The sequence below is a fragment of the Euleptes europaea genome, chromosome 1 (assembly GCF_029931775.1).
Source record: "Euleptes europaea isolate rEulEur1 chromosome 1, rEulEur1.hap1, whole genome shotgun sequence".
In the NCBI taxonomy this organism is placed as follows: Eukaryota; Metazoa; Chordata; class Lepidosauria; order Squamata; family Sphaerodactylidae; genus Euleptes; species Euleptes europaea.
In genome coordinates, this window is record NC_079312.1 from 52,809,866 (window position 1) to 52,881,954 (window position 72,089).

Below are 72,089 nucleotides of genomic sequence, written 5' to 3' on the forward strand. Positions count from 1 at the left end.
TGCTTTCTTTGGCTTTTATCCTGGAGCACTAAGGTCAACTTGCAGTTGCACATTTTTAAAAGAAGGAAATTAAAAGAGAAATAAAGCTAAGTAAAATCAGCTCTCAAAAGCCTGTTTAAAGAGGCAGTTGTGCTGAGAAGGCAGCAGGTCATTTTGTCTAGATCCAAGTCAATCCCTCAACAGTTCGTATACCTTATTTCCTGCAGCAAGCAAATTGGAGTCCTGGGTGGTTCGAGGAAGTGTCCTTTGCCACCTGTGACTGCTTATGTTCCTGTTCAGAGATGTCTGAAGTTATGAGATAGCTAGTAGAAGAACCTTTTTATGCTGCCAGGTTTTTGCTCGACTGCTTCAGGACTAGGGGGACCACCAGTCCTGCTATGACCTTTGCTAACAAGTAACATCATAATTAAATAAAGCTGGCTGTCTCCTGAACAGTGGTGTTCTTGGCTGATGCCTCCGAGACCCTCACCTCCTGGGACCCCGTTTGCCATGGCTTGTCCTCCCTTTTCTATACACTTGTACACCTGAGTGTGAGCCTATAAATGATAGAAGCCCAAATTAAACTTACTTTAAAGGACTGAGTCATGCCTGGAAAGAAATGAATGCAGGGTAGCTCCTCTATCAGTATGCATAAACCCACCCTAAGAGGGATTCACCCCTTCTGGATGCACACCTTAACGTGGTGAGGGGGTTTGTGAGTGTCAGGGAAGCTGAGAGCAATACCGTAAGGGGTCTAGACTCTATCAAGAGACTAAACTCCTAGCAGAGTCACTCAAGACGGAATGGTCACAGCTGAGACACCAGACAAAGATGCATCCACCCCCTTAAGGGATCAATGGCCACATCCGCAGAAGAGAACAGGCAGTTCCAATGGGGATGGGGGTAGAGGAATCCCTGAAGGTTAGCTACTGGGCAGCAGCAGTAGTGGAAGGTGACACTGGCGGAAGATCTTTCGTAGACAACGGCAGTGCCACTACGGCTAACTCTGGTTAGTACTGCGCAGAAGAAGGCACTGGTAAACCACTTCTGACCAACCTTTACCTTGAAAACCCTATGATGAGACAATCCAAAATGAAAAAAGATATAGTGCTGGAAGATGGGACCCCCAGGTCGGATGGCACTCAATCTGCTACTGGGGTAGAGCAGAGGACAAGTACGAGTAGCGCTGTTCTTAATGATGCGATTGGACTAAAGCCGGAAGGACGTTCAGTGGTTGACATGAATAGATGCAAAAGGAAAGTCCGAAGCTGTTCGACGCATATAATAGGAACATGGAATGTGAGAAGCATGAATCAGGGTAAGCTTGAAATTGTTAAACAAGAAATGGAACGCATGGACATTTCAGTCCTGGGAGTAAGTGAATTAAAGTGGACTGGATTAGGACATTTTCAATCAGAAAATTACAAAGTGTTTTATTCAGGGAATGACAAAAAGAGAAGAAACGGAGTTGCTTTAATAGTGAGGCAACATGTAGCAAAGGCAGTCAGGAGCTATAATGCAAAGTCTGACCGAATAATATCAATCAGACTTCAGGGAAAGCCTATCAACATAAGCATCCTTCAAGTTTATGCCCCAACTACAGATGCTGATGAGGAAGAAATTGAAAGTTTTTATGCCAGTGTTCAGGAAGAAATTGATCACACACCTAAACAAGATATGCTGATAATTATAGGTGATTGGAACGCAAAAGTAGGAAACAAAGCAGAATCAAATGTTGTTGGCAGATTTGGGCTAGGAGCACAGAATGAAGCAGGAGAACGCCTCGTAGAATTCTGTGAAGACAACAATCTGTTCATTGCAAACACATGTTTCAGGCAACCAAATAGACGATTGTATACATGGACATCACCAGACGGCCAGTATAGAAATCAAATAGATTATATAATTGGAAGCAGAAGATGGAGAAGCTCTATTCTCTCGGCCAAAACAAGACCAGGAGCCGACTGCGGTACAGATCATGAACTGGTAATATCGAAAATCAAGATAAAGCTTAAGAAAAACACCAAAACATTCATAGCACCAAAATACAATCTAAGCAATATTCCGGAAGAGTTTAAAGACCATGTAAGGAACAGATTTGCATTACTAAGTTCAAGTGAATGTAAACCTGAAGAACTATGGGTGGAAACTAGAGATATTATCAAGGAAGAATGTGCAAAGACTATTCCTGTAGCCAAAAGAAAAGAAAAACCTCGATGGATGTCTGAGGAAACTCTTAAAATTGCCAGAGATAGACGAGAAGCAAAAGTAGAAGGTGACAGAAATAGAATCAAAAGTCTAAGTGCAACGTTCCAGCGACTAGCACGTAGAGACAAAGAGATCTATTATAATAACCAGTGTAAAGAAATAGAAGAGAACAAAAAAAAAGGAAGAACAAGAGATCTGTTCCACAAGATCCATGAAATCAAAGGGAAATTTAAAGCACGGTTAGGCATGCTGAAAGATCAGCATGGAAATACATTAACTGAACAGGACAAAATAAAGAAAAGGTGGGAACAATACACTGAAGAACTATACAGAAGAGATGAAAGGATAAAAGATTCTTTCCAAGAAGAATCTTTTGAAGAAGAACCTACAGTTTTAGAAAGTGAAGTGAAAGCTGCATTGAGAGCAATCAGGAGAAACAAATCACCAGGAGCAGATGGGATATCAATAGAGCTATTTCAAGCCACAGAAACGGAGTCCATCAAAATATTGACAAGAATATGCCAACAGATATGGAAAACAAAACAATGGCCCACAGACTGGAAACGATCCATTTACATTCCAATTCCCAAGAAAGGAGACATCAACGATTGCAACAACTATCGGACCATTGCATTAATTTCTCACGCAAGTAAAGTGATGCTCAAAATCTTACAGCAAAGGCTGTTACCATATATGGAACGAGAAATGCCTGATGTTCAAGCTGGTTTCAGAAAAGGAAGAGGCACTAGAGATCATATTGCAAATATACACTGGTTACTGGAGCGTACGAGAGAATTTCAGAAGAAAATCAGCTTGTGTTTCATAGATTACAGCAAAGCTTTTGACTGTGTGGATCATGAAAAGCTATGGCTGGTTTTAAAGGAAATGGGTGTTCCACTACATCTGATTGTTTTGATGCGCAACCTGTACTCTGGACAAGAGGCCACAGTTAGAACAGAATATGGAGAAACGGAATGGTTTCCAATTGGCAAAGCTGTCAGACAAGGATGTATTTTATCTTCCCATCTCTTCAATCTATATGCAGAACATATAATTAGGAAAGCAGGATTAGATTTAGATGAAGGTGGAGTGAAAATTGGAGGGAGGAACATTAATAATTTGAGATATGCTGATGACACTACATTATTGGCAGAAAATAGTGAAGATTTGAAACAACTACTGCTGAAAGTTAAAAGAGAAAGTGCCAAAGCAGGACTGCAGCTGAACATCAAGAAAACAAAAGTAATGACTACAGGAGAATTACACAACTTTAAGGTTGACAATGAGGTAATTGAAATTGTTCAAGACTTTCTATTCCTTGGCTCCACCATCAACCAAAAGGGAGACTGCAGCCAAGAAATTAGAAGGAGATTGAGACTGGGAAGGGCAGCCATGAAGGAGCTAGAAAAGATTTTGAAGTGTAAGGATGTGACTCTGGCCACCAAGACTAGATTAATTCATGCCATCGTATTCCCTATTACTATATATGGGTGTGAAAGCTGGACAATGAAGAAAGCTGATAGGAAGAAAATAGATTCCTTTGAAATGTGGTGTTGGTGGAAAGTGTTGCGGATTCCGTGGACTGCCAAAAAAACAAATCAGTGGGTTATAGATCAAATCAAGCCTGAACTGACCCTAGAAGCTAAAATGACTAAACTGAGGCTGTCGTATTTTGGTCACGTCATGAGACGACAAGAGTCACTGGAAAAGACCGTCATGATAGGAAAAGTTGAGGGCAGCAGGAAAAGAGGAAGACCCAACAAGAGATGGATTGACTCAATAAAGGAAGCCACAGCCTTCAATTTGCAAGATCTGAGCAAGGCTGTCAAAGATAGGACATTTTGGAGGACTTTCATTCATAGGGTCGCCATGAGTCGGAAGCGACTTGACGGCACTTAACACACACACACAAGAGGGATTCAATCCAGAGCCATTTCCCCCAAGGACTTTGGAGCCTCCTCCCAAATAATTTGATCTTAATTAACAACCCAGATTTCCAAAACAATGAGCAATGGGCTGATTCCAGCAATTTCCAGCTATCTAAACAACTGGACAGGAAGGCTCCAGCCCTTCCTCGATCATGACAAGTACCCAACCATAGATGTAACTTCCAAATCTCCCCAAGGGAATATTTCTGGTACATTCAATGCAAAAGGAGAAAACTCCCCTCTACCATATAAAGGAAGGATTTCTTTTCAGGCTGCCTCATCTTCAAAAGATTGCATTTTTATTATTCCCACATTCCAATGCCAGTACCCCTTCCCCTCCTCATCCCAGGCAAAAAGATAAACAAGTTCCCCCCTTCAAACCCAACAACTGGTTTTGGATTTATCCTGTTAACCCAGCCTTATGGCTGGCCCCTTATCTCTCCACTCCACAGATCTGTGGATGTGCTTCCCTCCCCCACCTGGTCAGTTTCAGCTCTCTGAAACAGCTTCTTTGCCACCAAGGACAACTCCCCCTTCCTCTGCTTCTCTTCAGGACATGCTGATATATCTTCTTTTGTTTTATAGGTTTGTTCCCCCTTAGGTAGGCAGTTTTTCTAGGGAAAGGTTTTTGTGTGTTGTTTACCGCATTGCTTTTTTCATTTGGTAGTTTTCATTGCTGCTTTTTCTGTATTGCATAGATTAATTTGGTCTCTTTTGCTGCTTATACAATAAATCGCCCTTTAGAGCTCCTCATTTTTCAAAGTTAAAAAGAGAAAGTGCCAAAGCAGGACTACAGCTGAACATCAAGAAAACAAAAGTAATGACTACAGGAGAATTACACAACTTTAAGGTTGACAATGAGGAAATTGAAATTGATCAAGACTTTCTATTCCTTGGCTCCACCATCAACCAAAAGGGAGACTGCAGCCAAGAAATCAGAAGGAGATTGAGACTGGGAAGGGCAGCCATGAAGGAGCTAGAAAAGATTTTGAAATGTAAGGATGTGTCACCGGCCTCCAAGATTAGATTAATTCATGCTATCGTATTCCCTATTACTATGTATGGGTATGAAAGCTGGACATTGAAGAAAGCTGATAGGAAGAGAATCGATTCCTTTGAAATGTGGTGTTGGAGGAGAGTGTTACGGATACCATGGACTGCCAAAAAAAACCACCATTGGGTTATAGATCAAATCAAGCCTGAACTGACCCTAGAAGCTAAAATGAGGCTATCGTATTTTGGTCACATCATGAGACGACAAGAGTCACTGGAAAGGACAGTCATGCTAGGAAAAGTTGAGGGCAGCAGGAAAAGAGGAAGAGCCAACAAGAGATGGATGGACTCAATAAAGGAAGCCACAGCCTTCAATTTGCAAGATCTGAGCAAGGCTGTCAAAGATAGGACATTTTGGAGGACTTTCATTCATAGGGTCGCCATGAGTCGGAAGCGACTTGACGGCACTTAACACACACACATTTTTCAAATGTTGATCTGACTCTTGAAGGTATACATAAGCTAAGAACCCAAGTATATAAAGTGCCCAAATACACACACGTATGTTCCGGGCAAGCAGGAGGACACCTGCCTTTGTACATTATGGCTCTGACACATGTACAGGCATACCTCATTTTATTGTGTTTTTTACAGTCAGCAGACATCGAAGCAAGACCCTCCATCAGCAAAAGACACAACTCGCTGAAGGCTCATATAATGGTTAGCATTTTTTTTGCAATAAAGTATTTTTAATTAAGGTATGTAAATTTAAGACATAATGCTATTAAACACCTAATAGACTACAGTACAGTGTAAACATAACTTATGTACACTGGGAAACAAATTTTTTTTAGTGACTCGCTTTATTGGAACCAAACCCACAATATCTCCAAGGTATGCCGGTATACCAATTTGAGTAACATGGCATCATGGAAAATCTGACCATAGTCAAATAATAGGCAGTGGGCTGACAATATTTGACTGACATGCCAACCATAAAACATCAGGTTAGAACCTGCAGATCTGTTCCACTAAGCGCAGCAACTTCCATTGGCAGAATGGATCTGCGGGATCCAACCCACAGTAATGCACTGTTTTAGTGAAAATTCTTTTAGACAACCAAATTGCAGAGTGAACTGTTAGAATCCAGTTTAGTAGATGATCTAGGAACACATCTGCTACTCCCTCCCTCACAAACACCTCATGAGGCAGGTTAGGCTCAGAGTATGAAACTGGCCCAAGGTTACCCATCAAGCTTCAGGACTGGGGAGGATTTAAAACAACAAAACTTTTTACAATTATTGCTATTAGAACAATAATACAAAATTAGAAAGTAAAAAAATTAATACAAGATTGAAGAAGCCAAAAATCAGTACACAATGTGATTATATCAAGGAAAGATCACCATTATGATGATTATAACACTTTCAAAAAATTCATAAATGGTCACAAAGATATAGAAAAGAATCCATCACATATTTTCCTTTCTCCAAATTGACAAACTTGATCATTTCAACTGTCTTCCACATTTCCACTAACCAGTTCATAATTGAATGTGGGTTGGGTGTCACCAGTTCTTAGTTATTAATATTTTAGCAGCTGTTAGGAGATTGGGAACTAACAGCATGTACTTGAGATACTGTTCCTTCTAAAGGAATCAGATATTTAAATAATGGCTGCGGGGGGGGGGGGGGAATGTAAGACTATTTTCTTGATTAGATAATTTTTCCTAATACCCCTTTTCCCCAATTTCATTATATATGGGAAAGATAGACTTCTCGTCTGATATACAGATTTCTTTCCTTTCTGAGCCAACTAAAGGTAAGCCATATCAATCTGATACTCCAAATCATTCCTTTCAAACACCTGAAAAGTATGAAAATAGAAATTATCAAGTCTGTTCATACACGTTCAGTGTTGCATTGTTTTAACATAGTACACTTAAGGTGGATCTAGAGCCTACTCCATCATGATACATACATGTAACCATACAGCAATAGTGTGCGAAGCTTCTCATGAGGTTGAGCTTTGGAATTAAAGCAGAGCACATTTACCCTCCTAAGTGAAAAGCACCAGTACTTAAATACTTTCTGATGAAGGAAGCTATTCACTACATAACATGTATATTAAGAAATCAGAGATTTCAGATGAATAGACCAAGTCTGTAGGTAGTAATTAGCAGCCTACAGAAATGTTCTCAAAAGCTGTATAAATATTTTTTACTGCGACCAACCAAAATATCAGAACATAGCGTGCAAGCTGTCAAATTTCCAAGAATTTTGATCAGACAATGAGAGCATGTAGAAAATACAAAAAGGTCCTGAGGCCCGAGAGAAAGTCCTAATCTTCAGAGTCTTAAAAAGGAATACAAAAAATGTTCACACTGAACTGAATTACATCCTTGACTACCTTAAACACAAATCTTTTCCGTTTGCAATATCATCTTTACTTACTTCACTCTCAGATCCTTGGCTATCCAAATCCTCTTCCATCACTCTTCTGTTCAAATTTCAATTTTCTATTGATCGCTATACCAAGAGAGATTGGCCATTTTAACATTTTACATATTCATATGTACTGTTTTCTCCGGACTATAGGCAATAAGCAACTCTAACAAGCCCCAGGGGAATAATGACAGGAAATATTAATCACTCCACCCCCTCTCAATCAATAAGGACTATCTGCAGTACTCAGCCTCTCTTTAGCATTCTGATATTAATGTGTAGGAAGGTTATTGTTGTTGTTGTTTTACCAGAAGAGTTTCTGGCTAACTACCACCATAAAAAGCACTAAACATTTCACATATCTGTTGCCAAAGATTTACATCATACAGAAGAAATTCAGCGCAGAGTGAACTGTAGTCAAGTTTGTTTGTGGAGGACAGAACAGTCCTTTAACTTGAGTACATCAGAAAAATCATCAGTCAAGCAACCATCCACAATAGAAATATTGCCTCAAAATAGCTTTGGTTATAGCATATCTGGTGCAAGAAGATGTCCCATGCCTCAGTTCATTAGAGAAATAACCATTCCCTTCCAGGCAGCAAAAGAGTTCACCCAGCCACTTTTAATTAAGACTTGTTACCAGGCTTTTCATAATTTAAACTCACCGAGATTTTCACAGAATAGAAGTAATCAGGGAATCCCTGAGCTTTCTTCTTTCATCACAATTGAAAGAATCTTCAAATAGTGATATGCAACGTTCCTATTCTACAAAGAATTTCATGTATCTGTCTTCTTTTAAAGCAGCCACTGACTTCCACTGATAATACACAAATACTCAGGAGACTCCTTTTTTAAGCTTGTGTTTAAAACACACCACTGAATGAATATATCCAACCCAAGATATTATACCATCTGTTAAACAATGCCTAGGCCAAAAAATATGCCCTGACCTGGATGGCCCAGGCTAGCCTGAGCTCGTCAGATCTCAGAAGCTAAGCAGGGTCCGCCCTGGTTAGTATTTGGATGCGAGACCACCAAGGAATACCAGGGTTGCAGAGGAAGGCACTGGCAAACCACCTCTGTTAGTCTCTTGCCATGAAAACCCCAAAACGGGGTCACCATAAGTGGGCTGAGACTTGACGGCACTTTACACACACATGGCCAAAAAAACCCAGCCATGCTCCAAGAATGTGATTACTTTTTGTTTCATTAAACGATTCTACAAATTCAAGAAGGAATATAAAGGAGGAGGGACTGAGGAAATTTAAGACAACTTATTTTAGCCCCTGCGTACATACAGTAACAACAGAAGGGAAGATAATGGGTTAGATCCTATCATTTCATACTGTCAGCATCTATTTTGTTCCATTGGCACAAACAGCAATATAAGATGTTCAGCAAAAATGTTCCTTTCATCAGAGGAACATGGACCCATGTGCTGGGTCATTACTGACCCATGGGATTTCATCACATCACACTGTTTACTAGGCAGACTTAGTTCACAGGGTGGTTCGCCACTGCCTTCCCCAGTCATCTACACTTTACCCCCAGCAAACTGGGTACTCATTTTACCGACCTCGGAAGGATGGAAGGCTGAGCCAACCTTGAGCTGGCTACCTGAAACACACTTCTGTCAGGATCGAACTCAGGTTGTGGGCAGAGCCAGGGCTGCAGTACTGCAGCTTACCACTCTGCGCCACTCTGAAACAATATGATAGTATATTCATGGGTGTACATTCATTCAGACACTCTACAATCACTGACATCATTTTTTGTCAGAAAGGCACAACACTATAAAAACAACCAGGCGCCCAGCAACTGTCAGAGAAACAGCTGAGACAGCAAAGCTTTTCCATTACACTGCTGGGAGCAACTATCACCCAGACCTGCCATTTCTTACAGCAGAATTCCTACATGGTTAAGCAACTAGCATCTGGCAAAAGACAAGGCAATGTTCCCCACCACCACCATTGATCCACCCCATAACAGAATTTAGCAGCAGCCAGCAACAGGGCAGATGCAATAGGAAGAGTCAGCAAGTCCTCTTCCATCTGCATGCTTTGATCACCTGCTATTGCATACTTCTTTCCAAGAAATCAAGCGCAAATAGCAGCCAGCAGAGAAGAAAGATTGAAGCCACTTCCATTACCTTCTGGGGATTCGCTTATGTTTCTTGCACTGGCCCACTTCCATTTTTCCTATTTCATACATTAAACTCTGGCTTGGATGCTGCCTAGATTTCTACAGCAGCAAGGAGGGGGTCAATTTTTGTCAATTCCTCCTCCTGGAGAAGACTTCTAATTTCCTCAAGCTATTCCTGTGGTCCCTCTTCCGACAGCAGCAGCGTTACGCTCCATGAACAACAATTTACTGGTGGTCCCTCGCCCAAAGGATGTGTTGCTGTCCCCTACAAGGGCCAGGGCCTTTTCTGCTCTGGCCCCGGACTGGTGAAAGTCTTCCCAGTGACATCAGGGCCCTGTGGGACCTTAAGGAGTTCCACAGGGTGTGTAAAACGGAGCTATTCTGCCAGGCCTACAATTGAGGGCAGCTGTGAGTTATCCACTATTGCTGGTCTCCTTATCCCTCCCCCTCTCTGCCATCTGTGGGGTTGATCTGCTGTAATCCAGTCCTCACAGTGGCAACCAGGAGTTTTTAACAGCTATTTTTGTTTATTAACATGTTTTAAATTTATGTTTTCATGGGTTTATGTGTCTTTTAGATAGTATAACCTGCTCTGAGCCCAGCCTGGCCAAGAATTGAGGGCAGGCTATAAATATGAAAAAACAAATAAGATAATTTTGGAGCGGGGGTTGGGTTGCCATGGGCGGGTGAATCAGTGAGAACTGCTGCCCTTCCTTACACCCATGCAAATCTAGGCAAGATCCAACCGTGTATCTACATAACGCCTCTTTTTGGCATATTAGAGACCAATACGTTTTATTGAAAAATAAGCTTTTGTAAGCAACAGTCCAATTACACAACAACTGAAGTTCAACTGGACTTACCTACAAATGCTTTGTAGTACAGTAAGCTAAACTTTAAAAGGCCACAAGGCCTTTATTGCTGCAACAGATCAATACAGCTACTCTACCAGGATGTCTCTCAAAACTCTAATGAGCACTCATTCTTCCTGAATTGTGTGGTTCACCTCTTCCTCTTTTGGCAACCCTTCCTCTTCTTCCATCTTCCTGGCCAGGCAAGTCAGTCACATACACTGGAGATAAGTCTTCTAGTTCTCAAGACCAGTACTGGTTTCACAGGGTGTGGGCAGAAGCATGCCAAATGTCAGTGCCCTGTTTCAGTGCACACCTGATCCTTGCTCATCCCCCTGCCCTAAAAAGCCACCGTAAAGCTTGCATCTGCCCGTTGTCATGCTGGCCTGGTTTCCACGCACAGACCTCTTGTTGCTATTTTAAAGTTTCTACCTCTGTGGAGATTAATGGATGTATTTTACAGCACACCTGAGGTTTGCCTTGGATATGCCAAAAACTCCCTCTTGCAAATGGGGCTGTGGCTCAGTGGGAAAGCCTCTGCTTTGAATGCAGAAGATCCCATGTTCAATCCCTGGCATCTCCAGTTAAAAGGCCCAGGCAGTAGGTGACATGAAAGTCCAAGAACCACTGTCAGTCTGAGTAGACAATTCTGACCTTGATGGACCAATGGACTGGTTCAGTGTAAGGTAGCTTCATGTGTGTTCATCATTTGGGTGCCTTAGTAATAGCCATATTAGAATTAAAGGAAACAAGCTCTGAGACTCTGAATAGTCCCCCTCCACCCAATAGTGTCTTAGGATGTTGAGCAGGCCAAGTTCCTCACCTCCCTCATTTTCTTCCATACCTCTTTGATTCTCAGCTGCCATCAGCATTCCAAGGGCAATGTGTATGGAAGTCCACAACGAATCTTCAGGAAGGGGGAAGAGATATTCTACTGAGAAATACCCCCCTAAAAATTCCATAAACTATTAGGGAGTAGAGCAGGCTAATTCCCCCCCCCCATCTTCCTCTGCCTGTGTCCCTTAACTGACTCATTTATTCTTAACCTTTTATGACTCCTAAAATATGCTCGGCCCTCTACTTGCTGGGTTTTTATGCTTCTTTCTTTGAATTAACTTAGAAAGTCATATCCTACTGCAAACCTAGGTGGTCCCCTAATTATGAAGAAACTTCTATCCTGTGCATTACCTGATTTTGCTGCTGTAGAGACTGGCAAGAGCCAGCCACTTTATTAGATATAGCGGTAAGATGCAGGATTCATTTCTGCTGCAACACGGTATCTTATTTTTTACAGCCAAAATGTCTTTGTGGGATCAAGCACCTGCATTACAGTATAATCTCCCAGATGAGTTTTGCTGAGAGCTATTTCACAGTCTAGATAGCTTACAGATTTTAAGGTGTAGTGTCAACTAGGCCATATTGGTCTCTCTGCTAGAACGTTTCACAGCTCAGAAGCTTCTTGCAACTAACACAGTTCTTATGGCAGCAGAAACTTTTATACATATCACTATTGGTATTTCTTCAGATTTCACAGGGAGTGGCAAGTGGGAACCCCCAATGAAACCCATGCCAAGTACATACAGCATCATAAGAACATAAGAAAAGCCATGCTGGATCAGACCAAGGAGCATCAAGTCCAGCAGTCTATTCACACAGTGGCCAACCAGGTGCCTCTAGGAAGCCACTAACAAGACGAGTACAGCAGCACCATCCTGCCTGTGTTCCACCGCACCTAATATAATAGGCATGCTCATCTGATCCTGGAGAGAATAGGTACGCATCATGGCTAGTATCCATTTTAACTAGTAGCCATGAATACCCTTCTCCTCCATGAACATGTCCATCATACTCTGATTCCACGATCAGGCTACACTGTTACAGCACAGTTAAAATATAGTATATTAAGCTTTATGTTGAAATATTTACAAATGAAGTGGCTCATTAAAGTTTTAAATAGTTCTCTTTCTATACTACAATACGATGATTGGGTTTTTTTTTTTTTAACAGAGCTTGAAAGATACGTGGAGGAAGGAACTATACTATTTCATGGGATCATCCTCCAGGTCAGAAGATCCACTTATTTCGAACTCATAAGTTTTGTGGAGAGATTTTAGAATCAAGAATAGAGTGCACCTGTTTGCCTTGATGTTTCAAATTTCAGAACGTTTTGAATACAACAGATAGAAGATGAAATCTGGTCATTCCCACTGCCAAGTGCTAAGAACAAAACTCCCCCAGATAAGAGTACACTTGAGGGTGCTCACTGTTCAAATGCCATGCCTTTATTCTGCTAAAACGTTGCTTGCTCTTTCAAGCTAGTACTCTACTTATAAAAAAAACCCGGTTTCTTATACTAAACTGGACAAAGCACATCTGAATATCACAATATTAGGCTATATATTTCAAATAGGAAATATTTTAACCAAACAGTCCTGGTATTGCAAATGCAGAATACAAGATGTGCATATCAATGCATTTCCAAAGTATGAAATAGACTGGGTTTAATCTGAACATCTTGTTGCACGTGCAGAGAAGGGCCCTGCAAACTCTTCCTCCAGATGCAGTACATCCTCTGCATGCTTCATCCCACACAGTTCAAGGGTCCTCCAACCCTAAGATGTGACTCCTCAGGAGGTGGAGGGGGCTGGTGCAAGGCAGCAGGAAAGTTCCATTTGGTGTCCTGAATCGTGCACACCAAATCAATAATGCCTTGTATTAAGGCTAAGAAAACTGAACAACCCAAGTATTAAGAACTATAAAATTATTCCACTGTTACTTTCATAATGTGTTTATATTAAGCTTTTAAAAGGTAGGATGGATGGTGCACTGGCATTTTAGTTAATTCTTATAACCTCAAATTTAAAAATATTGTTTAGTCCCTGAAGTCTTGGGGCATTCAGGAACAGCACAGTTTAAGTAAAAGAGGGAAGTGCTTAAGGCACAATAAATAAGCTGGTGTTACTAAAGGGGGGAGCTATTAGAACAGCCAAGAAACGTTAGAATTGCACAAAATCGGTGGTAACCCTTCAAAGTGCAATTGTGTTTAAAAATAAATCAGAGTCCTTGTATCCTTTTTTAAAAATTCTGGGAATTGAGGAGGATTAATCATTGCGTCACAAGGTCTTCCACACAGGACTGTGGTGCTCTTATTCCAGGTAATGCCACTTCAGCGTTTACAAAGCTCTCTTATCGACCTCAATTTTTACCCTTATTCTGAAGTGGTGTAGGCCAACCCCCATCTTCTCAAGGGCTCTTTGCCCAAACTGGTCAACAGCCAGTAGGCAGCACAAGAAACCCCTCACATTTGTTAGAGAGGACTACCTGGGAAAATGTTGGGAGGGAGTTGTTCCTTTCATTACAAGTTGCTAGGAGACAGCAGGGAGAGGTTGTGTGTAGGCTTTCTGGGTGTGTGTGCTTGGCCTCTGCAGGAAACAGGAAGCTAGACTTGAGGGAACTTTGGTTTCATTGAGAAGGAATCCTCTTATTCCTTTTGAGCTATATAGAATTAATCACTGTTTGTGCAGGTCTCACCTAACTGCAAATGATTTACTCACTACTGCTTTGTATTCAAGTGATCACTCAAATAGTGATGAGACATGTTGATTTCAGTATCCATGTTACCTTCCAACCATGGTGAGTAAAACTGTTCTACAAAGTAGAAATTTATCTCAGTTTAGGGCACTGGATGACCTGCTGAATGAAGAACCATATGCACAAACAGGTCCTGCTCACATGAGACTTAATGCTGATCCAACAACTATGAAGGCAGTTATGGAACCATTTTAAAGACCTAGATTAAGTCCCCCCTTTCCCAACCCTAACAGCTGATCAGCTTTTTTTCAAATTATTACATGCACACATGCTTTTTTTCCTATCAGGCAAATGAATTTAGTGATTGATTTATCAGTGGTTTGCATCCAAATGATACTATGGTTTGCAAAAGGAGGTATAAGGACTCTTCTTGCTCATTAATCTGTTAGAAGACACTATTAGAAAACCTATACTGCTGTGGTTTGTTCGCAACACTAAAACACAATTTCTTAAAACTACCACAAAACAGAAATATTCCATTATAAATACAATAAGTTTCTGGTGTGTATTTATGACAAAATACTACATGGCTCTATGTTATACTATGGTTAGTTCAATTTCCCTCTGTTGTACCACACTACCTTGATATAATTATGTCAACTTCCAATAAAAAGAATTCCAACTGTTTTTTTCTATTGATTTTTTATTTCAAGACTGACACTTGAGGCTGTGTAGAAAGCACTTAAGATTATCTTCATTCCAAAACTCAGTTATCAGCTTGCAACTAGAAGCACTTACTTCCAAACAATGCACCTGCAAAAGAGAAAGCATTTTTTCATACTGGTGCAAAGGTTCTAATGAAAGTATTGATGTGTTCATGTACCAAATTTTAATGAGTTGCATTTTGAGGCAGAGGAAGGAATAAATACAAGTTTAGCAAGTAGGCTTTCTTCTCTCTGTGTGTGTGGGTGTATACACATCTCATACATACGCACACCCACATTGAGTCTTGGGGCAATTTTGTGGCAGGTAATAAACACAATGAATACCTCATCTGGCCAAAGCACACAAAGGAGAAAACCAGTGTAACTATTATACTGTTTACAATTTGAAATGTTGGACAATAGTGGGCTACAGTTAGAGATTTAAAATTCTGGACACTCTAAAGCCATGAGGAAAAGCTGTTTTCAGAAATATATTTGAGAGATGATATGTGCTTCATGAAATCTAAACTTGTTTAGTATCATACTTTGATTTATAACTAGGTCAACATACAAAATTTCACTATTTGGCTTGTTTTTTTAATTTAGAAACATAACTGTGGTTGTCTTCAAGAAGCAAAACTGTGGTTAAACCCAATATTGAGAGAGTTGCAAACTGCTATCCACTCTGCTACTTTAGCATGTTTGGTTTTTGCCATCAAAGAGGAAAAAAATTAAAGCTGAAATAGAAAACAACTTCTGTAGTAAACTAAAGTACTATTTGAACAGGAATAGTTTCATACATTCAATAGGATTAGAAGCCCATGTGAATAAAATAAAATAAAATAAAATTTATACCACTGAAAAGACTGAGTTCTTGAACAGTTCATTATCATATACATTACAGAATATTAATTATGGACAAAATTAATCCCTTTTAGACAATGAACACATCTTTTGAAGTGTGTTGTATATGTCTACTGCATACAAAGGCATTATCTGATGCCATGCCCTTGTCCAGCTGAAGTATCTATTCTGGTCAGCAGAACTACTTCTACCTAGTGACCGAAGATACAACCTGTACAGTAGAAAGTGAACTGCCCTTGGTAACCCAAGGAATGTTCCTTAATGCTCTGAGGAAATAGGAGACTTTGGGAAAGAGGGATAACTGAGAGGAAAGCTAGCACTGTTCCCTCCTTCATTGCATTCCATTTCTGAGATCTCTTCTTCAATTCCAATCATACAGCCAATTTCCCATTTTGTTCTAAAGCATTAGATTTTATAACATGGTATTTTCATTCTTAGAAAACAACTGCTTCCACGTTTCTAGAGCCATAAATTTACAGACTAATAATAACCACCTCTTAAGAATTTTTGATATATATAGCAAATAGGTACAGTAATCTTTTTCATTTCACTTCCATATTAAGCCTGTTATTTTTCTATTGGTGCCTCAAACAGTCCAGGATTTGCCCGATACTGGCATTTCCTGGGAACAATTTAAAATGACCTCATATAAGGGGGCCAGGAAGACGGGTACAAATGTAACCAGCTGATTTTATTTTTCTCCAGCCAGCTAATCTTGCCATGTCTACAGATAAACAGATAATATTGCTAGAGTCCTTTCTAGTCAAGTTTAGACAGATACAAGTACAATGATGCATTGAAACACTTTATGAAAAAGCAATACAGTACTTCATTTCTATATAACGCACACAGGAATTTTACAGGAATTAAACAGCAGTTATTCTTATTAGTATTTAAAACCTACATAAAAGGTGATGTATAATAGTCACGGCAGGAATAGTAGTAACTACTGCACACTCTCTTTTACTGAGTAAGTGTCTAGCATCCTTTTTTCTGCTCAGGTGAACAGAAGCACTCTGCTCCAAAACCATACACACATCCTGTAATAAACAATCCAAAGGATGCAGCAGGTACCTACATCTTGATCTTCCAACAGCAAGTTTAAAATCACAGTGGGTCATGTATGAACTATATACTACAGTAAGTAACATCCAGCAATAGCTTCAGCACTAAGCTAAAGATAAAATAGCCAGTCAAGTGCACCCACTGTAAACAGAGCACTGGGCACATGGTGTGCCCTTGGAAGTGCCTACTCAAGAGAATCCAGAAATAAAAGGAAAACATGATTAGTAAAGAGTAGAGGGGGAGGGAAGCACTGTCCTACACCAAAAATTCAGTGAAATGACCGAATGCTGAGCATTCAAAGAAGACATTGTGATATCCCCTAACACAAAGTCAGATTATTATTCTGCTAGATAAATACATTTTGACTATAATACTACTACAGTATTTACAGTACAGTTGTGGCATTTTAAACCTAATAGAGTGTTTAAAATTAAATGTGCCATTAAACAATCAAGTAACATCCATGAAACTCCTCACAATATATAGCACAATCTCTCTTTTTTGTTTTGGCCTACAGGGCGCAATTAGAAGAGGGATATCTAATTTCAGATGTACTAAACAGAACCAATCTCTAAGCCTCTGTAATGGAGGCTCTATCCCTCCTTCCATAAATTCTCCATCGATTGACAGTAATTGAAGGGAACCTATACCAATGGTAGAAACGAGCTATCACAGTAGGTGGGAATTCCTTTCATTCATTTAAAAATAAATCTAAGTTCTTTCTGACCAAACAGTACCTGAGGCAGATATGCCGTCCCACTTCCCTTCCACTCGGTTTTTCATGGCTTCCCACCGTTACTCTGACTTAGCACCTTCTCCACAATCAGGCAACCTGACTGGGTTTCTCCATACCAACGAAAGCTGTCACCTGCACTGCTGGAACCAAATTCCATGTCATTTCAGGCAACACCCACCACTTTGGACATGTAATCAACCGTGAAAGATGGCCTTCCCCAGACTACTTTGACACCCTGGTATCACGGGCAAAGGGCAGTTGCCAATGACTCTATGTCAGTGGTTGCTTTTCCATCACCAGTGGAGCTCATCTGCCAGGGCCAGCAAAAGAGTATCTGCTGCATGTCTTCCTAAGGTCATGGTACTATGAGCTGTTGCCTTATAGCAACAAATTCTAATCAGGGCACTTAACTTTTATATATAATAAAATTAACCAATTGTTTCCTACCATTCCTTTAAGGAGCACAAGATGTACATTTCTCAGCCTAAACTACTTGTCACAAGTCCTTTGAGATAGTTATCTTGAACAAGTTACCCAGTGGGTGACCTGCCCAAGTCCACTATGGAGGAGTGTGCATTCCTACAAGATATATATGGTGCCTTCAAGGCAAGAAACAAACAGTCTGCCTAAGATGAGAATTTTGTGTTAAAGACTGGAATTCCAAAGTGTACATAGTGACCACTTTCAAAATACACCAAAGTCCTAAGGAACGGAACTGAGGAAGGCTACAAGGCAGACTGGGTATTTCTCTCCCTTGATGTGAGCAATGCCTTGAATCAAAGTTTTTCCAAGAACAAGCACTACACTATCAGGAACACACAATGCTTCATCACCAAAATAATTCTCACTAAAGATATTAACCTGAACAGTTGAACCTGCGTAGTATAGAGGAACTGCTGGTTACCTTATACCAGGCCCGTATAATTTCTTTTACTGATATGCTGGAATTATTGGCAGGGGGAAGATATCAGGATGGGGGTGGGGTTTTTGGCTTAACAGTTTACTTGGACTGGAGTTTCAAGTGGCAAGCAACCGTCTAATATAAAAATGCAAGTTAACACCTACAAGTTAATATCCTCAACTAGGTAAAAATCAGACAATGTTTACTGCCATCCCTTATCAGCATTACAGTAATGTGTTCGATGTAGTTACCTCACTCAGATGCAGGACTCTCAACAAAAAGGTTTAAGCTTTGTCTCCTATTTTACTAGACAGATTTTTTAAAAAGTCATTTTAGCATCCAACAAGACCACATATTTCATAATAAACAGAACTCACCTGGTCTGCCGATGCAACCTCTTCACCAGCTACATAAACAGGAGATGCCATCTCTAGCACAGGTAAGTTAATAGGAGCATCAGTAGTCGATGAGGATCTGGGTCGGCCTGAATGAATGTCCTGGGCAGACTTCCTGTTGATCTGAGGGCTTCCCTTTGGAAGATCTGACTTGCCCCGCTTGCTATGCAAACTTGTTCCTCTCTTCATTTTAGGTGGCACTCTGATTTGTTGAAGAACTCTGTTTAGAGCTGTAGGGTGGGTAGACACACCATCAATTTCAGCACATGTGCTTTGGCTTTCCAATTCCATTTCAGGCTCCATATTAACCTGAGCTTGCTGCACATCGTGTGGAGACACTGAGGACCTCCTGCGCTGGTGTTGGAAGAGGTGCTTCAAACCTTGACCGATCACATTAATATTCTCCAAGGCATTGTGGGTAATTTTAGACAACTTTTGCTCTGACTCATGCTGCCTTTTGGCCTCTTGATCTTGAGACTTGCCTCCAAGGTCGGGGTCATCATAAAATTGTTCACCACCAGAAGGCTCCATCAGATGACACCCAAAAAAGTTTGTCTGACAAGTCAAACACAGACGCCCTGTGTCTTTATATATAGATATTTGCTAAAAATGGCAAGATTGTCAGCCAATAAAGTGTGCAATTGCTTCAAGAATGAATATACATGCAGCTGTGCCACGGCGGTCTCATGCTTATCTAATGTTAAACAAAAAAACCCAATTATACTTCATGCACAATCAGGTCAAGATAATCCAGTGTGAGAAAACATGCAGTTACTTTATTCTTCCCTAAACAAGTCAAGCAGTCTCTCAGCATTGAGATTTAAGTGCATTTCTGTTGTGGGCAGTACACAAAGCATAATAGCTTGCTTTGGTCATTAAGAAATATTCCTAGCTAAAAAGGGAAAATGATAAGTGTTCAAAAAATGGACTGTAAATTTAAACTGAGCATTATTCTGAATAAATCGTATCTCTTCACTAAATGAGCTGCCGTGCCAAACAACAAAGCATAGCTGGTGAAATACGAAGTGTAAATTAAGTTCTAAATAAGCACTGTAGCTCATGTCAGCCTGACATAACAGTCTCTCCATGGCATTCCAGAAACAGCAATGCACACAGAGGTGTGTACTCCCAAGGAAACATTACTGACGACATGGTCGTGAAATGCAAAGTATCTTCCCTCAAGCAATGTCAGAGTTCCTAAGCAACAGGGTTACCAAAGGCAGTTTTAGCCAGGATTCAGAAGTTTCTAAAAGGCTTTTTTAGACTTTAGCAGCACACATGGACTAATTCAGACACTTAAGATCAGACATAGCAAGCACACCACTTCAGATAGAAGCAGGCAAGCAACTACAGCTGTGTCAAGCAGCAACTGTCAAACAGGAGTGTAGGTGGGGAGTAAACAAGGACATTCTTGAATGCTAGGAGAACATTAACTGAGAATATTAAGCACAGGAAGATTTGTATTTGTTCCAGTTAAATGAGATCACATGCATAAATAATATCATCTGGGGTTTGGGGGGGAGATATAAGCCAGGTCACATGAATAAAGCTCTCATTCTTGGCCAGAAGCAGCAGGAGGTAAGAAAAAGTTTGTGAACATTAGACATGTTCATATTAGTAGATCTTTTCCCAGAGCTCAATAAGAGCCTTATGGTTATCAAGGTACCCAAAGGATTATGCATATTACATCTACATTGAAGACCAAACCCTTCAGCCAGAATGCCCACGCTGAAGGAAACAAAAGTACATGTCATACATACTAGGTATTTTTTACTTTAAAAAAAGATAAAGAAATATCACCAGAGTTACAAGGATTCAATTAAGGTACAGGCAGAGTATCCCTTATCCAGACATCCCCTATCCAAACTGATCCGAAAACTGAACCCTCTGAACCGGCATGCAGGCTGATTTGTGCTGCCTGCTGTCAATGCTTCCTCTCACCTAAAAATAAATAAATACAGTGTACACTGCATAGTAGGTGGAGACTGAAAGCGTGCCGTTGTTAGTTTGTTGTTGCTCTTGTTTAACAGATTACAGGTGTTCTGGTGAGACAGTTACACCTTTGCTTTCTGATGGTCTAATGTACACAAAATTATTAAAAATATTGTTTAAAATTAAATTCAGGCTATGTGTATAAAGGGTAAATAAAACATAAATGAATTTGGGTCCCATCCCCAAGATATCTCATTAATATACATGCAAAAATTCCAAAAAATTCCAATATACGGAAAGATCCAAAATATGGACCGCTTCTGGTCCCAGGCAGTCCGGATAAGGGATACTCAACCTGTACTATTACTACTCATATTGGGCACATAGTGCAACACAGTGACAAGCACGGAGAAACACAAAACAGCCAAGAATTGTGATCGTAACATCTTGCCTGCTCAATTAGCAGAACCTGATTTATGTTGCCATTAGTTTGTCTAATGAAACTATGCCTTTACTGTTGGCACAGACATTATTGCTTTCTTTTTTTTAGAAGTAAGGAAGTGGAATGGAGATTTTGTTCCATTGTTACACCAATAATGGTGTACACCTATGATCTCTGCAATATATAGGAACATTATTCCATTTATAAGCAGGAATATGTTTCTGTGATAAAGCAGCCCCATGTAGAGCTTTTATACTAGCAAACCTTAATCACAAGCAGCTCTCACGTTACAGTAACATAAACGTATAGCAGCATAAGGTAAGTGCCCTTTATCTTGACATGGTCAAAGGGAGTCATGTAATGCACACTAAAACAAATTATTTTGGTAATTGCACTCTGCTTTTCTCACTAATGGGGATGCAAAGGGATTTCTAACATAGACATGATAGAGGTCTATAAAATTATGCATGGTTTGGAGACAGGGGACAGGGAGAGGTTTTTCTCCCTCTCCCATAATACTAGAACACAGGGTCATCTGCTGAAGCTGGAGGGTGAGAGATTCAAAATATATATAAGGAAGTATTTCTTCACACAACGCCTAGTTAAATTGTGGAACTCCCTGCTCCAAAATGTGGTGATGGCTGCCATCTTGGAAGGCTATAAGAGGGGAGTGGACATGTTCATGGAGGAAAGGGGTATTCATGGCTACTAGTTAAAATGGATACTAGTCATGATGCATACCTATTCTCTCCAGGATCAGAGGAGCATGCCTATTATCTTAGGTGCTGTGGAACACAGGGATGATGGTGCTACTGCAGTTGTCTTGTTTGGGGGCTTCCTAGAGGCACCTGGTTGGCCACTGTGTGAACCGACTGCTGGACTTGATGGGCCTTGGTCTGATCCAGCAGGGCTTTTCTTATGTTTGTGCCTCTTCCACTTTATCTTCACAACCAAAACCCTTGTGATAGTTGAAGCTGAGAGAGTGGCTATCCCAAGGGTCAAGGTCAGCCCGCCAGTTTCTAACAGCATAGAGAGGATTCAGGCCTCCAATCATAGTCTGACACGATAACCACTATCTCACACTGGGTCTCAATCCCAGAATCAGAACCTTAATTCCATTATTTAGCTAGATTGAAGCAAGTTCTTTCAATGGGTGAAAAGGAATTTCCTACAGAATGCTAAACCCAAGACCAAATATATATATATTATGAATGGGATATACAGAATCCCATGTATAAGCAAAAAAAGCTGTTCTGCATACACATGGACAACATTTCCTCTTCCACCTGCATCCTTTCACACTACACCAAGTTCCCTTCCAGAGATTTCTCCAAACTTTTTTGGGAACATGAGGAGCTACAGTAGGAAATAGGGGGTTGGACCCAGACCAATGTTTCTGCAGATGAAAGCAGTATCCCTCCTGCAGTCCAAAAAGTCCCCCATATCCTGTCTTGAGGGGGAAAGGGGACCTCCTGGAACAGGATTTCAGGGGCTTTTTGGGCTGCCACACAAGATAGAGAGGCAAGAAAGTCTAGCTCTGCGGGCAGAAATCCCTGCACCCGCAGAAACCTCTAGTCTGGACCCAAGCCAGGGCCAAAGGCCACAGTACATATACAGCTGCACATACTGCCCTTTGTATGGAGATTCCAGTTCTGACTTTAAGGAATACTTCAGCACGGTCTGGTAGCATCTAAAAAAGGTATATGCCCAAATACTGTTATGAAGCCACCCCTTCTTGGAAAATATCTGGATACAAAGTCTAACTAGAGATGATCCCAAGATTACGAATACAATATACTGGGTGACCTTCCAGCAAATACATTTGTGGCCAAGTCAAAGGGACAATTGAAACCCAATTCACCACATTCTTGCTAGTGTGCATTACAGTATCTCTGAACATCTGTGTTACTGAGAAAAAGCTTCAAAGGAAGCTGTAGTCTTCCGTGCTGCATCCCACCCTATTCCCCTTACCCAAGGAACGAGGTAGGGGGGTTGGAGGGGACATACAGTGAAAAGGTATCCAAACCTCTTTCACACACTCGCACCATTTGCTGTTCTTTAAGATTCAATCCAGTGCTAGCAAGTTTAATATGCGGACAGTTTTTTACTTAAACTTGTGAAACAATTTGTTTTTGGGCACAGCAAGCGTTCTAATAAGCCCAAAAGATGGATCAAGCATTCTAATAAGCCCAAAAGATGGATCAAGTGGCAAAGCTTCATATCTAGTCACTGAACTGCATATTTGCAAGCAGAGAAAGTTTTCAGAAAACTTATACCTATATGATTTTAGAAAGGGTATTTTTAACCAAACTTTCAAGCAAAAGAGTAATTGAAAAGCAGATGTTAATTTTAGAACAGTGAAGACAATACTTGCCTCTGTTGCTTATCCTTAGGCATGATTGACTGGTGGAGTTCCTCTGTCAAAGAGCAGCTAAAACAAAATCAGAAAAAATATTGGAACAGAAATATGCAAATAAGAAAGCATCAGCTTAAATAAGCTCAGTGTACAAAATTGCACAATGCCTTGCTGCCCGGCTTAAATGGTCATGAAACAGAAAACAGAGGAATGGAATGGTTCTTGTGTACCTGCTACCACCTTAAGTCCAGCTTACATTCCCCTCTTCCTAGTCTGTCTCAGACTTCAAAAACTTGTGAATTTGCAACAATGGGTGAAAATACTCGGATACCATAAGTCAAAATTCTAAGTGGTAACTTCTAAATGCCCTGACCTGGATGGCCCAGGCTAGCCTGATCTCGTCAGATCTCAGAAGCTAAGCAAGGTCAGCCCTGATCAGTATTTGGATGGGAGACCACCAAGGAATACCAGGGTTGCTATGCAGAGGAAGGCACTGGCAAACCACCTCTGTTAGTCTCTTGCCATGAAAACCCCAAAAAGAGGTCGCCATAAGTCGGCTGCGACTTGACGGCACTTTACACACACACAACTTCTAAATACCCATATCTATTCCTGGACATATTTGGCATAGCAGGATAAACCACATTAATGATAAAGGCGCTACCCATTGCTACATCACACTTCCCCAGACTTTTTAGAGCTCCTTTATAGCCTAATAAGTTCAGGGAAAACGGAGCCTTGTGTACTCACCGTGACGGCTCCTTCTGTTCTGGGTTGAAGGCCATCTTGATCCGTGGGTATTACTATCACGTGCCCAGGGAGGCAGGACCAAATATTTTTTGTTCAGCTTCCTGTCTCCCTGGGCGGGAAAACCCAGTTTACGGACTCGCCGAGCTAAGGAGACAGGTAAGTGCACAGAAAGCAAACAACAGCAATGCACTTATACTAAAAACATTGAGCTCCTTCAAACGAGAAGAGAAAACTTTAACATAACAGCAATGACAAAGAGAGAACTATGACAATGGCGGACATAGGGAGTATCATAACTGGATACATAAACTATTGTGAACCCCTGCTTTAGTACTGTAAGCTTAGGGATAATAGGGTCTTGGACCTGAGAAGGGTGGGCAAGATGGCCTTCAACCCAGAACAGAAGGAGCCGTCACGGTGAGTACACAAGGCTCCGTTCTCGGTTCTGGGTGGAAGGCCATCTTGATCCGTGGGATATCCAAGAGCTATACCCCGGGGTGGGACTCAGGGTCATTCCAAGACCTGCTGCAAGACTCTCCTCCGAAAGGCGGCATCCGCAGAAGCCCTAGAGTCAATTTTATAATGTTTGATGAAGGTAGAGGCCGTTGACCATGTGGCTGCTCTACATATTTCTTCCAATGAAGCCTGCCTATTAAAGGCTGCCGATGTGGCCGCACTACGCACAGAGTGCGCTGTGATTCCAGTTGGAGGAGGTATTTTGGAAGCCCTATAGGCTTCCACGATGCACTGTTTGACTGTCGCACTTATAGCGGAATTGGACATTTTCCCTCCCTTGTTTGGATTGGTTAGGGAAATGAAAAGTGCATCGGATTTCCTAATGTCGGTAGTGCGAGAAAGGTAAACCTTTAGCAGTCTGCGTAAATCTAGTTTGTGCCATTCCTTTTCCTTAGGATGAACTGGGTGAGGGCAAAAGGAAGGTAAGTGTATTTCCTGGGACCTGTGGAAAAGGGAGTTAACCTTTGGAATAAAGGTGGGGTCAGTTCTCAACACGACCTTATCCTTGTGAAATACACAGAAGCCCTCTCTGGAAGAGAGGGCTCTAAGTTCAGAAACTCTCCTGGCAGAGGTCAAAGCAGTGAGGAAAATAGCCTTCATTCTTAAAATTCTAAGAGGCACTTCCTTTAAGGGTTCAAAGGGTGGCTTAGTAAGCGCTGAAAGAACCACATTGAGGCGCCACGTGGGAAAACGATGTACCGTCGGTGGTCTGGTTTGTGTTACCCCTTTCAAAAAGGTAATGATGTGTGGATGCCTAGATAAAGGTGACCCTTCTATCTCTGTTAAGACCGTGGTCAATGCCGCCACCTGTCTATGCAAGGTGGAGGCTGAAAGACCCATCACCAATCCCTCCTGAAGAAATTCCAAAACCTTAGGGATTCCCGGAGATAAGGGGTTAACCGACTTTCATTTGCACCAGAGCACAAAGGCTCTCCAGGAGGTATTGTAGATCCTCCTAGTAGACGGCTTTCTAGCTTCCAGCATTGTGTCTACCACTGCAGAAGAATAGCCCTTCTCTAGGAGAGATCCCCGCTCAATTTCCACGCGGTTAAGCGCAGCCATTGAGGTTCCTGGTGGAATATGGGGCCTTGATGTAATAACTCTGGGATGGCTGGGAGTTCCCATGGGGTCTGAATGGACATTCTTTGGAGGCTGGGAAACCATGGTCTCCTCGGCCATAGGGGCGCTATAAGTATGACCGTGGCTCTCTCCTTCCTGATTTTCCGTAACACTCTCGGAATAATGGGGATTGGAGGGAATGCAAATAGGAGCTCCCGTGGCCAGGGAGCCAGCAGGGCATCCATGTCCTCTGCTTCCCGATGAAAGTACCGAGTAAGGAACCTGGGGAGAAGATGGTTGCTCCCCGAGGCAAAGAGATCCACCTTGGGCTGCCCGAACCTCTCCTGAATCAGACTGAAGATGGAGTCGTCGAGGGACCATTCCCCTTCGTCTAGGACTTGTCGGCTCAGCCAATCGGCCTGCGAATTGAGAACTCCACTGATATGTTCTGCGGAGAGAGATAAGAGATTTGACTCCGCCCAAAGGAGAATCTCCTTTGCCTCTTTGTGGAGACCCGGAGACCTCGAGCCCCCCTGTTTGTTTACATACGCCTTGGCCGAGATGTTGTCCGTCCGGACCAAGACGTGTTTGTGTCGAATGGTGTGATGGAATTGGAGCAACGCTAAATGTATGGCCCTCAGCTCCAGTCTGTTTATGTGGAGTTTCCTCTCCTTTTCGGACCAGGACCCCTGTGCTACAAGAGAGTGACAGGTCGCCCCCCATCCCTCCAGGCTGGCATCTGTGAAGATCTGAACTTGATCCTCTACTATGAAATGCAGACCCTTGCAGAGGTTGCTGCGCTTGAGCCACCATGTCAGGGACTGTCGGAAGGCCAGTGGCAGAGGAATTACTCTGTCCCTGCTCTGCGTAATGAGATCCTGGTATGGACGCAGTAGCATCTGGAGATCCCTTGAGTGGAATCTGGCCCATGGAACAGAAATTATACAGGCCACCATTTTTCCCAATAATTTGGCTAGGTTCATGATCCTGCCCCGAGTGGAGCAAATGGTAGACTTGACCATAGTTTGTATTTTGGTTATTTTGTCCTGGGGTAGAATCACCAGGTTGTTGTGCGTGTCTATTATGACACCCAGATGTTCCAACCTTTGTGAAGGAGTAAGATAGCTTTTTTCCAGGTTCACCAGAAAGCCGTGTGAAGTCAAAACATGGATCACTCTGGAGGTGTGAGTGAGCGCCTGTTCTTTGGACTCTGAACTGATCAAGAGATCGTCGAGATACGGAAATACCGTTATCCCCTCCTGGCGAAGCAGCGCTACCAGCGTCACCAAAATTTTGGAAAAGACGCGGGGAGCGGAGGTCAGCCCGAAGGGGAGGGCCCTGAACTGATAGTGTAGGCCACTGTAACAGAACCGAAGAAATCTGCGGTGAGAATGATGGATGGGTATGTGGAGGTAAGCCTCCTTCAGATCCAGGGAAGTGAGGTACTGGTCCAATTGCAGAGCTTCTAGAATGGAGCGGAGGGTCTCCATACGAAACCTTCTGTAGCGCACGCTCCTGTTTAGGTGTTTTAGGTCTAAAATAGCTCTCCAGTCCCCATTTTTCTTGGGGACTGTAAAGAAAATTGAATATACCCCACTTCCCTGTTCGTCCTGGGGTACTGACTCTATGGCCTGAATCTGTAGTAGGTGTGAAATAGCCTCCACTGTTCTCTGGTGTTTCTCTGGCCGTATGGATCTCGGGGAGTTTACAAATTTGTCCCGGGGTATACTGGTGAAGTCTATGAGGTAACCCGATTGAATGACTTGGGACACCCAGGCATCTGTGCAGGATCTTCTCCACACGTCGTGGAAAAGAAGGAGCCTGCCCCCTATCTCCGTTAAGTTGGCGTCACTGTTTTGGGTTATTGGAGAACTTGTCTCCTTTGGTGTTTGAAAACTGCTGATGTCCCTGGGGGGAACGAAAAAATTTACCACCTCCCCTGCGAGAAGATCCCCTGTAACTATTGTTACCCCAGGAGCCTCTTCTTTGATCTGTTCTGAAGGGAGCAAGAGCATGAGAAGATCTAAAGTTGGGATAAGAGGAAGAAGGCCTCCCATCCCTCTTGTAAGACCTGGGAAGAACCTTTTTCTTGTCCTTATTTTCTACTAGAATTTTTTCTAGCCTTTCCCCAAAAAGCTTTCCCCCTGTATAGGGGTAAGACATGGTCAGTGTCTTGTTCTTGACCTCGTTCTGCCACGGACGGATCCAAAGTGCCTGTCTTATGGCGATGTTGGAGGACGTGGCTCTAGCGGCAAAGGACATGGCATCTAAGGAGGCGTCTGCCATAAAGGCTGATGCTTTGAGGAGCCTATTGAGTCCCTCAGTAAGCTTGCGATTGTCCCCAGTGTACAATTGAATGATTTTCCTGAGCCAGACTATAGAGGCTCTTGCCATGATTGAGGTTGCCGCTGAGGCCTGAATAGCCAGGGTGGAAGCCTCGTGTACTTTTTTGGAAAGGGTCTCCGCTTTCCTGTCGATGGGATCCCTGATGCTTCCCATCCCGTCCTCTGCCGGCAAATCCGGAGAATGGACCGCTGCCACAGGGGCATCTATAAGAGGGAGCTGGAATAAAGACATAGCTTGTGGCACCATGGTGTAAAGCCTCTTAATGCTTGCAGAGAACTGTCTGTTAGCTAGCGGCTTATCAAATTCAGTTTGTACTTGAGATTCAAAAAATTCAGGAAAAGGTATCTCCCAAACACGAGGCTTGGTGCTGGGGAAGAACTCCCTAGTCCCTTTCTTTTTTGTTTTTGGCTTGGGGTCAGAGGCAGGGTCTGGGTCCTCATTGAGGTCCAGAGCAATTAAGGCTTTATTTAAGAGGGCCTGAAAATCTTCCGCCAGAAACAGGCGGGGGTGCTGTTCCTCTAATAGGACTGGAGTGTCCTCATCGGAATCGTATTCGCCTTCCTCTCTATTCTCCTGATCAGAAGCTACAGACATATAGTCATCAGAGACTTGGTAGGGCTGAGCAATGGGATGTGACTTTAGGGCTGCTTTAGTACACTATTGAGTGCTTGGCTGACTCCCTTGCACTCCCCCCCCCCCGCAGATCAGAAGGACGAGTCTGGGAAAGGTCCGCCCCCTGTAGCAACGGGGCCATGGAATCCCTGAAAATAGACATCATTTCGGCTTGTCTATCCAACACCCCATTAAATAAGTTCAAAACCTCCCTCCTGGTAACCGGAGCCTCAGGCTCGTCGTTGCATACGTTACCCTCATGTTGAGGATTGAAATCAGTAGAGGTGCCTTCCAGATTCGGGTTCCCCGGGGCTGGGCCCGCGGTTCGCGCCCGATCGCGCCCGTCTGCAATTTTGGCGCCATTTTGGAGCGGCTCCTCAGAGCGCGCTCTCTTTGCCGCGGCCGCTCCTTCGGAGCTGGGCGCCGCGCGGCCGCCAGTCCGGCCACCAGAGAGATCTTTCCTCCTCCGCCCTGTTGAAGCAACGAGGGCTGGATCCTGATCACCCTCGGACAGGAGGTCCGAATCAGAGTCCCTCCTGCCGTCCGCCATCTTGCCCGAAGGGCGAAGAGGAAGAAAGTGAAAGTCCGGGAGGGGGGAGAAGGTCGGGAGATTGAATAAAGTGGGACGCAGCCGCGTCTCGAATCGGCAGGAGAGGAAAGGGAGAAAAAAAACACACAGAGTCTCTCAGGAGGAGAGAAGGAAAGAGAAAGAAAGAAAAGGTAAGAAAATTCCTCACAAGACGGAGCTCAAGCAAGTCGCTGCCACCCTACACAAGGCAGGACGGAAACTGGGTTTTCCCGCCCAGGGAGACAGGAAGCTGAACAAAAAATATTTGGTCCTGCCTCCCTGGGCACGTGATAGTAATACCCACGGATCAAGATGGCCTTCCACCCAGAACCGAGAAAAGTGTATTTTGTAAATGTAGCGCTTCATCTGGCAACCAGCTATAAGATTCTTACTGTTAATGCCACATCCAAGCACTAAAATTGATTCTATTTGTCATGTGCTGTGCCTCAGTTGACTATTTCCCACTTTGGTATTCCATCCTTCCTCCAAGAAGCTGGTTCAGTCTAATGATGAGGATTCAGCTACAAGTCCCCAGTTCAGGCCTCAGCTCTGCCCTGAACTCATTAGGAAGCCGGTCAGTCCAGCCTACCATCTGCAAATACTGACCTACCTTACAGAGCTGCTGTAAAGTTCCAAAGATTTATAAAGTACATTGAACACTAAGGCAAATACTGACCAAGGCACTGGCAGGAGCTTAGGGTAGATTATATGCGGGTCACCCCATTAGGTAACCAGTCAGGACACGCCCCCACCCCACCCCCAGTTAGGCTAAGAGATGGGTGACTTGTCCAGAGCTTCCCAAGAACTGAACCTGGGTTTGCTAAAGGTAGGCACTCTGGCCACTTTGCCACAAATGAAAAACAACAATCATATTGATTACAGAAGTATTTTTTAAATAAAAAGTAAATTGGAAACCTACTTGCTCTCTAAAGATTTTGGCACACTGTGCTGATATTACATAACTATTCCAGCTTCTTGTTTTTTTGGTATTCCATTAGAAGCATTACAACTGCATTTCTTCTCAGGAGGAAAAGCAGAGCTTCAGCTCAAAGGCCAACTGATGTCAGCAGTGAAAAGGCAGTATGGATCCAGAGGCTTAAGGGAATACACAATACTAACTCTATGCTAACAATAGCCGATAATGGACATTTAAAAGCCACTCAGTTGTTCAGCTGACAAATGAAAGGAATGTTCGCTATGTTTCAGTCAAGAAGCCCTGGGAGAAACTGGAAGCCAGATTAAGATCTCTTTGACTTCTCCAAAGTGGAAATCAGCAATATGCTTATAACAGGCCAATACAATGACTGCATAATCAAGGAAAACCGATGCAATTCCAGACTGCTACTACTACAAAAGATGTGCTTGGCAAATGCAATAGGGAGAAGTTTTAAATAAGCCCTGGAAAAGCAGCATTTAGGGGGTAAAAGGTTTTCCAAAACCAACACCCTGAAACAGGTGCCACCAGAAGGACTAGACGGGCAAGCTGTGAGCCTCTCTGAGCTGTGGGCCTCATGCCAGGGATGGAAATAAAATGACCATAATCTCTATCAAACCCCTACCCTTCTCTGAAGCCACTTCACTCTCCTTTCTCATGAAGTTCCTTTCATGAAGAATGCAGACTAATCAACTAACCAACATACACCCAGTAACTATTGTTCTCCTCCCTTGTTGTGGTGTGTGTGTTGGTCTGTTTATTTGCTTATAGAACTTTATATATAATTTTATGTGATGTTTTAATGTTGAAATGTTTTGATGTTCACTGCCTTGGGGACCCTATTTGCATGGAAAGGCAGCACAGAAATGTTGTAAACAAACAAACACACACCGAAGAACACTGTGATACAAGGGGCAGGGAGTTGTTAACTAGAAGCAAATCAAGCACAACACGTTATTAAATGAAACAGTCTTAATGTTCACACAATCTTTTCACATTTACAACAGTTCCCTAAATTTCCTAGACTGTCCTTATATTCTTATGAAGACTAGCTAGTAATCCAAGGAACTTTTCGATATGTTTAAGTGTATGTTTTGGAAATAGCCAGAATTTTCCAGATGCAAAGGCTGGTAAGGTAGTTACTAGAAAGAATGGTTTATTTTCATCTTTAAATTAACGAACTTTCATAATTTCAGAACCAAGCCAGGTTACAGAGCTTGGGTACTCGTATAGTGTAACAATAAAGTATAGTATCACAGAAGTGGGAACAATGGCTGCCCTTACCAGTGACACATAGGATAGCACTTTCTGAAGCCAAGGACTAGATCCCGGTGCCAGTGATGACGTGCCAGCCCATAGCCACCAGTATTAAGCCTATAACCTTATAGGTCACCTGCTATATTAGTAATGTAGCCCCCCAAAATATCTATGGTTCTTTACAAGCCATTGCATTAAAACCTGCTTCTGTGTACACCCTATGAGTTTCCTGCCACCTTCTCCTGCTGCAGCTGACTGAGTCCCTCATAGAGATGTGAAGAAGGCCCATGAAAAAAACGGAAAAATTCAGGGGGGTGGAGAAGGACTTACAGTAAAAATTCCAATGGAAAATTGGAAAATTTGGGGGAGCACTGGAAGAAAACTTCCAGAAAATCTTTTCTTTTATAATGAGTAAAATGTTTGAGGCAAGGGCTTTTATATCCAAAAGGCACAGCATGAAAAAGTCTGGGGACTCTGAATCAGTGATGGATGTTTGAAGGACTTCAGAAACTTATTAATGTGATCCTTACATTACTTCAACAACCAGGATGGGTAAAGGTCAAGAGTATAAGTGGTGGCCTATACAGATTCCAAGATCCTGTCAACATCCACCTTCAAAACTGGGATGAAATGATCCATAAATGGACTGGGACCATATACTGGATATATATTACAACCAGGATGCAAACCAGAACATATTTCAGAGATTTTCAGCAAAAGCATCACAAAATAATCACATCCTGAGAATTTAAAGACTCTGACTTTGGAGTCAACAAGTGCCCAAACACTTTAAACAACTGAGTTGGGCACAAGCATGCTGATGCAATGGTTACGGAGAAGTAGGATTTCTTTGCTGCTTTCATGCAGTATCTTAGATAAGCTCTGAATTTTTGTCAGATTCTTTTTTTTTTGAAATTTTATTGGTTTTTATAATATAAATTTTCCATGTTAACAAACAATAAAAGTAATATAGAAAATTAAGTCATAAGTAATGTTGTTATAGTTATTTAAGTACTTAATAAAAAAAAGGAAAATTTGTTGACTTCCCCATCACCTCCGTCCGCCTCTTAATAAAGTATTCTATCCCAACGTGATATAGTCTGATCTTAATTACTCTTATATCTCAGTTAAATTTCAATCACAATATTCTGTTAATATAATTACACTTCTTTATATTAGCAATGTCATCTAGATCAGATTAAAAGGTACTCTTCCATTTTTCCCAGTCCTAGTTCATATTCACAATATTTCATCCAAGCCTCCCATTCCCCCATAAATTGAACATTGTCCTTTTGGTTTAAAGTAGCTGTAAGTTTTGCCATTTCCACCAGTTCAAACATTTTCATAATCCAGTCTTCTTTCCCAGGAGTGTCTGCCCCTTTCCATTTTGCTGCATAGAGCAATCTTGCAGCTGTTGTCGCATAGATCAAAAAAGTCCTTTGTATTAACAAGTCCTCAGGTATCATGCTTAATAGCATCATTTCTGGTGTTTTGGGTATTTTTTTGTACTATTAGTCTTAATTCATTGTAAATCATATCCCAAAAATCCTTAGCTTTGTCACAAGTCCACCACATATGATAAAAAGAACCAACTTCTTTATTACATTTCCAACATTTAGGGGATGTCACTTTATAAATCCTTGCAATCTTCTTAGGTGTTAAATGCCATCTATACATCATTTTATATATATTTTCTCAAATTGACTGCGCATTTATTCCTTTCAGGTCTTTCACCCATAATCTTTCCCATTTATTTAAAGCAATATCATGTCCCACAGTTTGAGCCCAGTTAATCATTGTTGGTTTAATTATTTCCTGCTCACAATAAATTGTTAAAAGAAGATTATACATTTTAGAAATCAGTTGAGTGTTATTATCTAATAACATCCTGTGAAAAGGCGATTTCTCTTTAGAGAATCCATTCTTCATATCTTGTGTAAATACTGATTTAATTTGATAATATTGAAGCCATTGTAAATCGTCTTTAAGTAACTGAAAGTCTTTTAGTGAGCTTTTTTTCCCTTCCCAGTTAATTAACTCTTGGTAGGTGATAAATTTATCCATTCTAAGTGGGCATAATGTCAACATTTCTTGAGGTGATATCCACATCGGTGTTACTGGTTCAAGAATATGTTTATATCTCATCCAAGTATGAAATAAGGAGGACCTGATTATATGGTTACGAAATGATGCTTGTATCTTAATTTTACCATACCACAAATAGCCATGCCATCCACTTATATTGTTAAAACCTTCAAGATCTAACAAACGCGAGTTAGATAAGTTCATCCAGTCCTTTAGCCATACTAAAGCGGCCGCTTCAGCATAAAGTTGAAAATTAAGTAATGCTAAACCTCCTCTAACTTTAGAGTCCACCAAATGTTTGTAAGCAATCCTCGGCTTTTTCCCTTGCCAGATGAAATTTAATACGTCTTTCCTCCAAGTATCAAAATATTTAACATGTGATATTATAGGCAGATTTTGGAATAAGAAAAGCATCCTTGGTAAAATATTCATTTGGACTGTTGATATACGTCCCAAAAGTGACAGCTTTTTATTTGACCAAATGATCATGTCAGTTTTTATTTTATCCCATAATTTAAGATAGTTATTAGTTATCAATTCTTTGTTCTTCGCAGAGATCCAGATTCCCAAATATTTGACCTTATTAGCCTTGTCCCAACCTGTATATGATATAAATTCCTGCTGTTCCATTTCTGGTAAATTCTTAAATATTGTCTTTGTTTTTTCTTGGTTAACTTTAAACCCTGATACACTTCCAAAGTCGTCCAAAGTTTCCAGCAATATCTTCATTAATTGTGTTGGGTTCTCCAAAATTAACAGAAGGTCATCCGCGAAAGCTATCAATTTAAATTCATGTTTTTTAATTTTTAATCCGCGAATGTCCTCCATACTCCTTAGCTTACAACATAGTGATTCCAACACCAACAAAAATAGTAACGGAGACAGGGGACATCCCTGTCTAGTTCCTTTCTTGATTGAACAATTATCAGACATCGATTCATTCACCAAAATTTTTGCCTGTTGGGATGTGTATATGGCCGATATACCTCTCAAGAAGCGGTCTCCAAAATTTAATTTTTCCAATATCTTTTTCATAAAATCCCAGGAGACCATATCAAAAGCTTTCTCTGCATCCAAAAATACAAAGGCCGCCGTTTGTTGAATATTCTGGTTATAATATTCCAATGAGTCTAATAAAATTCTTATATTATCTTTAATTTGCCTTCCTGGAACAAAACCTGCTTGGTCTTCATGTATAAGGTCCTTAATAAAATGCTTTATCCTATTCGATAAGACCGAAGCATCGATCTTATAATCCACATTTAACAGCGAGATAGGTCTATAGTTTGAAGTTTTTTCTGGATCTCTTCCTTCCTTAGGTATCAACGATATAAATGCATGTGACCAAGTCTCTGGGGATGCTCCCTTATCCAAAATTGTATTACAAAGTAATACCAAAAAATTCACTAAATTGTCACTGAATGTTTTATAAAATAGTGCAGTAATTCCATCTGGTCCTGGTGTCTTATCCGTTTTTTGTTTCATTATTGCTTCTTGTAGTTCCTCCTTTGTAATTGGAGCATCTATCCATTCTTGTTGGGGCTTTGAAAGGACATTCATCTGTATTGAATTTAAAAACTTGTCTATTTTCTTTTTTGAGATATTTTCTTTCTGATATAACTTAGTATAGAATGAAACAAATTCTTTTTGTATATCCATAGTTGTATAAACTGGTCCTTTAGCGGATTGAATTTTTGTTATAATCTTCTTTTGAAATGAATCTTTCAGTTGGGTTGCTAAAGATTTTCCAGGTTTATTAGCATGTTCAAAGTATTTTTGTTTAGCAGATTTTAAATTTTTGTTCATTTCCTTCATTATTATCAAATTTAGTTGGTGTTTAGATACAGAGATCTTCATTTGTAAGTCATTTTTCTCTTCTTCATATAGAGCCATAACCAGTTTTTGCTCCAAATTTTGTAAATCCCAGAGTATATTATTGGTAAGTTATAGTTGGGTTTTCTTCCACGCCGTGTGTTTCTGTATCATGAATCCTCTTAGAACAGCTTTGAATGCATCCCAAACTGTATTTAGCGAAGTTTCCCCATTAAGATTGATTTCAAAAAAATCTTTAATTAGGTCCTGTAGTTCTTTTTGAATCTTGTTATCCTTTAAAAGTTTATCATTTAATCGCCATCTAAATGCTTGTTTATTGTTCCATTCAAATGTAATTGGATTGTGATCAGAAAAAGTTCTTGGTACAATTTGAATTTTACGTAGTTGCGTAAAAATAGATTTACTAGCCCATATCATATCTATCCTTGAGTGTGCATCATGTCTTGCTGAATAATAAGTATATTCTTTAGCTGTTGTATTCATTGTTCTCCAGATGTCTTGTATTTCCAATTCCGAAGCCATGGTGAAGAAGGTTTTAGGCAAACATCCTTCATTTTCGTCTTTTGCTTTTGATTTCTTATCCAGAGTTGAGAGGATAACACCATTGAAGTTGCCCATCAAAAGAATCTGATCATTTGCATATTGGAAAATCAGTTCGTGTAGTTGTCCATAAAATTTTGCTTTTCCTTCATTGGGTGCATATATTCCTACCACAATCGTCTTTTGCCCCAATATTTTGGTTTTGATAATTACAATTCTCCCTTCATCGTCTTTGTACAGTAATTCAGGACTAAGGCTAGAATGAGCATATATCACTACTCCCTTTGTTTTTGTTTTGGCCGATGCGACAAATGCTTGTCCAAGCACTTGTCTATCCAGGTATCTTCTATGCTTTGTTGCTATATGAGTCTCTTGCAAACAAATTAGGGAGTATTTGTATTTCTGTAAATATTTAAAAATTCTAGCCCGTTTAGTTTTTTCATTCAACCCATTTACATTCCAAGAAATTACTTTTGCCATGGTGTAATAATTATTGAAGCAAAATATTCAGTCTATAACTCAGCACCTCCCTCTGCTCCCTGTGATTCCTCTTCTTCTTCCTCTTCCTTTTGTTCCAAGGTTAATCCTTTAAGTTCTGTCTTATATTTCCTCAAAGATTTTCCCACATCCGTTGGTGATAAGATTGTCATTTTCATTTCTTTGTAAGTGAAGGTCAAGCCCTGTGGTATAATCCAATGATATTTAATACCATTAGCTTTCAAAACAGACACAAATTCTTTGTAATTGTTCCTCTGTGAGAGTAAATGTCTTGGTATTAGAGGAGTATCTCCTGCAGAAACCGGGTTGTCATAATGGATCTTCATGATCCTATCCTTAATCCTTGTATCATAAAAAACAATCATGAGATCTCTTGGTTTAGATCTTTTCATTCTGGCAGGTAATGGTATTCTATAAACTCTGTTAATGGCTTGGCTCAACACTTGTTCTTCTATTTGAAATAAGTAAGCCAGATTTGGAACTACAGTTTCTTTGTAATCTCCCATCATATCTGGTAAATTGCGCAGACGAAGGTTGGTCTCTCTTACTCTCATCTCCATCATGGCTATCTGGTCTTTGGCTGCTGTCTGATTAGTTTGTATTGTTTCAATCTGTTTTTCTTGGCTTACTAATTTTTTCTTTGTATTCTTGTGTTCTTCCATCACTTTCTTAATTGATAAGTCCATTGTTTGCATATCCGTCTTCATAGTATTCATTTGAGTCTTTACCTCTTTGAGGTCTTCTGTAACCACATCCAGTTTCTGGTTGATGGCTTGAGATGCTTGTCCAAGATTTGTCATCATAGAAGTCAGCTGTGCCATCTGTGTTGACCTCTGCTCAAACTGCTTAGTTGTTGCTTCTGTTTGTTTGGCTAACATGTCTTGTAATTTCTTATCCATAGTTAAGGTTTGAGCGGTGTCTTTCAATTTTGTGTAGGCAGGGCTATGTAATGAACCAGAACGGGGGCAAGATCCAGACATTTACATTGAAATAAGGCTGGTAAAATACATGTCGTCAGACAGGGCCCTCTGACTTGTAGTTGATAAAGAATGGTTCAATGATCAGCTTAACAATTTTTCCGAATTGAAAAGATCCAAGTTTCACTTTAAAACAGCTTGTTAAAGATTTGGAATACCAGCGAGTTCTGCCGGACGCTCTAGGTCAGATCAAACCAGGAAGTATTCCGGAAGTTGATTTCGCCGCGGACCTTCTACCGCCTCTTCTCGATGGTTGTTTCCTTCAGGAATTATTTCTATGTTGCTCGAGTGCGACGTGTATCCGGTCCTACGACTTACTTCCTGTTGTTGTGGATCAGATGATAGAGAGGGTGGTATAGAGGGTCTTCCGGTCCAAGGAATCCCTTGCTATGAAAACGTGGCAGGAAGTCCTTTTTCACCGGGAACTCAGAGAGTAATTCTCCCTCCCCTTCCCTCTAGGTTGCTTCTCATTGGTAAAGATTTTAGTCCGTCTCATAAGCGTCCTTCTAACTCTTTGTTTTGATTTAAGCTGATCAACTTGATAAGGCTCCTGTCTCCAGTCTTGGTGGATTTTGTAAGTCAAACTTATCCAATTCAATTAAGGGAGGAGTAAGGGTACTGGGAATATCTTCATTTACCTCCCCCCCCCCCAGTTATTCGGTAACGCCAGTAAGAAACGAGGAATTCTTGTGTACTCACTTGGGCATCTAGAGGTGAGGTTCTTATCTTAAAGTAGTCCTTATGTTGGTTATAAGGTGGTGGAGGGTAGAGTCTTATGTCGAAGTTGTGTTTTGGCGATTTCTTTCCCTCAGTGCCCAGGCAGGACCGGCATCCAAAACTCCGGGGGACTTATGGAAGCTCCCTCGGAGTATTTAGGAGGTCAAACTCAAAAAAGGGCTGCAGGGAATTCCTGCTATCCAACCCACTTGCAAGGGTCGGGTTGGGGTGTATAAAACTCCCCAAAGTTAACGCAAACTTGGATTTCACCCAGGAGCTCCTGGGCAAACGTGGCACTCACCCCAGCGACACCACCGGAAGTCCAATTTTTGTCAGATTCAATCTGAATTTTCTACCAATGCCATTCTAGACATCTTCTGGTGTTCTACAGGTCACCCAGCCCCTAAAAACGGGGACAGATTCACAGAGGATAGCCCCTTCCCAACCTGCAGCGGAGGGTTAATTAACATATTCAGGTACCGTATATACTCGCGTATAAGCCGAGTTTTTCAGCCCCAAAAAAGGGCTGAAAAAGCAGAACTCAGCTTATAAGCGGGTCAATACGGTAGAGGAGGGAGGGGGGAGGAGGGAGGGGGAAACTTACCGCCGTCACCGCCACCGGGCCCGCGCACCTTTCCCCGGCCGGCAGCGGCCTGGGGGGGCCTCCTGCAGGCCCAGGAAGGCCGGCTGCTGCCGATTCGCCGCCTCTCCCGGTGAGTAGGGGGTTCAGGGGCTCTTCCCCCTGCCCCTCTTGGATGGCACTGGGGTCGGGGTGGGTCGGGAGGGCCCGGGAGGCCGGCGGGAGGGTGACCTGGGGCAGGGGCAAGATCATCCCTGCGCTCTTAAATGGCGGCCGCCGTTTTAGAGCGCAGCATTACCGGTAAAGGGAATTTCTTATTGACCCTCGGCTTATACGCGGGTCAATACGAAATTCCCTTTTCTGGCCTCAAATTTGGGGGGTCGGCTTATACTCGGGTCGGCTTATACCCGAGTATATACGGTAATTTTAAAATATACTATTTTTACAAAAGAGAAAGTTACAATATTTTTATTTAAAAAACAGGTCTTTAGCCATGCAAGTTTGTGCTGTTTCAGTTATACTATACCCTGATTAAGGAACAGGAAACATTAAAACTACACAAACACTCATCTTAACTATATTAAAAAATGGAGGATCAAGACTAAGGCAAAAGAAGACCGATTGCCAAATGACAGGTATTCTGTGTCTCCTCCCTCCTCACATCACCTATGCTTTTACCTTGTTGGCTGTGAATTTTTATTTGGCTCCAAGGAACAGCATTTGCACATGCATCTGTACACAAGTAAGTTCTGAGAAAGGCATATCAGAAGCTCAGTAGGAATTTAAGTTTGTATTGATCCTAGAAAAATATACATTAATTCTGCACTAATCAGATATGGCCTTTGGCAAGTCATAAGGTTAAAAAACAGTACAACCATACCTACAACACAATGGGGTTAAATTTTTAATTTGATAAATTTGTTTGTGCGGCCCAAACAATGGATTTATGATCCATACTTTTAGTGGCACTTAATCCATTCATCAGTACCACACCTATGAATGACTCATAGTGAAGATCAGCAGTAATAAGCTCCAGATTCTGGAACATACTTTAGGCAACACTCTATCTTAGTAGCATTGTATATACAGGAGAAGGAAATCCAGGAAACGATGGAGTAATTTTTTTTTTCCATTCTTTGCGATATCCAGAGCCAGAAGCATTAACTAAAGAACGGTCTGGTTAGAGAGTTAGATAAACAATTCAAATGTGTTGCCGTTCAGTAGTAGGGCATCATCCAAACAACCGCCTAATCCTATTTCCATAGACATCTGTTCTGGGGAAAACTTTAAAATGCTGTAATGAAAGAACACCCTTTTTTCTGCTTCTTCCAATGTTTTGAGGATCTTAGCTGACCAAGACTCCACTGCAAGAACTGGGGGCAGGTCATATAATCCTTAAGTCTTTGCCTCACAAGGAAGAAGAAAACTCCAGAAAATCTCTACACTGAATTGCACCCAGAAAAAGATGGTCTGCCAGAGTTCTGGTTCTTATTTTTAACGCCCTAAATGGCTTGATGCTGGGGTACCACCTCATCCCATACTGTCCAGCCTGCCAGTTAATATCCTCTTCACACCCTGCTCTGCGTATCCTCAACTAGAGAAGGCAGACAGGAGACAACCAATTCTCTACACAGGTTTTAACTAAGGGTTTCATTTATTCATTTGGTTTTTTTAAACAGCTCCTAGCCTGAAGACTACTTTGTCACTATCCTTTCGGACTGCTGTTTTAAGCCCTAGCTTGTTTTTATTGGCATGGTTTATTTTGTGGTCTTGGTTGTTTTATTGTTGTGAGCTGCCTCAAACAGGTCTGGAGAGGCAGCCTACAGATTTTAGTAGTTTTTGAATTAGCTAGAAACTGCACTTTTATTTATTTGGCACATTTTTTATCCTTTCTCCAAGGAAAGCGGGGTGGTATACATCCTCCCTCTTGTCCATTTTATCTTAACAACTCTACGAGATAGATTAGGGGCTGAGACAGAGAGACTAACTAGCTCAAGGTTACCCCAACTTCCTTAGCCTCCTTCCCCCATATCACCATTGCTCAGATCATTCTCCTTCACATACCAGAAAGACAGACAAGAGGGAGGCAGCTGCCTTGCTGGAGACAAGGGCTTACCCGAGTTTCCCTCCTAGGGTGAAGGAGGAACTTTTGTCACACACATTCAAAGAATGTTCTGGGGCCACAGAAAGGTTAATCCCCAGACATTGACAGCTCTACCAGAAAGTAGAGTATCCAAAAGTAGCAGGCATCATGCGTACAGCTTCTTTAAATGTATGCATCTCACAGCAATTGTATGAAAGCAAATGATGAAACTACCTCTTCAGCCACCGCAGCCGTGCTCTATAGATTGCTTACAATCGGGCCAAGGACTCAGGCATCCAAAATAAACTGCACAAGCACACTTGAAGCCTTGATTCCCCTTCAAGTGCAGTCTTTCTTCCAGCAAGGCAGTCATTTAAGGAAAACTCATTCAAAGAAAACCTCGCTGTGCAAAAAATTTCCCCACAACCTCTAAGAGGTATTCATCAAGTTTACATATAAAATTCATGCACTGAGAAACTAACTGTATTTAGAAGAGTGAATAGATTTCAAATGAGACGTTGAAGCACCAACAATGCTTTAACCTTTGTAGTTATCAGTGAATTCCGTTACCTAGACAACACAAGTTAATTCCCAAACATTCAATTAGTTTAGTTTAATACAATCTCAGTAACAGAACATGAAGTACAAATCAATGAAGCTTAGGGAGGGGAAATCAGCCATTTTTAGAATTTGTCAGAACAGTTTTTCACCTACCCCTTGAACCACTGATGCAGAATTAGAAAAATATCAAGTATCCATGTCATTCAGACAAGGAATATCTTGAGTTCACATTCTTCAATTACCTCAAACTACATTTGATAAGGTCAAGTGTCAGAAGAGTTGACTTATCACTGCACAAATCTACCACATAGCTTTTTTCAACTCTTAAAAATGAGAAAAACCAAGCTTTTGGCATGGATCAGTATGTCAAATCTTGATGAAGTCCAAAACAGAAGAGAAGTCCTCAAGACATTTTTAATTTATTATCCATATCGTTTCTCTTTGTCAGATAGGGCTTCTGACAGCTCCATGCTCAAACAAGATGGTTTCCCCGCAAACAAAATGGAGTTCTCCTTGCACTCCTCCCCCCCCCCCGTTTTGCACACGAGCTCCGGCCAGGGATTTACAATTGTATTGGGACCCGCCCGTGTAAATCTCCGATCTGATATCAGGTCCCGCGCACAAAGCAGAGAGCTCGGCCATCTCCTCCACTGATTGCTCATGGTTGTTTCTGTTTCAGTTTTACGTAAGTCGTTACCGGCAGAAAACGACTACATTGTCTCTTTGCTCCTGTAACCCTATTGTGTCAGCCCTATAAATGTATCCACTCTCCCCCAGTCATGTATTCCAGCCTTGCGCATCTCTTACTGAAATCACTGACGTTCTGGAATAAATCTTTGAATCGCTGCTCTGCCTGGATTGAAGGTCTATTGCCTGAAAAGCTGTGTATTTACTGAAGCCTGACACTCTTACAGAAGCAGCAAACTGCCGTTTAATTAGATATAAACATCGAAGTCATATAGCAAAAAGGCTCTCAAACTCCTGACATGTAGGTAACTTACATTTTTATTCCAACCTGCCTCCAAGAAGCACAGGGTAGTACATGTTTTTTCGCCTATGACAGGGGTGGGGAACCTCTGGCCCCTGGGCCGTATCTGGCCCACGAGGCCATTTTGTCCGGCCCCCGGCCCGCCTGCCAAGGACTGGAGCTCCATGGCCCACCTGCCGAGACCGGGAGCTAGCTATTGCTAGCCAGGCCCTTCTCCCGGCACTTTGGGCTTTGCAGGGAGGCAGGAGAGCATGCTAAAAAAAATAAAAGTTGATTGGGTGACTGTGGGGGCGTTTCCCCCAAGTCTCCCTGCTTCCTGTTCCTGGAAAGTTGTTGGGGGCACCCGAATCTCCTGCCACTCTCCCCGGCCTGCGCCCTGGCGGCGGCGGCACATTTTAAAGTTGTCGGGGGCACCCGAATCTCCTGCCCCTCTCCCCCACTCTCATTGCCCTGCCGATGGCTGACCTGCACACTCCGCTGGCTCGGTGGGCTCCGACGCAGCTTTCCCCTCACTCTCCCCCGAGGCCAAGGTACGTGCGGCGTGTGTGTGCGCAAAGGCGGGGGAAGCCGCGGAAGTTTCTCCCCCATTGCTCCCAGCCACCCGTGCAGATGGGGGCGGGCTGGCTTTTTGTGTGTGTGTGCGCGCGCACGAAGCAGGGGGAAGCCACGGAGGCTTCTCTCTGATTGCTCCCGGCTGCTCACGCGGCTGGGGGCTGGCTGGCTGGCTTGCTTGTGTGTGTGTGCGCGCACACACACAGAGGCGGGGGAAGCCGCGGAGGTTTCTGCCCCTTTGCTCCCAGCCACTCGTGCAGCTGGGGGATGGCTGGCTGGTTTGTGCGTGCGCGCGAAGCAGGGGGAAGCTGCAGAGGCTTCTCACTGATCACTCCCAGCCGCTCATGTGATTGGGGGCTGGCTGGCTTGCATGTGTGTGTGTGAGGGGGGAAGCTGGGAACCCTCCCTTTCTCTCTCTCTCTCTCCCTCTCTTTTCTTCCTTTCCTTCCTTCTTTCCCTCCTTCCCCTTCCTTCTCTGAATAGTTTCTCCAGGTGGTGGCTGGAGACCTGGCAACCCTAGCGTGCCTGTATGTGTGTGAGGGGGGAAGCTGGGAACCCCTCCCTTTCTCTCTCTCTCTCTCCCTCTCTTTTCTTCCTTTCCTTCCTTCTTTCCCTCCTTCCCCTTCCTTCTCTGCATAGTTTCTCCAGGTGGTGGCTGGAGACCTGGCAACCCTAGTCTCCCCCCCGGATACCTACAACTGCTATGGCCCTCGAATGATGTTATAAATATGGAAATGGCCCTTGGCATGAAAAAGGTTCCCCACCCCTGGCCTATGATATTGTCATACCAACTCTGAGAGGCAAATAGCAAGTGGCACAGAGTTACCCTGTGAGCTTCATGGTACAGTGGTGATTTGAATCTGGACCTCCCCGGTGCTAGTCTGACACTCCTACCATAATTAGCTGATCTAATCTTGCAAAACAACTTTGTGCCTCAAAAATCTAGAAATGTGAAACCAATGTATGAATGAGGCTTACTTAATCTTAGTCTTTACCTCTACCTCATTCAGCTGCAAGTAGTATTTTGTTATAGTTTCTACGACCCTGCAATGTTTAATGATCTTACATAAAATTTATATGCTTTACGGTCTTGATAAATATGAAGCAACTATGGTTCAAGCACTGACAACCATACCATAGAAGGTCATCACTTTCATATTTACATTTGATCTGAAATTACAAATTTCCAATTTGATGCAAAGCAAGTAAGAGTCTCTTTACATTGAAGAAATCCATCTAGAACAAATATTTTATGCAGACTCAACTGTCCATGAACTAGTTATTTCCTATAGACTATTATATGGCTCTATTTCAGAATGTAATATTTATGTCAGCCTCTATGTCAACCTCATACCCTGCTTGAGGGCCCTGTACCAATTCAAGATTTTCTTCTGGCAATTTAAACCAGTGCCTTTAGGTTCTCCATTGTTCCTGAGAACCTCACCCCTCAGATCTGTGCTCCCCACTCTAGCAACTGGGAAGTTCCCCTTGGCTTTAGAACTGCCCTGATATTTACAAATTCTCAAAGCAAGTGCTTTGAAAATGGTTTTCTAGCACGAGAGTTCTCTCAGTTTGCAGTGTTGATGCACACACAATTCTACAAGGTGCACAGCCGCCCCTCCTAGCAATTGCAGTTTGGTATCACAATCATAACTGAAGTTGAGGTAAACCTAGATGCCCGAATGTCATGGCTTCGGAATTTCAGTGTTTGTTCATGTAGAACAAGACTTACTATTTTTAAAGTTTCACAGAAAGCAATCAGTTTAAATTGAGATTAAGAAGATAAGAAGAACTTAGCATGCACCTATGAAGTAGTGGACTTTGGATGCCTGGTCTACTGAACACTGACTACACAATCTAATTTAAAAATTCAAGCAGGAGAAAAACATCTGGGGAAGTAGCTATTTGAAGCTGAACATTTTGAGGGGGGACATTTGTATACTGAAGCAGGGAATTACAAACTCTGCCACCAATCACTATTTCTGTTCTAACTTTTAACAGAACTATCACTAAACATAAGCTATTTGAACAGATCACCACAACTGATAACTTCATTTTAGAATGATGCTTATTTTGACCCTGAACATATGCGGCACCTTGAAATTTGTGTGCAAGCATTCAAGAAACTTGGACACTTACCCATTAGCAAAGTCTTACGGAGATATTGATTCTGTGTATATTCAATAATGGCAGAAATTACAACTCCAGAGCCAGGTGATCCATCAATGCAGCCGATACGGAGAACATTTATTCCCTTGGATTTACTGCAGCATTTACTATGCTGTTACCTGAATCTCACATTAAATATACCTGGCTTTGGTTTCCCACTGAGGAGAAAAATAATATCTGAATAAAATATATGATGCTTCACAAATGTAATGGGGGATGGATTCAGTGAGAAAGCTTGCAGAAGAAGTTGGTAAAGCAGATCTTTTCCTACCATCCCCTTCTCCAAGCAGCCCATGCTTGCTCCTAAAATCCTCTCCAAGGATCTAGACAGTAAAAAAAAAATGCACCACAATATGGGACACTGCTGCAACAATGGTGGAACTGGGTAAAACCACCTCCTGCTCTGCTGACACAAGCTGCTACTGGAAGAGGGAGAAGGAAGCAAGTTTACCTGCTTCCCTCTCATTGCTGTGGCATCCCAAATTGTGGTGCAATTTGTTGGCAAGGCTTTCCTAACCCCCAGAGAAGACTTTTTGTGCATAATAAAAGCTGCTTGGGGAAGGGAGGGCAGAGCTCAGCTCTTGCCAACTCCTTCAGCAAGCTTTCCTACTAGATCCAAACCAATGCCTTCTTTCAGCTTGCAGGGTTCATTAGAGATTTAAGGCTTTTAAACTCTTCCAAGATTATTTTTCTGAACTCCAGCATAGTAAGGCCACTGCAAGCAGGCGTGGAGAACTGAAGTATGGGGGAAAAACTGTCTGAGGCCTGAGAATATGGTAAAGAAAGTATATATAACTGCTATTAAAATATGAGGCAAAAATATGAAATAGAGCATTCACTTCATTTCATGAGTGACCCTGGACAAGGCATTATATTCATGCCCTTTATTATACAGGTATTTTATTTCAAACAGAGGTACAGCAGCAGTAATTTTTGTATTGCTCTGTTTTTCCACTAAAGATTTTCTGATTCTAAAAATTCATTGGATACCATTATCAATGTTATTATTACTTCATTTATAACTTACCTTTCACCCAAACGGAGTCCTAAAGTGCTTACTGAATTTACTCAAAAGCAAGACTAGGTTTTTTCCCAGGTATACCACCTCACTGGTGTATATTAGGCAAGTTGGGCAGTTTTGAAGTTGTAATTACTGTTGCTCAAGAGATTACCCCTGGGAACTGTGTGGCAGAGTAAATGTATGTTTTATTGATTTGTAACCTGATGAAGGGGAATAAAACCAGATACATAAAATAATACAAATTTAAAAAAATCAAATTATGGGATTCATCTTATTGGCTAGACAAGTTAAATCAAAACCAAATCTCAAATTCATATTTAAGCCTTTCCTCTCCCACTGTGGAAGGGATAATGAAATCACCAATCTGAAACTGAACTTACAAATCATGCAAATGATGCTACAGAGAGTGACAATGAAATCAAGCTGCCCCCAGCAACCTCTCTGGAAGAGTTAAGTTCTGCTGAAATAGATTATTGTACCACCGTGCCCATGGCACAACGTGCAGTTTTTTGTGTCAACAAGTTTCCAGTGCCTTTGGTTTCCTTCTTAAGTTTAAAAGTCTATTTCAAAAATTATTGGCAGACTTTACTCACTAAAAAGCAAAATGGTATACTTTATTACTGCATAAGAAAAAGTACGTTTGGTTTTGCTCACAAATCTACAGTAGCACTAAAACCAGCCATTTCCCAGTTCTTCTATTTCTCTCTGGAGTAGAGCCTGTGCTTTAATATCCCCAGCTCTAGGTAGGCAGCAACACACAAAAGCAGGAGTTATAATTTTATGTTTACAATAGACTATAATGTTTCTAAATAAATCCTTCAGCATTCTCTATCCTCGGTTCAAGTGAGGTCAGTTTATGCACCATTATGCAAGCACCAGAATATCTAAATTGCTATCCTTCAGTGCACATGTGCCTATTCAACTAATTTAATCTCTAGTATTCTTTATATTTTAGCTATTTGTATTTAGAAATAACCACTTGTCATTAGGGGTTTCTGGCACTTCTTCCTAGGGAAGAAATGCTGTCAGGTCACATTCTATTTCCACTCAAGTTTCATTTTACTGCCCTAGCCTCTGCTTTGGCGAAGAAATAATTAGAACAAGAACAGAAAAGAAAACTGCTGCTATCGTACTGCCCTTATACAAATCTATGGTGGGCCCACACTTGGGAGTATTGTGTTCAGTTCTGGCCATCACACCTTGGAAAGGTGCAGAAAAGAGCAACCAAAATGATCTCGGGGCTAGAGCAGCTGGGCTATGAGGATCGGTTAAAACACTCAGGGCTGTTTAGTCTAGAAAAAAAGGTGAATAAGGAGAGATATGACAGAGGTTTATAAAATTATGCATGGCATGAAGAGGGGACCGGGAGAAGCTTTTCTCCCTCTCCCATAATACTAGAACCCGGGGTCATCCACTGAAGCTGAAGGGTGGGAGATTCAGGACAGATAAAAGGAAGTGTTTATTTGCGGAACTTGCCGCCACAGGATGTGGTCATGGCTTTTATTTACTTTATTCATATCCTACCTTTCTCTCCAATGGGGACCCAAAGCAGCTTACATCATTCTCTTCTCCTTCATTTTATCCTCAATAACCCTGTGAATTTGTGACTGTCCCAAGGTCTCCCAGCAAGCTTCCATGGCAGAGTGGGGATTTGAACCTGGGTTTCCCAGATCCTAGTCTGACACTTTAACAACTACACCACACTGGCTTTCTTTTAAAGGTGGTGGACACATTCTTGGAAGAATGAGCCACCAATGGCTACTAATCACAATGGATATCTACTTCTTCCAGTACCAGATGTTAGCATGCTTCCTTAAGTCAGCAGCAGTCTTCCTGTTTGTGGGCTTCCTAGAGGCAGCTGGTTGGCCACTGTGTGAACAGAATGCTGGACTAGATGGGCCTTTGGTTCGATCCAGCATTACTCTTATGTTCTTAAAGGCAAAATCTAGCAAGGTAAGGAAAACAAATATAAGACTTCATTATATGCAAATCTTTCTGGAATTTTCCTACCATTTTACAAGATACACAACAATCACATACTTAATATTTCTATGGGACTTTCTTCAGATTCACTACTAGAAACTATAACACTCTTCTATGCTAAAGGAATATTATCCCTACGCTACATGGTCGTGAGAACATGGTCAAAGCCAAAATATGAACTTCCAAAATGATCAAAGCCAAATATTAACTTCCTGCTTATATCTTGTACATTTAACTACAATCTCATCTCTTTGTAGATCTTATCCAACCATCTACAAAACAGTTCATTTGGACAGTTTACCTTTGAACGCATTTATGTATCAGCCTGCCCTTGCTAGCCACTTACTTTTGGAAAACAGGTAGGCATTAATTATATCAAACACCTGTACCTCTCAAGCACTGTCACCAATTTTACTACAGACTAAGAGAAGAGTAGGTTTTTATACTCCGCTTTTCTCTCCGCTTTTCTGAAGTGTCACTGCACAAAGGATACCATGCAATTAGTACGTTTAAAGCCCAGTGAACTCAGTCAGACTCATAATGCTTCACTTAGCTCAATGTTAACCATAGAGTTAACTTGAATGGTTTCAAAACCCCAGAGAATCCCTCTCTTTTCAGAGTTAGTTTCAGAGGGCAGCTGTGATTGTCTGAATAGGGACCTAGGATACTTATCTCACTACAGATGCTAATTTTTTGCCCCCAAGCATTTCCCCTCTGCTCTAATCAAGGTGATTACAGTATGCATTGTACCTCTGCATCCTTTACAAGCATTCTTTACAACACCCTTCCCACCTTCTGACTGGGATATAGAGACTTGGAGATCTCCATTCCTAATGAAGGTGCTCTGACTCTCAAAACTAAAAACAAAAACAAAGGAACTTCCACCTTTGACTTCAGAAGCTAAAGCTACACTGCAGCAAAATGGAATTGATAAAGCCTGAAAAGTGAACCTATACAGGTTTTTCATATTGCTTAAATCATTCAAGTAATAGTACTTAAGTTGTTTTTCCTACAGGTATAATGTCAGGCAGGTAGGCTGCTATTTCCATTTTATTACTGACTAGCTGAAACTCGGAAATGGTGGCTGTGAGAAAACTCACAGCCAGTGGGGTTATCTCCTTTTCCCAGGTCACCATCTTCACTATATACAATGATTCTGCTCAGACTAAATAGTTTTGGGGTTTTTTTTTAAATGTTAGGTTAGTAATGCTGATGGAATTACATTAAACTTTTTTACACACTTAAGCCTTGCAAAATGGGGTTGTGGGGGCAATTAAAGCCCCAGAATAGTTAAGCAAAGAACATATTGGCTCTACATACTCTTTAGCAAGCAGTCTAGATTGCAAGAGGCCTCCGAATACCAATGTACATTTTGTTCCATAAGTTTAGCTGTTCTCAAAATTAGTAGCCCGAAATCCTTCTGGTGAAGATCTACTATTCCTACTATAGCCACACTTCCTGGAGAAAGAATAAAACTTCAATTCTAGCAAAAGATTGCTTATTTAATACAAGCTTTTGTCACCACTAACTATATATGGGTTCTCCGTCCCCAATAAACATCACAACTTCATATTTTAAAAGTAATTGTCTATGCTAACATCTTTCCCAATTTTAATCACTCTAAATTAAAAGCCCTCTTTAAATTCCATATGCCATCACAGTAACATGAAAGCTTTCATTCCTTGTAACAAAAACGAGTTGCAAAAGAGGACGAAACAAGGGAAAGTTACAGAAGACAAGCTGTGTTTGCAAGTGGTCTTCGGGGCCAGAACTAAAAAAAGCTTGTGTGTGAATATATATGTGCACCTGAAGGAAACCCTACAAAAAGGGATTTAAAAGATTGCATACACTTCCACATCACCACAACGCAAAAGAGACTGCAGATACAACTGTGGGCAACAGTTATCATCTGGAAATGCTGCCTCTGTTTAAGAAGTGTCCTTTCCAAAGCTGTTTCCAGTGCATACATTTGTTCCATAATATACTACAAAGCACCAGCAGCCTTTTCTTCTGCTCAGAAATCCTTGCACTTTGATGATGGACTCTTCCCATCCACAATCCTATTAACTCCTTTACTTCCCAAATACAAAACAAACCAGAAGAACTAAATCAAACTGCTTTCAGAACCCCACTCATCACATGACTCAAAACACCCTAGAACTCTGTCCCATACAACACAGCAGGAACTAACATCACAGATGACAAGGGAGAAAGCTAGTGCTGAGGACATGAAGCTGCAAAGCCACCTGAGAGATACAGCCTCAAAATGCTTTGCTTCCCACGGTTGTTGTGATGCTGCCCTAGTGGAAAGCAGAATCTGAAGGAACACCAGAGTGCCAGAATATGAAGCTCCATATTCTGGTTTCATGTTGTTGTTTTAAAACAAAGCAGCTACCCAGTCTCCAGAAACATTCTATGCTGTATGGGACAAAAACAATCCAGCTTCAGCACACACACACCCCAAAAAAATCTTCCCAGATGGGTAGCCGTGCTAGTCTGCAAGGCAAAATAAAACATGAGTCCAAGAAAGAGACTGCAAGCTGGACTTAAGACTCTCTCCTCCTACCCCACCTCCCTCGTTCTTCTACCCCCCCCGCCACCCCCGTGATATATCTGCGATTACAGAACAGACCACCCTTCCGTTCAATTAAACAAGATGCTTTGGAAGAGGACGGGGGAGAACTAAGACTCTACACGCAAAAAGGGTTGAAGTCACGACAGGGCCCTCGGGAAACTGCGGGGGGGGGGTAGAATAGGCGAGCAGGGAAACTCGGACGGATAAAAAGAAAAATAAAGACGACCGTTGCAGGCCTTGGGAGTAAGATACTCCAATGGGGGGAGGGGAGAGAAGGGAATGGGGTCGTGAGGAGAGAGGGGGGGATGAGGAGGGCCCCGGGACTTCTGCGCGGGGCCCAAGGAAAGGTGGCGAGGAGCTCCGAGGCCGCTTACCGGCTGTGGGAGTCGGGGGAGGCGACGCCCCAGCGACTCCTGCGGCGGCGGCTGCTCCATCCCCCCGGCTCCCAGCGCCGCCGTCGCCGCCAGCCCTCCCGTCGCCGCCGCTTCACGGCAAAGGCGACGCCGCGTGATTGCGCAAGCGGAGGGAGGGAGGGGGGAAGAGGAGGTCGCGCGAGCCGCACATACACACAGTGACGTCACGGCAAGCCGCCGCTCCGCGTGCGGGGGGGAGGAGCCGTTCGAGAGGCCGGTCCCGCCCTCTTCCCCGCCTAACATTGGAGGAAGGGGGTGCGAAGAGGGAGGGGCCCTGGGAAACAAGGAGAGGGGCGGGGTTTCGGGGCGGCTTCCTGCGCGGAGATTCGGCGGCTTTGGCTCCGGGGGAAGCGCGCTTCCTCTTTCCCCTGGTTGTCATGGATTCGCCGCACGCTTGGTTGCGTGCCAAGGACACGTGCTTCGCTAAGTGGGGCTGAGAAGGGGGCTGGTGGGTAGCGAGTCTTCCTTTCCTTCCTTCCATATGTGTGTGTGTGTAAAGTGCCGTCAAGTCGCAGCCGACTTATGGCGACCCCTTATGGGGTTTTCAAGGCAAGAGACTAACAGAGGTGGTTTGCCAGTGCCTTCCTCTGCACAGCAACCCTGGTATTCCTTGGTGGTCTCCCATCCAAATACTAACCAGGGCTGACCCTGCTTAGCTTCTGAGATCTGACGAGATCAGGCTAGCCTGGGCCATCCAGGTCAGGGCTCCTTCCATATAGGGCTAGGCTTTCTCCCCCCTGGGAAGGAAGGCGGCATGGTATAGCCAGGAAGCTAAGCAGGGAGACCGCCAAGGAAGGCTGGGCAGAGGAAAGCAACGGCAAACCGCCTCTACTTCTCAATTGCCTTGAAAGCCTTTTGCTGGTGTTGCAGTAAAACAGGTTCGCGGGGGAGAGGGAGACCCGAGATCGTTATCAAGAAAACAGTTTATTTGCAGCTGCTGACTCAGAGGCCCTAATGGGCAGAAATCTCTGAGTCCCGATTATACTGGGGAAGAGAGATTTATCCAAATTCAAGTTATGACGATACATCCACAAGTTATGCATATCTGATTGTATTACAGACAGAAAGGCGACTCAGTACAGTTGCAGTTTCATCCAGTTTCTCCTATCATTGTTTATCGTTCACTCTGACACTCCATGACTCTTAGCCCAGTGACCCAATGCATAGAGCAGGCCTGTAGCTAGGCAGAAATTCCTTCCCTGGCAGTCTGGAAGCCATTTATTACTGGAAGATCTCTGGGGTACTGTCACACTGGGGTCGCCATAAGTCGGCTGCGACTTGACTACACTTTATACACAGACTTTTTTTCCTCTCACGAGGCTATGCTTGTCAGTTTCCTGATATAGATATATATTAGGTATAGGTATCTTTTCTTCCACTCATTCCTGAGCCTCTTTTTTTCTCTTTTTCCCGTCACAGCTCTTCACCCCTCGCCACCTACACTTTGGCATCACACAGCTACCCTAAACATAAATGCAGCTCTGATCCCTTTTCCGAGCTGTGCACGCATCCAATTAAGGCCTTGGACTATAGGGAGCCTAAACGATGAAAAGACTGCAGCCTTATTGGGAGGTCTCCCTATCTATTTTCATTGTATAACTGAAGGAAGGAGGAAATTGAGTTTCTCAGCTCCCCCTTTTTAGCCTCAGGTTTTTTTGCAGTCCTATCAACAGCATTTCACAGGTGAAAATAGAGACAAAGTTGCAACACCCCTGTTCTCATACAAAGAAAGGTGACCGAGATGCATCTCCAGTTACATAATCCGTAAACATACCAAAATGATACAAACTAGTGGACAAGCTTTCCAGTTCCCTGGCACTCTTCAGCAGGCTGAATGTTTCTTAAGGGGTGGGGAAGATATCTCATACCTTAAGAACTTATCTTGTAAAATGCTGGTCAGCTATACAGGTTGAAAATAGTGCTGGTATCTGGTTGCACCCTTAGCCTTTAAGAAGCAAAACATAGGGGCATCTCTTTGAAACTACCAAAAACAACAGTTTACCAAACTGCATGTAATTGAAGGTGCTATCAGTTTATTCTGTAGCTTCACATCCTGCACTGGGAAGTATTTTGCCCAGGATTAAAATTAGCCTACAGTCTGTTCATAATTTAGAACCAACCACACCATCTGCAGCATGTAAAGTGGCAGGCATATGCACTACATGGGGCCTTTTGTACAGGAGTTTACATTAGAGGCAAGATGTATCCTGCCTCCCTCTCTGCCATAGATCCACAAAAGGGAACTACATTCTGGACAACTCTAGAAGCTCAAGCCAAATTCTAAAAGGCATTCTCAAAAGGCAAAAACAGGGACAATGATTCAACAGGAATGGCTTCCAGATGGCCTGAACTTTCCCTGAAAAATAGAGACAACTGGAATATATGCATGAGAACTCTCCTGTGATAACAACACAAGAAGAGCCCTGCTAGATCAGACCAGTGCTGTTTCTACTCCAGGATCCTGTTTGCCAGCCAGCCTGTTGCCCCAGAGAACAAACTAACAGGCCACTGAGGCCAAGGCCTTCCCCAGATGTTGCTTCCTAGTACTGGTATTCAGATGTTTACTGCCTCTGTATGTGAAGGACTACTTAACTCACCATGGCCATTGGTGGACCTCTTCCATGAATTAGTCTAATTCCATTTTAAAGCCATCTTTGCTCATGGCCATCACAACATCAACTCGTGAATTATAAAATTTAATTCAGGGAGAGGCCATGGCTCAGTCACAGAGCCTCTGTTTTGCATGCAGAAAGTCCCATGTTCAGTCCCCAGCATCTCCAGTTAAAAGGACCAGCAGGTGATGTGAAAGACCTCTGCTTGAGACCCTGGAGAGCTGTTACCAGTCTGAGTAGGCCGTACTGACTTAGATGGACAGATGGTCTGATTCAATATAAGACAACTTCATGTATTCATGTAATTTCTCCTTGAGTATAGAAGTATTTCCTTTTATCTGTCCTGAACCTACAGCCTATCAAGTTCATTTTGTGCCCCCAAGTTCTAGTATTATGAGAGAGGAAGAAAGGGCTCTCTCTGTCCACTTTCTCTAAAGGTAAAGGTCCCCTGTGCAAGCACCGGGTCATTCCTGACCCATGGGGTGACGTCACATCCCGACGTTTCCAAGGCAGACTTTGTTTGTGGGGTGGTTTGCCAGTGCCTTCCCCAGTCATCTTCCCTTTACCCCCAGCAAGCTGGGTACTCATTTCACCAACCTCGGAAGGATGGAAGGCTGAGTCAACCTTGAGCCGGCTACCTGAAACCAACTTTCGTCGGGATCGAACTCAGGTCGTGAGCAGAGCTTTTGACTGCAGTACTGCAGCTTAACACTGTGCCACGGGGCTCCTCCACTTTCTCTACCCCATGTATAATTTTGTAAACTTCTGTTAATATTTTTGCAAACCTGTGTCCCCTCCTTAGCCAACTTTTTTTCTCAACGGAAAAGTCCCAGACTCTTTAGGAAATGTACTCCACCCTCTTATTCATTTTGGGATGCAACAACACAGGAGCAAGAAAAGTGTCCCTGGCTGTGGAAATAGCAAATAGGATGGAGGCCCATGGGGATGGAGTCCACACCCCTGCTGCTGGCCCTGCCTCTTCCCACCCCCTTCATGTTTTGGTAGCACCAGGATGACAGTTTTGCCAGGCCACATCCCAGCCTGAAAAATTCCCCTCCCTCCAATAGCTAGGGTTGCTAGGTCCTTCTTCACCACTGGCAGGAGGTTTTTCGTACAGAGCCTTAGGAGGAGGGTGGGGTTTGGAGAGGGGAGGGACTTCAGTGCCATAGCGTCCATTTTCTGCTGGTGAATTGATCGCTATTGGCTGGAGATCAGTTGTAATAGCTAGAGATCTCCAGCTAGTACCTTAGGTTGGCAACCCTACCAACAGCTGAGCTGTGACACAGTTACTAAAGGGGGGAAAGCCAAACAAAGTGGAGGGAGGAATACCAGAACACATCACCCCCATTTTGAAGAATTGGCTGCAGGCGGAACTTTCACATAAAGGCTCTGCCTACAGCTGGTATGGTTTCCCCTTTAAGACAGAGCAAAGTTTGAAAGGAAAAGCACGGGTAGCCCCACAGGCCATGCTGAGAAAGAGTACAACATCCTGTGGAATCTTCCAAATAAAGCAGGCCCATGCTGTGTTCCAATGCATTAAAAATCTCCATGTGGACACAGCCGTGAGTGCCCTGTTCTAAACCTTTTCCAGCTTTGCCATAACTTTTTTGAGATACAGTGATGAGAACTGTACGCAAAATTCCAAACAGGGCTGCACCATAGCTCTAAACAACAGTGGCTACACCCTGTTTATGGTTGCCACCCTCCAGGTACTAGCTGGAGATCTCCTGCTATTACAACTGATCTCCAGCCAACAGAGATCAGTTCACCTGGAGAAAACAGCCGCTTTGGCGATTGGACTCTATGGCATTGAAGTCCCTCCTTCCCCCAAACCTGTGCTCCTCCCCCAAAAACCTCCAGCCAGTGCAGAGAATGTTTTTTTTTTATTGGTTGGGAATTCTCAGTGCAGAGAATGTTTTTTAATTGGTCGGGAATTTAACACCCCCCCAATTAAAAAAAAAGTCAGATTTTTCTGCAGAGAGGGCCCCCCAGATCTGCAGAAACATCTGTTGGGCATAAATGTGCCCCAATCCATGTCCACAGATTGGAGGCACCTGTGGAATTAGATGTATAGATCAGTGGCCTTACCTACAGGGAGAGCTTCTAGATTGCAGAGAAATTAAGTTGCTAGACCAACTCTGTTCCAAATATTCAGGTTTGTCCTCCTCCTATTAAGCCATTGCCCTTCCATTCTGTCTTACAAGCCTATTGACTATATTTTGCAGCTTGACTCAATATAAAGTTGTCTCCAGTTACTGAGCATCAGTTTACCAAACCCTGAAAGTAATAGAGACAGAACCCTATATTTAATTCCCAACTTGGCATCACTGTATAGATCAAAAAATCTGCAACGGGAGGGGTAAATTTAGATAAGGTAAATGTTTCTATAAATATGGAGGAATCCCCAGGTCTGTAGAAAATTCCAGGGGTGGTGGGGAATAAGTTGCAGAGCCATTGACATCTCTCTGCAAATGTCATGCAAAAACCCAGGTTACATCTTGGGTTGCCTAGCAACCCAATATTGCTGCCAAAAAAACACCCTTTTAAAAAAAATATAGGGATTGGCAGGGGAGAAAGAACAATTGGGCAGGTGGGCCAGAGGAGAAATCAGAGGATTGAATGCGTGGGCAACAAAGGGGCATTGTGGATTTCTGCAGTGACTTGAAACTGAAAGCACACAACTTTCAACTCCAGGAAAGAGTGGCCTCAAGCTGCTGGTGATCACCTGGCCAGTGGGCCACAAAGCACAAGGCCAGGGAAAGGAGAATGGGATTTTGATTTCCCCTTCTCTGGGAATCTCCATGGGTCCCCGGCTTATATCTCGTAAATGATACACAGCTCAGCCATTGACATTTTCCTCACTATCTGCTCTATAGGTAGGGTTGCCAGGTCTCTTTTCGCAACCGGTGGGAGGTTTTTGGGGCAGAGCCTGAGGAGGCTGGGGTTTGGGGAGGGGAGGGGCTTCAATACCATAGAGTTCAATTGCCAAAGCAGCCATTTTCTCCAGGGGAACTGATCTCTATCAGCTGGAATTCAGTTGTAATAGCAGATCTCCAGCTACTACTTGGAAGTTGGCAACCCTACCTATAGGGGGGAACTGTACTCCCAACCAATTAGAAGATGGTCAAAGGAGAGCCTGGAAAACAGCCTACCTTAAAGATTATGTCAAAACTAGATTTATGGTTGCTAATTTCTGTCCTGTACTGACCTCTGTATGCCTTTAGGCAGTATGTGGTTATGTAGAAGAAGAAGAGTTAGTTTTTATATGCCAATTTTCTCTACTTTTTAAGGAGAATCAAACCGGCTTACAATCTCCTTCCCTTCCTCTCCCCACAACAGACACCTTGTGAGGTAGGTGAGGCTGAGAGAGTTCAGAGAGAACTGTGACTAGCCTAAGGTCACCCAGTTGGCTTCATGTGAAGGAGTGGAAAAACCAACCCGGTTCACCAGATTAGAGTCCACCGCTCATGTGGAGGAGTGGGGAATCAAACCCAGTTCTCCAGATTAGAGTCCATTACTCCTAACCACTACACCATGCTGATTACCATTAAATTCCAGTTGGATGTTTGCATTTTGAAAGGTATTTTTACATGTATCCCAAACCCTTCAAGTTAACTAGATAATACACACACGATTGACATGCTACTGAAATGCCTAGTACTCTTATAGAGTCCAATGAAAACAACTAGGAGGAGGTTAAAGGAACAGTTCTTTATTTAGCTAAACAGACCCTGGGGTGAAATAACCCACAAATAAGATGCAGAGTTACTCACCAGAGAAACAAAGGAAAGTCAGTATCATTTATGCATTCGCATGGGGCAAGCCCATGGCTGCTGACAAGCAGATTGATGCACCAATGGACATTAAGTGTCCACCCCACTTCAACCAGCACAACCTATAGACATTGGCTGAAGGCGTAACTTTGTGAGTGCCTGATCTTGTGAGCGGTGCGAGGCGGTACCAGACACAGAGACCATGATTTGTTGGTTCATGGCTTCTGAATGCCAACTTCCCAAAGCTTCCATGTGTGTGCGTATGAATACATAGTGTTCTAAACCAGCCCTTATATCTGGGCATTACACTACTAGGTGTGGTGTTTTGACAATTCTGTTCCTTCAATCTGGGCCAGTGTTTTAGATGGTGAAGTCCACTCCAAGACTTGGTGTGGCAGGAAAAAGGAAGTTGTACACATTGTAGCTTCAGACAGAGAAAGAATGGGACTTATTAAACTGGGCTCCAGTTTGAAACCATGCTGCTTCCTTATTTTTTATTTTTAATAAAAAAACATTATTTTTTCCAAATCATTATACATTCCATTTCACATATTATAATTCTTTAACAAGGTCTTGTTCAGTATACAGTATACAAAGTCAATAACATCTTGTAAACCTTGGATATTCATTGAAAAAGTGATTTATCTTTTGTAAAACCTAACCTCATATCTTGTATAAATACAGATTGTAACTGATAGTATTGAAGCCAGGTAATCTGTTCCTTCATTTCACTATATTCCTTTAAGGCACATTTATTGTCCTTCCATACCAGTAAGTCTTGATAAGTAAGAAATTGCGCTGGTCTCAATGGTTTCAATGTCAACATCTCTTGTGCAGAGATCCATAATGGTGTTCTAGGTTCCAAAAGATGTTTGTATTTTAAACAAGTTTTTATTAATGAGGATTTAACAACATGATGCTGAAAGATCTTATGTATTTTCAGTTTATCATACCATAGGTAGCCATGCCATCCATATCTATTGTTAAAACCTTCTAAGTCCCGCAATCTAATATTTTTCAATTGTATCCAATCTTTTAGCCAAACTAATACTGCTGCTTCCGCGTACAGTTTAAAGTTTGGTAAGGCAAATCCTCCTCTTTCTTTAGTGTCAACCAAGTATTTGTAGGCAATTCTAGGCTTTTTCCCTTGCCATATAAAGTTAAGCAAGTCTTTTCTCCAAACATCGAAGTACTTGGCGTGCTCCACAATTGGCAAATTCTGAAGTAAAAAAAGTAGTCATGGCAAAATATTCATTTGTGTTACTGATATACGGCCCAGTAAGGAAATATGCTGCTTCCTTATTTTGATGCCTTACATTAAGAACACAACAGTAGGGTTTACGGACATAAGAAAAGCCCTGCTGGATCAGACCAAGGCCCATCAAGTCCAGCAGTCTGTTCACACAGTGGCCAACCAGGTGCCTCTAGGAAGCCCACAGACAGGACAACTGCAGCAGCACCATCCTGCCTGTGTTCCACAGCACCTAATATACTTGGTTTAAGGTACACTCAGTCAAAGCCTCCGGTTATTAGCATACAAGAAGGAGTTGGTATCCTAATAGAAGAAAGAGTGAAGAGCAGTTGCTAGACAACTATGATGTCCCCCCTGCCCCACTACCAAGACATAGGCCTCCGGTCTGCCTTGGACCATTTACACTGCCATCTCAAGCAGTTCTACCCTTCTAAGTCCACTGAAGTCAACCGGTGCAACTCTGCTTAAGATGGGACTCACAGAATGTACAAATAGTATACTGGAGACCAAGTCCTATGAGGCAAGGTTGAAGGAGCTGGGTATGTTTAGCCTGAAGAGAAGATTGAGAGGTGATATGGTAACCATCTTCAAGTACTTGAAGGGCTGTCATATAGAGGAGGGTGCCGAGTTGTTTTCTGTTGCCCCAGAAGGTCGGAACAGAACCAACGGGTTGAAATTAAATCAAAAGAGTTTCCATCTCATTAGGAAGAATTTTCTAACAGAGCGGTTCCTCGGTGGAACAGGCTTCCTCAGGAGGTGGTAAGCTCTCCTTCCCTGGAGATTTTTAAGGAGAGGTTAGATGGCCATCTGTCAGCAATGCTGATTCTATGACCTTAAGCAGATGATGAGAGGGAGGGCATCTTGGCCATCTTCTGGGCATGGAGTAGGGGGTCACTGGGGGTGTGGGGGGGAGGTAGTTGTGAATTTCCTGCATTGTGCAGGTGGTTGGACTAGATGACCCTGGTGGTCCCTTCCAACTCTATGATTCTATCTTGGCCTGCCATAATTACCCCACACATAATTTTCTTACTTTTCTCCCATACATTCACCCTGTTTACTGTCTAAAGCGATCCCGTATCCTGCCTGCTGCCCTGTAAAGTGATAAAATGTAATGCCTTCCTTCAGTTGCTAGGGAAAGTAAGAGGGTGAGAGCTGCTTTCTTGAATTTCCCTGTTGATAACATGTGTTCCTTCCTCCCCTTCACAATATGGTCAGAAACAAAAAAAGGAAGAGACGCCGGCATCTCTGAAGGGAGGAAAAACGCCGTATTGTTGTGTTACTTCAAACTTCCCAAACATTTTATGTCTTCTGTGGCAAAGTCTGTGTATTAGACTTGACCAGGTTCTGGAAGTCAGTGATATTAATTAGACAATCACACATGTAGATTTGTTTCAAGGCAATAAAAAAATCCAGCAGAGAGACATCGTCATCTGTGATATTTATCTAATGTGACTGGCCCCAGTGTATTTTTAGAAGGCTGCACCCCTTTGAGTGGAAGCTGAACTGATATAGGGGAAGGCGGGCCCTTGATCTGTTTGTCTCAAACAGTTAGTGCATCAACAGCAGAGAGGGAGGGATTGGGTCTTATTTCCAAGTTAAAACCATTTTTTCCTTCAATACTGGTTTACTCATGTTTTCATGTAGATAACATTTCCAAGTTCACTTTATTACTTTTTCTACAATAAATACACAGTACAGAAAAACCCTTAAGTTGTTTCACTAGGAGTCACTGCTTTAAAAAAAAAAAAAAAAGGAGGAGGAGGAGGTCTGGCTGAGAATATGTGATTGACCCAAATTCACCTACCAATCTTCCCTGGCAGATTGGTGAGTCAAACCTGGGTCTTCTTCAGCCTAGGCCAGGGGTAGGCAAACTGCGGCTCAAGAGCCGCATGCGGCTCTTTGGCCCCCTTGATTGCGGCTCTGGGCTGCAGGATCGCGGCCGCCCACTTGAGAGAAGCCACCTTCCCCAGGCTCGGAGGGCGTGGGAGGGGGCTGGCTTCCTTCAGCGGAGGATTGGGGCTGCACGTCGCGGTGGAGGAGAGCCTGGTATCCCTTCCCTGCCCCGGCCAGGCTCTGCGCACACGCAGAAGTCCCACAAAAGTTCTCTGCCTTTCCGCCAGCCCAGAGCCGCCGCCACATCTGGGGGGGGGGCTGATCTTTGCAACGTGCTGGCCCAAGCACCGGGGAGAAGGAGGGAGGCCCCAATCCAGCACACACACACCCTCCCCCGCCTTCCTCACCTGCAAGCTCCAGTGCGTCCCCCTCGTGGGCTGCCCTTCCCTTCCACTGCTGGAGAACACCAGCGAGAGGGGAGGGGGGAGGACACCCCTCCTCCTTCCTCCTCCTCCTCCTCCTCCTCGGAGGCCGAGACACTGAGGAGGGGCGGCTGGGCGGACAGCAGGCCAGGGAGGGAAGGAAGGAAAGAGCCCAGGCGGTGGCGAGGAGGCCAAGAGGCGAGTGCGGGAGGCCGAGGCGGCCGGGATGCACCCGGGTGGCCGCCGAGAGCTCAGTGGGGGTCGGGGAGATGCAAGGCCTTTGTTCACATTAAGTGTTTGTCAGTCATTGTCATGATTTAATTTTATGGATACCTTACTTACAATTTAATTTTTATCAATAAATAAGATAACTATTAAGTTTGATATCAAGTTTTATTCAGTGTACCTATAGTTTAATTAAGACTTAAAACTTTAATTAAAGTTTATTAAGTTAATAAACAGTGTACCTACCTATATAGTTTAAGAAATTTGGCTCTCAAAAGAAATCTCAATCGTTGTACTGTTGATATTTGGCTCTTTTGACTAATGAGTTTGCCGACCCCTGGCCTAGCCTGACATTCTAATCTCTACACCACACTGCCTCTGATAACTCAGGAAAGTTCTCATCCCTTGCTTTGTTTTGTAAAGTAAGGGATATATTCAGTCCTTCCTGTATGAGCTCCCTCCATCTTCCTGCCTTCTTGTGAGTAAACATTTGCTTTCATTGCAAATAGCATAGGGCCAGGATGTTTCAAGGCCCTTCATGTTTGGCAGTACAATGTTAATGATCTTTCTGAAGCTGATGACCCATTTTCAAACATCTAGTTTTGCTTCTGATCAGTTAAGCACACCCCAAACAGTGAACCTTAGCTTCCATTACAAATTACTTGGGGGGGGGGGGTTACTAGAGATAACCTGGGCCAGGATGCCCCGATTGCCTTCATTTTTGGCACCGCAAGTCCCACAATCATCCTGAAACTGTTGGCCAATTTTGAGGCTCGTAAGCTTTAATTTCTGGTGTTATGCCTGTCACAGACAGACGGACACACATCCTTTTATTACTAAAGATTTCAGCTTTTAACTGTCAAGAATTTATAATTGAGTTTTCTTTTTGCATCTTAGAAAGTGACAGCAAAGACTTTGCATTACAAGTTATTTGTGAGCATGACTCACCTGGGATGTTTTCAAGGTAACTGTTGCTTTTTGTGTCCTATGGAAATAGTCCCATTCTTGCCCTCCATGCTAAGTAAGTATATTGTTGGTGAGGTACTGACTTCAGGGTTCCAATAGAGGCATTCATCCTGGTAATCAGAGCCACTATGCAGGGTGAGTTGCAGACTGTATTAGGGTTGCGACCCTGAGATTTCTGAACTTCCAAGGCTGTTGCTGGAGCTTCCCCCCATATATTCCTTCCCTGCCTCAGCCTACCCTAATTAGCAGGACTCTGGTTCAGGGGCAGAGAGTCAGATAAAAGGACTAGAAAAGCCCCATCTGCCTCATCCTGTTTCATCGGTAGTTTTAAATCTACTAAATGAATATGATTGCCCTTCTCTTTTTTTACTGCTCCCTTTCTTGCACCTCAGAACAGATGAAACTTTTCCTAGTGTGGGACGTTCTTGGAGAAAGCATCTCCATGGCAAGCCAGCTGAGAACCAGGTTTGATTCCTCCCTCCTCCGCACTGGGTGACCTTGGGTCGGGCACAATTTTCTCAGAACTCTCTCGGCCCCACCTACTTCTCAAGGTGTCTGTTGTGGGGAGAGGAAGGGAAAGCGATTGTAAGCCACTTTAAGACTCCTTAAGGTAGAGAAAAGCAAGGTATAAAAGCCAACTTTTCTTCTCTTCTAAAAGTTCAGGAGAAAGCAGCAACCCTAAACACAAATGTCTTGCTTGCAATAGCACTGTCAATGTGTTGTGGTATCCTGGCAGACCTAGGCTATCCTGGTATATGCCATACAAGGCATGCAGGGCTGGAGGCAGTGTGCAAGGATGGAACACCGCTGTACTCCCAGAGACAAAATGGGTCTCCTGGAATCCATCTTGCTTTTGCCATACTACAGAAGCTGACTGGGCAAAGTCCAGGTTTGTTTACCATGTTTCCCCTTGGGAGAACATCTGGTGTTCCTTGGAGATAAAAGGACAAAAGACAAACTCCTTTAGCATTTCTTTAGCTTTCCTGCAGCAGAGAAGACAAACCTTGCTAAATCTCCTCAGGAACAGAACTCCATTCAGAGAATCAGGATGGAAACCAATAATTTCATCAAGTTGCTAGCCAAGCCCTCTGACTCACCCTGGCAGATAGTTCCAGACCTCGCCTTCATCTCCAGTTCTATAGCCAGTGCTCAGGGATAGTCAGCCAAGAGTACCTAGGTATTGTTTCTGATCTGCCTCATCTCCTGTGCTATTCTCCTTCCTACTCGTAATCCAGTCTAGAACAATCAAAGCTTTTGTCCACTGGCAATGGCAAGCCATTTCCAGACATTGCCAGGTGCAAGTAAGGCCACGGCTCCAGTCCTCTCCTGGGTATAAATATATTCCCATTTGCCATAGCAAATTATTAGCATTTTTCCTGGATCCAAAATGTCAGTTACTGTTGTGTGTACAGTCTTCCTTTCCTTGCAAGTAGCTTTGATCGTTACTTGTCTCCACGCAGCTGCCTCTTTCTGGACCCTCGCTCTTTGGAATGGTAAATACAATTTCCCCTAGGAACCTTTAATCCACGTGTCCATCTCCTCCTACCTTTACTTTCTGAGTTCTGTGTGTATTGGGATTTGTGTGAATGTGTAAACAAATTTGACTATTTTTAATAAAACCCTTAATCTTCACAAAAAGCCTCTTTATTGGAACCTTTCCCACTGATGCACTAATCTGCATAAAATTTGGTTTCAAAGATCCCCACGTCAACCTCTTGCAAAGCTCTACCAATCTCCAGCTAATTTCCCCCAATAAAAGGAGGCCCCTCTATCTGGCTTAACAAATGAACCTATTTGCATAGCAACTACACAAATCTCAATATGCAAGAGTATCCTAACACCATAGAGCAAGAGTCCTTCACAGCTGTTACTGCAGAAGCAGATTTAGTGCTTCTTGTTGGTTCCAGAAGTAGCCTAGAATGGTAGCTCCAGCTTTGCAGCTCAGACCTGAGGAGATGACACATTACATGCAAACAAGTGTAATAAAACCTCAACGTCGTTTTGTTTGTTTGTTTTCGTTCTGGAAAAGCAGCTTCAGGAGAGGGGCTGTGGCTCAGTGGTAGTGCATCTGCTTGGCATGCAGAAGGTCCCAGGTTCAATCCCCAGCATCTCCAGTTAAAGGGACCAGGCAAGTAGGTGATATGAAAGACCTCTGCCTGAGACCCTGGAGAGCCGCTGTCGGTTTGAGTAGACAATACTGACTTTGAAGGACCAAGGGTCTGATTCAGTATAAGGCAGCTTCATGGGAGAGGAACATTAGGAGTAGAGACATGGGAGGGATGTTTAATCTCACCACCACCCACTGCTTTTCCTGCAAAAATGCCCTCCAGTATTCCAGATGTGCACTTTACCTCACAAGTATCTGCTATAAGAAGTCATGCAGGCCTTTTGTTTAGCTAAAAGGGTGGCTGAAGTACAGATTTCCTTCAAATGACATAGTGCGAGAACATTACCTAATACCCGTTTAAACAAAATATACAGGATCGTGAGAAGCAAAGGGACTCAACTAGGAACAATGATATCATTGTTACCTAATACATAAACAAAAGGGCAACAGGTTAATTGGTCTTCTTGAAGTCATCCGATAACACACCCTGTATGGAATGGCAAAAGAATGACATAAAGGATCCTTCTTGTATTTTAGAACAGTCCAAATGACAACAGCACAGGTTTGTAAAGACATGTTTAAACTTATGCAGAGTTCATTGGTTCTCATTGGTTATCCGGGCTGTGTAACCGTGGTCTTGGTATTTTCTTTCCTGACGTTTCGCCAGCAGTTGTGGCCGGCAGAGTTGTTTTGCTAAGGTCATTGCTTTGCCACTTTCCTGTGCTCTTTTAAGATTGGCAAGAATTCCGTAGATATTTTTGTGCTGGGAAAGCTGCGTGTGTAAAGTGTTATCAAGTCACAGCCAACTTATGGTGACCCCTTTTGGGGGGTTTTCATGGCAAGAGACTAACAGAGGTGGTTTTCCAGTGCCTTCCTCTGCACAGCAACCCTGGTATTCCTTGGTGGTCTCCCATCCAAATACTAACCAGGGCCGACCCTGCTTAGCTTCTGAGATCTGATGAGATCAGATTAGCCTGGGCCATCCAGGACAGGGCCTGGGAAAGCTAATAATGGGGTGTCTTGATAATTTGCGTAATCTGTCCCGATAAGTGGGTGTATTGGAAAGCAAAAGTTAATGCCTGATCAGAATATTTATTTCTTGAGGTCCTGTACAGTAACTCTTGACGTTCTACAGTTTGTGCCCTTTCTCTAGCCATATTTATAACCCTAGATGGACATCCTCTGTCCTCAAAAAGGGCAAGAGTCCAGTAGCACCTTAAAGACTAACAAAAATATTTTCTGGTAGGGTATGAGCTTTCGTGAGCCACAGCTCACTTCTTCAGATACAGCTAGAATGTGAATCACATCGGTCTAGCTGTATCTGAAGAAGTGAGCTGTGGCTCACGAAAGCTCATACCCTACCAGAAAATATTTTTGTTAGTCTTTAAGGTGCTACTGGACTCTTGCCCTTTTTGACTACTGCAAACAGACTAACACGGCTACCCACTGTGAATTATCCTCTGTCCTGTAAGGCAGATGACAAAGAGGCTACGGTCAGAGCTGGAGCTTGCCATGAAATCACTATAGCCGGACCGTTTATTAAATCTATAGCCCCTGTTGCCTCTAGTGCCTCTGTGTCTTGTTGCCTATTATTCCTATATTCCTCTGAGTAATACCATGTGTACACTTTTTTGTTAGTATAGTCATCTTTATCTCTTTTAAATTTTTTAGCTTTGAATTCTTTGATATCATCAGCAAATTTCTTAATTTCTAATTCCAATTTATCCATTTGCGTCTTGAAAGAGTCAGCAGACATTTGACTTTCTAACACATGTCGGGTCTTGCGCAAATTATCAAGAAACACTGGCATTTATTGTCAGAGATCCCCGGTTGTAACATTCCACCGAAAATAGGATATAGAAAGACCTCTTCTATTAAAGATAGACTTGTTCACTCAGACATCTCTAGAAATCAGAGCAGCAAAACAACTAAGAGACATTTTAAATGTCATAAATGCTTAGCTTGTAATTTATGTTTAGAAGTTAAGAAATTTAAAAAAACTGATTCCAATTTCACCTTTTAACTTCGGATCTTCACTAATTGTGATACCAAATTTCGTGTTTATTGCTTATTATGTCCCTGTGGAAATTTTTACATAGGATTCAGTATTAGACCAATCAAAAATCGTATATTAAAACATAGGTCTATATACGTGACTTCTGCTCCAATTGTAGATCACTTTCTGTAGTTTCGGCATAGCGAAAATGATTTGCGTTTTTTCGTTATTTGGCACTTGGACAGTAAGAAATATGAGAGACGTGATAATGAGAAAATACTGAGACAGAAAGAGGCATACTTCATTCATTTGCTTAAAACTATTACCCCTCACGGCTTAAACTTGGAAAACAATCTATCCTGTTTTTTTATAAGAACACATGACAGGCAGAATTAGGACCGGGCTCCTTTAAGATTGACGGACCTAGCGGCGGCTGTACCTTAGCAGATGCAAACGATTACCCCCTCCACCGCACACATCAGATAGCTATTTAGCAATGATAGTATGTTAAAGTACAGATTGCTACACTTTCTTTACCCTTGGAGGGAGTTGTAACCTGCAATAATAGAGTGTTACAGTATGGATTGCTACACATTTAACCTCTGTGGGATTTGTAACCTGCAACCTTTTGATGGTGAATATGTAGAATTATAAGAAGATTACTGGTTATAAGTATATCTTGTAATTTTGGAGTTTTATGTATTAATTTTCTTGGATATTATGGCAAATTGTATTGTTATGATTTTTACTCTATAGGAAGGACTGATGAAGAATTTATAATTAAGAATTTGAAATGGCCGTATCCTCATCGTGACCTGGGCTCCTTTCAAAAACTACATGGCATTAACTTACTCCATTAGGACATATGTACTCTACCATTGAGACTTGTTCTGAGACTTTTCTCTTGATTTTGATATTATTGTACATTCTTTCACCTGCTTTTATATTGTGTATTGTGGGTTGTGTTGTTGCATGTATAGTTGTTGTATATATTGGTATGTTTACAGTAGGAGCTCACTGATAAACGTTTTGCACTTTTGATAATACATCTCGCTCCTGTATTGATTTTCTAACCTCCAGGTACTAGCTGGAGATCTGCTATTACAACTGATCTCCAGCTGACAGGGATCAGTTCACTTGGAGAAAATGGCCACTTTGGCAATTGGACTCTATGACATGAAGTCCCTCCCCTCCCCAAGCCCCGCCCTCCGCAGGCTCTGCCCCAAAAACCTCCCGCTGGTGGCGAAGAGGGACCTGGCAACCCTAATTATAAACATGTTCCCGCGATCTGAAGAAGCAATCTGACTTTCTAATCCAAACAGGCACTCCCAGTCCTGCTTCTGGGGACTCCCACCAACTTGCTGTGTCTCAATTATAAAGCTCTTCACATTCATCTGTGTTCATTCCTCCTAATGAACTAATTAATTATAACCAGACTCTCTTTTCCATGGGCTTCTTAAGGAAAATACAATTGCTATCCTTCCATCAAAATATTCTTTACTTGATCTACATAGAAGAAATAAAGGTTCAAATTATCTGCAGAGTTAATTATGATACACAACTGGTAAGCTAAGGCTTTAAGGAAACAAGTATAATATTAATGCTGCGTATTGAAAACCTACTACGTGCTTCTGCATAACTAGTTTTTCAAGAACTTGCTAATTGCAGTTTTAAGAATTTATTAATTCAGCACCAGGTATATATTGTTAAAACTTGTTTAGTGAATCTATCCTATGATCTGTTGTGCTATATCTAGGTTTGCCAACCTCCAGGAGGTGGCTGGAGATCTCTCGCTATTACAACTGATCTCCAGGCGACAGCTGAGTAGGGTTGTGAACTCCAGATAGGGAAATTCTGGGATATTTGGGGGTGGATCCTGGAGGGGGTGGAGTTTGGGGAGGGGATGGACTTCTGCAGGTCATAATGCCATATTGTCCACCTTCCAAAACATCAATTTTCTCCAGGGGCACTGATATCTGTAGTCTGGAGATCATAATTCTGGGGAATCTCTAGGCCCCACTTGGAGGTTGGCAACCTTATGGTTTGTGCTTACAGAGAAGTTGGCTTACAGGTTTTAACTAGCTTAGCAAAAGTAGCAAATGGACTCTGTATTTTTCTTGATTAAATATGAAATTTACATAATTATATTTCACCTTGCACTTGCTGAGTTTTATGGTCTCTTGACCATGTAGGGGTTTTCTTTTTCATACCCTACATAAAATGTCTGCATACTGAGGTTCCACTCATAACATCGGAGTAAGTCCATGAAAGACTATACTGGAATAAATTTTTGTTAGTCTTTAAGATGCCACAAGTCTCCCAGTTATTTTTGTTTGCAGTTTAAAATATCCCAGAGGGGAAGGAGATTTAGGACTAGGAGATGCACAGCATGAATGTACGCATCCCCCTGTGTCCAGGTTTCAATATGCTTTTAAGGGTTAAAGGCTCTCAACACTTTTTAAAAAATTGGAGGGGTGATTCAGTACCCTAAGAAGAAAAGTATTTCCTCAAATCCCAATCAATGCCTCCCCACAGATGCCTGTCATACACCAATTTCCCCTCCCCATTAATTATCTTATACATTGTTCGCATGGAGGGGTAAAAATAATCATTTCCACATAATACTGCTAAGGTCACCAACTACCTGGAGGAAAAAAACGTCCTTTCCATTAATAAAGGCTTAATGGAATGTAATTTACCACCCCGTTGTGTAAAGTTTCAGGGTGTAAATGTGAGCTCCCCTCAGAAACTACAAATCATTAGCCAGTTTCCCTCAGAAACTAGTAGGGGAACTTTCACACCGCCCAAATAATGCACTTTCAATCCACTTTCAGTGCACCTTAATGATCGTTTGCAAGTGGATTTTGCCCGTTCACACAGTAACATCCACCTTCAAAGTGCATTGAAAGTGGATTGAAAGTGCATTATTTGGGCTGTGTGAAAGTGCCCTAGGCCCTGAGACTATTTCAGTCTCCTCTCAGCAAGCATTCACTCACTATACTAGCTCGCTTTATCATAAAAAAGAGACTCTGAGACTTCCAAAGTCTCCTGAGAAAGAATTATCAATCTAACCCCTGCAAGCACAAACCGGCTAGGTTTGCCAACCTCCAGGCAGGGCCAAGAGAGCTCCCAGATTTACAACTGATCTCCAGACTACAAGATCAGTTCCCCTGGAGAAAATGGCAGCTTTGAAGGGTTTACTCAATGGCATTATACCCAGCTGAGGTCCCTCTCCTCCCCAAACCAGGCTGCATAGGATTGCCAGGTCCCTCTTTGCCACCCGTGGGAGGTTTTTGGGGCGGAACCTGAGGAGGGCGGGGTTTGGGGAGGGGAGGGACTTCAATGCCTTAGAGTCCAATTGCCAAAGCGGCCATTTTGTCCAGGTGAACTGATATCAGCTGGAGATCAGTTGTAATAGCAGGAGATCTCCAGCCACCTCCTGGCAGCTGGCAATCCTAAGGCTGCACCCCCCAAATCTCTAGCAATTTCCCAGTCCAGAGTTGGCAACCCTAACCCTCTCCCCAAACATTCACTGATTTAGCCTGTTTGCACAGGTATGACTCATGGATAACAACACCATTTTTGACATGAATTTGACCATTTAAAAATGCTCCAAGGCCCTCATGGCAGTGGGAACCGGCGTTCTTTGTCTCCTCCATATGCCTTTTCAAGTGCCAAAAGGCATGAGGGGAGACAAGATTGCCTGGTCCCATTGAGCTAGGGCCACCACAGAGGATGAGGGGGTAGGGTTGCCAGATCCAGGTTGGGAAACTCCTGGAGATTTGGGGATGGAGCCTAGGGAGAACTGGCATCTCAGAGGGGTACAATGCCATAGAGTCCCCCCTCTGAAGCATCCATTTTTCCAGGAGAACAGATCTCTGCAGTCTGGAGATGAGCTGTAATTCCGGAGGATCACGAAGTCCCACCTGGATGCTAGCATCCCTACCAGGGAAGCATTAATTCAATAGCATTCCTATGTGAAAACTACCCACTATAGGTTACCCCAGGTTACTGTAGCATCGAGAGCAATGGCATTATGATTACAGAAGTAGAAGATTAGATTCTCGGGGGAGGGACCTACTTATGAAACCCTATAAAGCAATATGTGCATAAATTTCTTTTCTCACATTGTTCACATGTGCACTACCTTGTGTAAAGAAGTTGTTGATTAGAGTGGGAACTCTCATTGTAATAATCTATAAACACCATCCAACTCTCAATGCATTATACCCGGAAAGTATATTAAAATAACCCAAACCTTGCATGCCTGGTCATTAGTCACTATGGAAACCATCACTGGGTAACAGTTGAGATATGGATTCTAAGCCTACAACCAGCGTCATTTTTACAGTTGGAGATGGTGACTCAGATGCATTTTGCTTCCTAGGGTACTTGAGCAGAACTGGCGCTAGCAAAATGCAAGATGTCTCATGACACCATAGTTGGCAATTCTAGCAGTGGAATTTAGAGCACAAGCTACCTCCAGCTACAAATGTGTTCTGTTCAATATCATTTTAAGTTACTTGGGATCCACAAACTGGGAAAGTATGCTTCTTCATTCATCTGGCAGCAGCTCTACCAAGAGAAACACAATCTCTCTCCCATTTTCAGCTATTCTGTACAAATGTTTCATTGCCAAATTTCTGTTGCTTGTTCAGGTGAAAAGATAAAAAATATTAAAAGTCAGGCCATGAACAGAAAGAAAGATTGGACCAGGAGTCTCCAGTTATTGTTTATATACTGGAATTCTATTTTTCTAGTATGTCCCTAAAGTTTGGGGTGACTTATAATTTCTAACACAGTAAAAAAAATGAGTTTCATATCAGTGGACTAAAAGTTGATTCCCATTAAAAAAGTGAAAGCCTGTGTATGGTTACTGAGAAGAAAATCCTACTAAATCCAGGTGCTACTGTGCTGGGATCTAGCTGTTCTACGAAATCCAGTAAAGCTTACTCCCAAGTAAGTGAACATAGGATGGCAAAAGCTTAGTCATAGGATGGCAAAGCTACCCAGTGAGCCTTGTAGCTGAAGAGATTTAAATCTAGATCTCCCTAGTCCTAGACTGCTTCCACATGGTAACTATTTATTTATGTAGCTTTATAGCCTGCCTTTCTCACTGAGACTCAAGGCAGATTACAGAATATGAAGTGATACAGTCATACAGAAGCCAAGCAATGAACAATGCAATAGACCTGGGATTAAAGGTAAAGGTCCCCTGTGCAAGCACTGGGTCATTCCTGACCCATGGGGTGACGTCACATCCCGACATTTATTAGGCAGACTTTGTTTACGGGGTGGTTTGCCAGTGCCTTCCCCAGTCATCTTCCCTTTACCCCCAGCAAGCTGGGTACTCATTTTACCGACCTCGGAAGGATGGAAGGCTGAGTCAACCTTGAGCTGGATACCTGAAACCAACTTCCACCGGTATCAAACTCAGGTCGTGAGCAGAGCTTTTGACTGCAGTACTGCAGTTTACCACTCTGCGCCACGGGGCTCTTACAGACCTGGGATTACAGAGTCAGAAAACAATGCAAAAACAACAAATTGTCTAAATTGAAATGTACTGTTAACAATGCAGAAAGGGGTAGTATTCACAGCCACTGTGAATGCAGAGCTATTCACACTGGCAATAGAGCACCTACACAGCAGTTTCCCCTGTACTTTCCTTGCATCAGCCCCACCACCACCATTTCCCCCCGCACACCTGGAGGGCTTTAAAAAAATTGATAACTGACACACAGGTACAGTACAGTAACATTAGAATGATCTACTGCCACAATCTACTAGATCCCACCTTTTATTTTTTAAACATAAG

At 42.6% G+C, this 72,089-nt stretch overlaps 1 protein-coding gene across 1 annotated transcript; it reads right to left on the reverse strand.

Moving 5' to 3' along the window:
• Positions 1–14,784: 14,784 nt before the first annotated feature.
• On the reverse strand, positions 14,785–19,431 carry LOC130475137 (transmembrane and coiled-coil domains protein 1-like). The gene is made up of 2 exons (XM_056846873.1): positions 18,724–19,431; positions 14,785–14,889 (listed from the first exon to the last, which is right to left on the reverse strand). Exons 1-2 carry the CDS (start codon positions 19,270–19,272, stop codon positions 14,785–14,787), a joined length of 654 nt encoding a protein of 217 aa, XP_056702851.1. The 5' UTR covers positions 19,273–19,431.
• Between the last annotated feature and the right edge of the window lie 52,658 nt (positions 19,432–72,089).

What these genes read in the sequence shown, in the direction of transcription:
- LOC130475137 (XM_056846873.1), bottom strand. Translation starts at nt 19,272, where the DNA reads ATGGAGCCTTCTGGTGGTGAACAATTTTATGATGACCCCGACCTTGGA. An exon ending in AGGTTGCATCGGCAGACCAG is followed by an intron (nt 14,890 to 18,723) that starts GTGAGTTCTGTT and finishes TCTCTTTTGCAG; the next exon opens with GTGCATTGTTTGGAAGTAAG.